This window comes from Podarcis tiliguerta (genome assembly GCF_965153285.1).
Source record: "Podarcis tiliguerta genome assembly, chromosome: 4".
Lineage (NCBI taxonomy): Eukaryota > Metazoa > Chordata > Lepidosauria > Squamata > Lacertidae > Podarcis > Podarcis tiliguerta.
Genome location: NC_139537.1, coordinates 99466077 through 99538165, shown reverse-complemented (window position 1 = coordinate 99538165; position 72089 = coordinate 99466077). Strand labels below are relative to the sequence as shown.

The 72089-nt window shown below is 42.2% G+C and overlaps 2 long non-coding RNA genes across 6 annotated transcripts; both read left to right on the top strand.

Annotated features, from left to right (window-relative positions):
• The first annotated feature begins 20421 nt into the window (after window positions 1-20421).
• LOC310675443 lies at window positions 20422-22531 on the top strand. Its single transcript, XR_014510159.1, has 2 exons — window positions 20422-20457; window positions 22464-22531. It is a non-coding gene; the product is annotated as an uncharacterized lncRNA (long non-coding RNA).
• A 13924-nt stretch (window positions 22532-36455) lies between these two features.
• Window positions 36456-60259, top strand: LOC310675393. Of its 5 annotated transcripts, none has more exons than XR_014510096.1 (5): window positions 36456-37047; window positions 45744-45843; window positions 46564-46672; window positions 52699-59251; window positions 59426-60259. It is a non-coding gene; the product is annotated as an uncharacterized lncRNA (long non-coding RNA). The 5 variants fall into 5 exon arrangements; XR_014510099.1 differs by lacking the exon at window positions 36456-37047 and adding an exon at window positions 50344-50538 and having other exon boundaries at window positions 43556-45843; window positions 52702-59251; XR_014510100.1 differs by lacking the exon at window positions 36456-37047 and adding an exon at window positions 50344-50538 and having other exon boundaries at window positions 43556-45843.
• The last annotated feature ends 11830 nt before the right edge of the window (window positions 60260-72089 follow it).

The window sequence follows — 72089 nt, the reverse complement described above, 5'->3', positions numbered from 1 at the left end:
GGAGTGTGGCACCCGCCCATCAGTCAAAGTTGGCCTAGGGAGGTGGTGGGGAGACAGTGACCAAGCAAAGACTGAGTTTGTCATACATCAGCTGCTGCGCACGGATTCAGTTCTGCTTTCTGCAAGGTGCAGTTGCACTCGCTTGTGTGCCTAAACAAAGCTGTTGCCCTACCCATTCCAGTTTGCTCTGGCATGTAGCAAATTACTACCTCCACTGATGAGATGGGAGTTCAGCTCTGGTTTCAAACCACAGGCTGCAACTGTGTCTCTGCATTAGGGTTGCCATATTCCAAAGCCCCAAAACCTGGACATGTTTGGGGCACCCCCCCCCCACCATCCCACATCTCCCTCGCTTACCCCCTGCCTGCCACTGACCCCTTCCTCATCCGCCTGCTGGCCCCCTCCTTCCCCATACCCTCCAACATTTCTCCAATGAAAAAAGGGATGTCCCATTCCATAATAATAATTGTACTACTTATACCCCACACATCTTACTGGGTTGTGCCAGCCACGCTGGGCAGCTTCCTCTCTCTCTCTCTCTCTATATATATATATATATATACACACACACACATAATAAAACACTAAACATTTTTTTAAAAACCTTCCCTATACAGGATTGCATTCAGATGGCTGGGGGACAGATAACTCCATACCCTCCAACATTTCTCCAAAGAAAATAGGGCCATCCTAAGGAAAAGTAAGACATTCCGGGATCAACAGGGATGGCTTCTCTAGATCAGGGATGTCCCTGGAAAATAGGGACACTTGGAGGGTCTGCTTCCCTCCCCTCTCTTCCCTGAAGTGGCATAGAATAATAGGATATTAGAGCTGGAAGGGACCACAAGGTTTATCTAGTCCAACCCCTGCAATGCAGCAATCTTGTTGCCCTACGTGGGGCTTGAACCTAAGGCCTTGAGATTAAGCTTCTCATTCTCTACCAACTGAACTATCCCTTCCTAGTTTATGGTGGGCCAAAGGTTCCCTAGCCCTGCTCAAGATTATGAAACACTCCTCCAGAGAGGTTCAGCTGCTGTCTTTATTGCTGGCCCTGAAGTAGTTACTGACCACTGTGTTGTTTCAGCAGACATTTTTATTTCAGTTTCTTACTCTTATGTTTTTGTTTTATTGTTGGCAGTTTGTTGTTTGATCATACATCCTATTGTTTGTATTGTATCTTAAGATATGCTAAGTGATTTTTTTGTAAGCATTTTTTTCTAAAAGGCAGGATATAAATGTTAATATAGGTAACTATTTATAATAGCAACCCCAGTGCACAGTGGCGTAGCGTGGGTTGTCAGCACCCGGGGCAAGGCAAGTAATTTGCACCCCCTAACCCGTGGATTTGCGCCCCCTAACCCTCAGATGTTGCGCCCGGTGCGGCCGGCCCCCCCTGCACCCCCCACGCTACGCCACTGCCAGTGCACAGGTTGTGCTAACCCTGACAACTCCCCCCTCCACCAAAGCAAAAGTAGGATCAAGCAGAAACAGAGATTTGCAAAGGAGATGGAGTAAAAATAGCATCTGTTCCTGGTAAATAAACACAGCTGAAATGTATGAAAATGGGGAAATACATAGAAAGACTTATCTTCTGATGGGACAAGGCAGGAGAGAAGGAAGAAGAAATGTGAACCTTTTGAAAGCCAGTCCCTACAATATGGTTTTTTTATTGTGTGACCTGTGCTGTGGCTTTATCTCATAATGAGGATTATTTTGTGTGCCTGGAGCTTGTTGCAGGCAAGTAATTCATATAAATAGGCTTCACTGCGGCTTGATCATAACTTAAAGTATGTTTATGACCCATGTAAAATGGTCCTGGAACACTATCTGAGCAAATTAAAGGTGTAATTCTCACTTACCTTCTCCTTTGCTGAATCAGAAGACATATTCAAGGCTGGTGTGGTACTGCTCTCCACACAGGAAGCACTTTCTGGTGAAAGCCATTATTGTAAGAAGATTGTATAAAGACATTGAGATGGACGGTAAGAAACACCTGGAGATTGGGCTGTTGCAGAGAAATGATGGCAAGCATTCTGTATTTTCAGAGTTGCATATACAAAACATCCACCAGCCTGATATAGGGCTCCTGTAAAATACTGCATCCTCGTCTCAAATAGGCTCCTAAAAGCCAAAGAAATTAATTTACTTGGGATATATTGGATTTGGGCAAATCCTGAATAAAAAGGAACTGAAGAAGAATGTCTACAAAACATATTTGGAGGGACATTTGAAATGATCTGGGGCACTTAAACTGCATACAATTTGCCTGCAAAAATTAAAACCTTTCTCCCCAAGCTTGCCATATAAGGTCAAACTTCCAAGAGAGAATGATTTTACTAGGGCTCTCCGCTAACTTTGCTTTAACAAAGGGGTATTGGCTTGCTCTTGTCTGTTCGCAGCCCTTTGCTAGTTCTGCTAGTGCAACTAGATGTTAGACATCTGCATCCTTCTGCCACACACTCACTCCTGTCAAATCTTATTTCCTGTGACTTACGGTGCCACAGAAGCCTGAAACTGTGTTTGTCCATAACTCGCTAGCAACTGCACCCAACCTTCTGCACTTTTGAATGTTAAACCCTCTGCCTCATGGTCCCATTCTTGTCCTAATGGGAATTCAGATGGTTCAAGTTCTAGCGCTGGCAGGAGTATCTCAATCAGATGTACCAGCTTGCAGACCCTCCAAGTGTCCCTATTTTCTTTTTTTTTTTTTTTTTTTAAGTAATTTTTATTTTTCCACATAAAAAACAAACATAACAATAACATAAACAAAAACAATAACAAACATATAAAATGGACCTCCCCATACCACCCCTTTTCTGCATCCTTATTTCAGATTTTTCAGCAACTTTTTAGTCAAACAACGTATACCTTTTTTTCCATCAATTAAATTTTCTTTAACTTAGTATTAACAGCTGTAGCTCTTTACCTCTTATTGCCCTGAACCTTAGTTTTCATCCAAATTACAACGATTTTTAAGATATTCTTTAAATTTACTCCAATCTTCTTCCACCGCCTCCTTCCCCCGGTCTCGAATTCTGCCAGTCATCTCCGCCAATCCCATATAATCGATCACCTTCGACTGCCATTCTTCCAGCGTGGGTAGTTCTTGCGTTTTCCAATACTTTGCTAGGAGAATTCTTGCTGCTGTTGTGGCGTACATAAAAAATGTCTTGTCCTTCCTTGACACCATTTGGCCCACCATGCCCAAGAGAAAAGCTTCTGGTTTCTTGAAAAAGGTTCTCTTGAGAACTTTCTTAATTTCATTATAGATCATTTCCCAGAATGCCTTAATCTTCGGGCAGGTCCACCAAAGGTGAAAGAAGGTTCCCTCAGTTTCATTACATTTCCAGCATTTGTTACTGGGCAAATGATAGATCTTCGCTAACTTAGCAGGAGTCATGTACCACCTGTAGATCATTTTCATAATGTTTTCTCTTAAGGCATTACATGCCGTAAATTTAACACCAGTGGTGCACAACTGCTCCCAGTCAGCAAGCTCAATATCATGTCCAATATCTTGTGCCCATTTAATCATACTAGACTTCACCATTTCATCTTGAGTATTCCACTTCAGCAACAAATTATACATCCTTGATAGATTTTTAGTATTGGGTTCTAACAATTCTGTTTCTAGTTTGGATCTCTCCATCTGGAAGCCTATCTTTCTGTCCTGTTTAAATGCTTCATTTATTTGTCTATAATGTAGCCAATCTCTCACCTTGTCTTTCAACTCCTCAAAACTTTTCAGTTTCAGTTGTTCACCATCCTGTACTATAATTTCAGAATATTTAGGCCAATGTGGCCCCATATTCAATTTTTTCACCTCTTTGGCTTCCATAGGTGACAACCACCTGGGGGTTTTACTTTCAAGTAAATCTTTATATCGAATCCAAACATTGTACAAAGCTTTCCTGACAACATGATTTTTGAAACCTTTATGAGATTTTACCTTATCATACCATAGATATGCATGCCAACCAAATCTATTATCAAATCCTTCAAGATCCAAGATGTCTGCATTCTCGAGGCGCAGCCATTCTTTCAACCAGCAGAATGCTGCTGATTCATAGTACAGTTTTAAGTCTGGCAGGGCAAAGCCTCCTCTATCTTTAGCATCTGTTAAAATCTTAAATTTTATTCTAGGCTTTTTGCCCTGCCAGACAAACTTGGATATGTCTTTCTGCCACCTCTTGAAACAATCCATCTTGTCTATTATTTGTAAAGTCTGAAACAAAAATAACATTCTAGGCAATACATTCATTTTGATAACGGCGATTCTTCCTAACAGAGAAAGTTTCAATCCTGACCATGTGTCTAGATCTTTCTTAACTTCTGACCAACATTTATCATAGTTGTCTTTAAATAGATTCACGTTTTTCGATGTCAGATTTACCCCCAAATATTTAACTTTTTTTGCTAACCCCAAACCAGTTTCTTTTTGGAATGCCTCTTTTTCCTCATTTGTTAGATTTTTCTCCAGCACTTTAGTTTTTTGTTTATTCAATTTAAATCCTGCAACTTGACCAAATATTTCTATCAGTTCTAAAACTCTTTTTGTACTAGTGTTCGGCTGCTGTAATGTTAAGACTAAGTCATCTGCAAATGCTCTTAACTTATACTCTTTCGCTCCGAACTGAATTCCTTTTACCAACTGGTCCTTTCTAATCATGTTTAACAATATCTCCAAGACTGAAATAAAAAGTAAGGGAGAAATGGGGCATCCTTGTCGTGTTCCTTTCTCTATAGCTATCTCTTCAGTTACCACATTATTCACAATTAGTTTTGCCTTCTGTTTAGAATATATTGCACTTATACCATTTTCAAAACCTTGGCCTACCCCCATCCCCTGGAGATTCTTTTTCATAAAGCTCCAACAAATGTTGTCAAAGGCTTTCTCCGCGTCCACAAAAATCAATACTGCTTTTCTATTAATGTTTGTTTCCAATAACTCCACAATGTCAATTATATTCCTTACATTGTCCGACATGTGTCTTCCCGGGAGAAAGCCAGCTTGATCTTTATGAATCTCACCTATCAACACTTTCTTAAGTCTTTTTGCTAAAATGTCTGCAAATATTTTGTAATCCACATTTAAAAGTGAGATCGGGCGGTAGTTTTTAACCTGGTTCTTTTCAGTCTCAGTTTTTGGTATAAGTGATATAAAAGCCTCTCTCCACGATTCAGGTGCCCCCTTCCCTTCCAGTATCTCATTGCATACTTCTTTCAATGGTTGTACTAGACAGTCTTTCAAAACCTTGTAATATTTAGCCGTCAGGCCATCTGGTCCTGGAGATTTTCCCAATTGTGTCTTTTGAATGGCTTCCTCTATTTCTTGTTCTGTTATTTTTTGATTCAAAATCAGCCTGTTCTGTTCCGAGATTTTTGGTAGTCCATAATTTTCCAAAAATTCATCTATCTCTTGTTCCTTCACAGGCCCTTGTGAATATAATTTCCTGAAATAACTTTGAAAACAGTTACTTATCTCATTCGGCTTACATATACTCCTTCCATCCTCCTCCAGACAAGTAACAGTGTTCAGTTTCTGTCTTTTTTTCAATTGCCATGCAAGAAGCTTCCCACATTTATCTGCTGATTCAAATGTCCTCTGTCTCATTTGTTTAATTTTCCATTCTATCTCTTGGTTTGTAAGTTCCATATACTGCATCTGATAATATTTTATTTCTCTCAATATTTCATGAGACTTTGGATTGGACCTCAATTTCTTTTCTCCTTCCTTCATCTTTTCCAGAATTCTACTTTTCCTTTCATTTTGTTTTTTCTTCTTAATTGAATTCTGTTGTATCAGGAAGCCTCGCATCACGGCTTTACTTGCGTCCCAAATTATTCTTTTTTCAACTTTTGTTCTTAAGTTAATCTCAAAATAATCTTTCAATGTCCTTAGGGCCTTTTCACAAATTTGTTCATCTCTAAATAGGAAGTCATTCATTCTCCACCTAAAGGATCCAGTTGTTGTCAATTTCATTTCCATCTTCACTGCGTTATGGTCGGAGCAGGTTTTTGGGCAGATTTCCACTTTTTTTATCTTTGCAGCCATCACACTAGATACCCAGATTTGGTCGATTCTTGTCCATGTCATTTTAGATTCCGAGAAAAAAGTTCCCTCTCTTTCGAGAGGGTTTCTAGTCCTCCAAATATCTATTAGGTCCATATTTTCTGTCATCTCAAAAAAGATCTTTGGTAATCTACCTTCTTTAGAGATCATTTGTCTTTGTGCTTTATCCATATTTGTAGAGACCACTCCATTCATGTCCCCCATCATTATTATTTTGCAGTCGAGATAGTCCATCAAAGTCCCATGCAACTTCTTAAAAAATTCTGCCTTCCCGTCATTTGGCGCGTATACTCCAACAACCAAATACTTTTCTCCTTGAATCTGTACTTCAATTGCCAAATATCTTCCTTCTTCATCTTTAAATTTGATTTTTGGATCCAATTTTTCTTTTGCATAAATCACAACTCCTCTCTTTTTGACTTTGTCAGAAGATATAAATTCTTGTCCTAATCTTTTATTCACGAGCAATTTTCTATGTGTCCTGATTATATGAGTTTCCTGTAGACATATCAAATCCAATTGCTCTTTTTTCAAGATATGAAAAACTTGACGTCTTTTTCGGGGATGGTTCAAACCATTACAATTCCAACTAAGAAGTTGCAGTGACATCTTGATTATTAAGCGTTTGTCCCTCCGACTGCCCCAAGTTTGTCTTCTTCTTCAGTTGTTGATTGTGGTAGGCCGTATGATAAGTTTGCTATATCCACTGGTTCTCCCCCTTCTGCTGTTAGTCCTTGTGCCGTTCCTTTCTGCAGGTCCTCCAAATTTCTCTCCAAGAAATCTTCTTTCTCCTGTACTGTTCTTATTCTCACCTTCTTCCCTTTATAGTTAAAGGACAATCCCTGTGGGAACTCCCACCTGAAAGGTATGTAATTTTTCCTCAGCAAATTGGCAAGATCTCTATAAAAGGTTCTCACTTCCAAGATGTATCTAGGAATATCTTTAAAAATCAGAGCTTGAGTGTTCTCAATGACCAAAGCTTTTTGGTAATGCAGGTTCAATATCTTATCTCTCTCCTGCTTGGTTCTTAGGGTAATCAGACAATCCCTTGCCCTTTTAACTTGTTTTCTGCCAAGTCTGAAAGCCGTTGTTATTTCTATTTCATCATCTTCCAAATCCTCTCGCCAATTTTCCAAAATTGCCTCTGTGAGGAATTCCTTCAGGTCGTCCCCTTCGTTCTCTGGAACTTGCCTTAGTTTCAAATTTCGTTCTTTCCTCTGTAATTCCAATAGGGAGAGAGCTGCCTCATGCTCATTCACTTTTTTCTCAATCGGCGCAAGTTTCCCCTGTGTCTCTTCTGCAATTGCCTTCACACTCGTAGCAATTTTCCTAGTTTCTGTAGATTCCTGAATCAGTCTATTAATAGATTCCGTATTAGTTGTCACAGATGTAGTATTCAAGTCCAGTCTCACTGTCAATTCTGTCAATTTTTTTGTATTTTCTGTGGATTGCTTTGTTAAAGCCTCAAGGGATTGATTAATTTTCAGTAGTGCCTGTGTCATAGAATCCATTGATGCAGCTGTTGAGCTTTCTGGTGCCGGCACTGTTTGGCCAGAAATTGAGGCTCTTTTCTTTTGTGTTACCTTAGTTTTAGATCTGGTTCTTATCTCCTCAGCTGTGCCGCTCATGTCCCAAGGTCGTTCTCACAGGAAAAACTCGCGATGGAAAATCCCACTGTTAGTCACACTTTTCCCCTCTTGATCCTCAAGAGGGAGCAATTAACAATGTCCAAATTCGGGGAAACAAAGAAACAGGAAGCCAAATGTGAAAAGTCCGAAGTCCGCCATTAAAGTTATTAAAAACACTTTTCCTCTGATGGATTTAATTAATCAGTTTCACTAATAAAGTCCCCTTCAAGTTCTACAACTTTATCCAACTTTCCGACTTTTAAATGATGCTCTTAAAAGACCCATTCCTCCCGGTGTTCACTCCTGGCAGGTCGTCCCGGGGGAGTCAGGGCGATGGGAAACCTTGTTTCCTTTTCAAATTAAAGAGTATCTTCACAAGACTGTCTTTCCCCCCCTTCTCTTGCCGATCGGGGGGGAAGGATACATTTGACAGGTCAGGGTTAAAAGTTCAACTGTAACTTTCTTGCAACTGCAGCGAGGTCTGACGTTGCTTTAGATTTCTGCAGTCCGGGGGGGGCAGACTTCCTTATTTTATGCCGTCCCGTTTTCAGCCAAATTTTTTTAAAATTTTGTTGTACCGTCTTTTTTCCGCTCTTACTCACGGGTGTTCAGTCCGAATTTTCTTTTCAGGAAGGAATCGACGCTCTCCGCTTATGGCGACGCGGCTTCACTCTGCGAGCTGGGTTGCGACTCTCAGCACCGCGCTCACACCCGATGCCGCTACGGAGCCTTTAAAAAGGCTCTTTCGCAATACCGGGGGGCGCAAAAGGTGCCCGCCGAGTCTCCTTGTTCACAGGCTTCAGCGCCTGTGATTTTAGGGGTCCCCCGCTCGCCGTAGCGGGTCAGACCCGAACTCACAGAGCAGTCCTGCCTCGGAGCTCGAGGCAAGGACCGCCATTAAGCGCTGGCGCCGACCGGAAGTCTATTTTCCAGGGACAGCTCTGATTTAGAGAAGCCATCCCAGTTTCTGATTTCATCCTGGAATTCCTTAGGATGTCCCATTCCTTAGGCTGTCCCTATTTGAATCGGAGAAATGTTGGTGGGTATGGAGTTATCCAACCCCTGAGCAGTTTGAAGGCAATCCTGTATAAGGAAGTTTTTTTCCTATTGTTTTTAATGTTTAATATATATTTTTATATATGTTGGCAGCTGCCTAGAGTGCTGAGCTACCCCAGCAAGATGTATGGGATATACGGTAAATAGTAAAATTATCATTAGGGAATGGGATGTTCCTATTTTCATTGGAGAAATGTTGGAGGGTTTGAGCTTAACCCTGTGACTGTGGGCACTCGGGGCCGTGGATGCCATGGAGTGTTCATGGCCTTGGTGCTGAAATTTGTGGGTGCCTAGCGGGTGGCGCTGTGGTCTAAACCACTGAACCTCTTGGGCTTCCTGATCGGAAGGTCGGCGGTTTGAATCCCCATAACAGGATGAGCTCCTGTTGCTCAGTCCCAGCTCCTGCCAGCCTAGCAGTTCGAAAGCATGTCAAAGTGCAAGTAGATAAATAGGTACCGCTCCGGCGGGATGGTAAACGCTGTTTCCATGCGCTGCTCTGGTTTCGCCAGAAGCAGCTTAGTCATGACCCAGAAAAACTGTCTGCGGACAAAGGCCGACTCCCTCAGGCAGTAAAGCAAGATGAGCACCGCAACCCCAGAGTCGTTCGCGACTGGACTTAAGTGTCAGGGGTCCTTTACCTTTTAGCCCCTTAATGGGGAATTTTGTGGGTACTCGGGCACCCAGGGCCCCAGGGAGTCAGCACCTATGATCTCAATGCAACTCTTCAGAAATAGCCCCAAAGGTAGGAGCAGTAGCACTGTAACACAGTGCCCTCCCACCTCCCAACGCATGGAGCTGTTTTGGAATGATGTCATTGTCAATGATATTAAAAGCTGCTGAGAGGCCAAGGAGAAACAGGAAGATTGTACTGTTTCTGTTTGTCTCCCAACATCTAGCAATGGTTACCTACTTTGCTTCATTAATTTTCTTGGTTGTGGAAATACAGGTATTCCAAGGTCCATTGTATTTGGTGTCAGGGTAACATCTAGAATGTAGTCTTGAGCACTTAAGCTCCCCTTTGCTTGCATTTCTCATGTGTAGGACATTACCATGTTGACTCAGGGGGGAGTGTTTCCTGCAACAGCTGTGTTTCAGAAAACACTGTGGTCTGTAAAGAAACCCCAGCCTACAAATACCTGCACAACTACTTTTCTGCAGCCCCTAGATGCATTGGCTTTTATTTACTTTTGACCATGTACAGTGCATGGTTCTTTAAAGAAGTGGTGATTTTGGGAGCAAGGTTAATAGTGTGTCCCCACTCCACATGCTAATGCAAATAACACATGAATGGGGCTTTAGGGTCATTGAAATCAATCGCCAAAGCTGAGGTTCAAGCTGCATTTTGAAGAAAAAGTGGAGGCTTTGCAGCACATAGGAAGTTGTTTTTTACTGATCGGGCAAGACCAGAAAATTAGGCACCTGGGATTTATTCTGACTAGTCTAGAGACCTCACACAGCCTGCAAATGACTGTGGTCCCTCTCCTGTAGTAAGAATGATAATCAAAAGTTGCAACTTCTCCCACTTTGCCTTCCGCAGCAGAGTTTTGGTTAGCATTCTATTGTTCCTTTATGATTGAACAAGAAAGGACAAGTAACTGGATACATCAGGTCAGTAGGGAGTCCCTGGACCCACTGTTAGCTATTTCTTCCTTCAATCATTTTGTGGAGTTTATTTTATGGATCTGAAGACAAGTCTGTGCTTTTGTTGTTTGGATAAGATTTAAATATTACTGAAAACCCATTAGTAACAGAGACACTTTTCATAGCTTAAAAACGTTAGCTGGATTTATGTGGAACAGGTCCTTAGCATTGTGTTAGTAATACAATAAAGGACATTTGAAGTTAGAAATATATTTATAGGGTGCATGGAGCAAACAAGGGCTAGCACAATGAAATGGGAAAGCTCTTAAGACTGTAGAATAGTATCAAAGGAATATATATATATATATATATATATATATATATATATATATATGGCAGAATTTGTGCCAGATTTTCTATAAGGCAGGAATTCAAACATCATCTGGTCAAGGTTATTTTGCTACTTTGAGTTCTCTTATCATTTATAATATGGACCTTGGGTTATATTAATAGGCTCAATCTGATGTTGAATGCTCAAGCTTTCTCTGGTCACTTGTGTTAATGTAATTGTGGTCAGAGTTTCTATCTGAATTTCAGTTACAATTGCAGATATTTTATAGGCAGCCTAAAAGGTACCAGCTTTTCCATACGTTATTGGAATAACTATTAAGCAGAATTAGGAATGTGCCAGCTAAAGGCTTAAAGAGAGCCTACATTATGGGAAAGCACTAAGTGCAGAGGGATAGTTTATAGTATCTCATTATATTGGTCATCAGCAAATCCTTGCATGCAAATATGAGGGGAAGAGCCAGCTGGAAGGAGTTGGTCTTACTAGTGGCGGAGCATCAGCTAATGCAATAGAGTGATCTATTTCAGCATCTGGGCTGCAGATAAGAAGAATAAATCAAGCGACCAGTGGTGTGAGGCACTAAACACCCCTGGAAAGATGGAACCCCAAGTATATATGTCATTAAGATACTTTATCTTGCTTGTAGCCTAGCATAAATGCTTTGAGTTGGGTTTAACACTTCAGTATTTATTGGCACTGCAGCAACAGGCTACGAGAGGAACACAAACTTATCTGTAGCTACTGCTCTGCTGGGGGCATTTTTTCCCCAGAAGCAGAGATTAAGTAGACAGTTTGGATATTTTTAGAGCAGAACAATACTTTACAGAGAAAACTTAGGTTCCATGATGAGTCGTCCCCACTCGTCCCATGTCCTGACTTCAGTGTGAAGTCTTCTCTTTGTTCCTGCCGGGGCAACCATTCCTGTGGGGAAGCATGGCTGGTGAGGTGATTTACTAGGTGAAGCTTCCGGCTGCTATAATATTACAACAGAGGAGATGAGGCCTTCCCTTTATTGCTGGGGATGTGCAGGGCAGCTAGGGTAGAGTTGCCATATTTTGAAGAGCAAAAAAGAGGACACGTTTGCTGACTGCTAGGTCTTACACTGACTGGCAGCAGCTCTCCAGGGCTTCAAGCAGGGCTCTTTTCTTAGCCACATCTGGAGATGCTGGAGACTGGATCTGGGGCCTTCTGCATTCAAAGCAGATGCTCTGCCACTGAGCTCTGGCCGTAAAACAAACAGAAGATCACATGAGCAGGGAGATGATGGACAAACCCTGGATGAGGCTCCCAGTCTCAGGAAGTCCTTAGGCAGATGCTGGGCAGCCACCAGAGTGTAGGGGGTAAAACGCTGGACTTGGAGGGGGGGACAAAAGCCATGCAGTGGGCAGCGGAGGGGAGAAGGGGGAAGCCCTTGGAGGGACTCAGGGGAGAAAGGGGAGAGAATGGAAGAGGGATCCCAGCAGAAGGAAAGAGGGGGGAGGAAATGAAGAGGGTCCAGAGGAGAAGGAGAGGGGAGGGATGGGGGAGGGCATCCAAGCAGGAGGTAGGAGGCAAAGGACTGAAAAAGCCACTCAGGAGGAAAACTCATTTGGAAAAAGTCAGGGAGCACAGCAGAGATGCGGGTAAAGGAGGGAAGGGGCAGAATTAAATCAGTAAGTCCCAGTTGAGGGAAAGGAGCCAAAGATAGCCTCCTTTTCTGGATAAGGCCCCGCCCAAGGGGAAGAAGGGTAGTTGCGCAGGGGGGAGAGATCATTGGATGGAAAAAGAGAGAGGGAAAGGGGGGGGGTGCAGAGGAGGCATGCCAGGGGAGGGAGCCAGAGAGAGAGAGGCTGATACCGATTTTGTCCTGGGGGGCTTTGATCAGGAAGTGCTGAGAGGAGGCTGCCTGTCTCTGGGTCCCACTCCCTCCTGCTCTTTCCCTCTCTCCCCCTCACACACTCACACACACAAACAAGCACACCTGGGGGTGGGGGGGTGGGCAGGGGGGCACTTGTGCACCAAGGAGGGGGGCTTGGAGGATGCTGAAGGGCAAGCGAGCACTCTTGACATTTTGCCACATTTTGCAGTTCTGCTCGGAGATAAATTTTAAGCCTGAAGAAGAGGACATGTCTGGGAAAATCCAAACATATGGCAACCCTAGGCTTGGGATGGGGAAGAAAATTGATTCAGTTCACATTTAAAGGTGAACCTTCCAAATTTACCCTTTTTTAACAATACATGAATTGAAGCAGAGCCATCCTTTTGACATTAGCACTTCTCTGAATCTTGTGGTGTAGTTTTCCAATTAATGTGCACCGATATGCATATACTAGGATACAGTATGCCTAAAAATGTGTACAGGAACCTGACCCCCCCCCCAGCATGTGACAGCACTTTTAAGACTCATTAATTAAAACGGAAGAGTTTTACATTTTTGCCATTGAAGTTTAGTTTGTTTAATTTTGATTTCAATGTGTTTATGTCTGTTTTGGCACTGTACTCACTTGCCCCACAGCAAGATGGGTGTGGTATAAATAAAATAATAATAATAATAATAATAATAATAATAATAATAATAATAATTGCAATTGCTACTGGTATATTACGGTATCCAGTCTGCATGTAATCAAATGGTGTTAATTACTCTGCAAGTTCAATAGTATTATTTCTACATAATGGAGAAAGATTAGCCTTGTTGCCATCACTTCATCAATTGACCAGATATAGACAGAGATGTCTCATTAAGTTATAAGCAAAATGTTTGCAAGCCTTACTAGAAATCTATGTCAATTTTAGAACCTTTTAGAACCAAATGAGTGAATGAGATAGAGCCATTAACACAGAGATTGAGAGATTCACTGGTGGTGTTCAATGCTTAAGGCCCTCAGGAAGGTGCCAAATGCACACAGTGGGTTCCCATGAGATCTATACCTTCCAGAATATTTTGTTATTGAAATGCTGTTAGAATTGCATAGGATTCTGTCTCAGGGAAGCAGCAACTACAGTGCTTTAATAAGCACTTTGCCTGGCAAATTACCACTGAACTTTCACCTGAATCATTCCACTGATCTACTGCTCACATCTTTTACTTGGTTTGGTTTTATATTTATTTTATACAATGTTCTAATTGCTTTTAACTGCTGTTCATAATTCTAGCCATACTTGGAAGTTTATATGGGTATTATATTTCTTTAAATAATCTCCAAAGTATTTCTACTCCTCCCTTATAGGGGACTTATCTTGGTTTCTTATCCTCATATTCTATTAATTTATTTTGTCAGTCCTCTTTTGTAGCGATTCCTTTATCCTTCCATTTTTGTGCATAAATTATTCTAGCCACTGCAATCACATAAAGAGAGACAAAATACTCTCTTGGGAATTTCACCATTTGTTATACCTAATAGTAAGCTCTTCGGTTTGTTTGGAAGATGTCAGCCTTTACATCTTCTTTAGTTCTATGTAAATAATTTTCCAGTATTCTTCAGCTTGCTTACATAACCACCACATATGTATAAAGGTTCCCTCTATCTCTTGGCATTTCCAACATAGTTTAGATCCTTTTAAAATATATTTTCACGGGGGCCACTAGGTGGCGCGTTGGAAGATGGCTGACAATAACATCTCTCTGACCCATACGAGGTATTAAGGGGCTGCTATGGGAAGTAGGCAGCCTTCCTCCCCCCCCCAAGGGTATGGGGCGGGCTGCCCTGCCAGCGGTGTTTACAATGCACCCCCTGATTCGAGAGATGGGGGTGCTGAACACTTGGCACAAGCCCTCGGTGGAGTCAGATCTTCCCGACGCCGATTCCAATCAGCGCGTGCTGGTTGCTTCAGCTTGGAATTATAATTGGAACTAATTGGATATAAATAGATTTGGAAGGCTGAAGCACATATATCAAGTGAAACTCGACGATAAGGACTGCTGATTAATGGATCTCTGTGACCAGGAGTGACGGATGGATAAGTAAATCTTTTGCTGAACTACCACTATGAGAATGTATGGCTGGAATGAAGGGGGGGTGGAGGGAAAAACTCTTCCTATTTTCCTTGCATATGTGATAATAATACCCTCCACCCCAGGAAGAAATAAGATCGTCACGTTTTAATAATTCATAAACAGAACTTTAAGATTTGTGTGGGAGGAAATATAATACAACAAGAGAAGATTGAATGGTGAGAAGGAGGAAAATTTCTATGACGCAGTTAAAAAGAAATGGCGTCTCGCCAAGACAGGCCGGTCGGAGAAGAAGAGTAGGGGGAGGAGTATCAGGACGGTGCGAAAGAGAAGGAATGCGGGAATGCAAGTTTGACCTGACAGAGCCCCCTAATTAATTTATTTGATTTACCGGGCCAGCCTGAGGAATAATAATGGACAGACCGAAGATTAATTTTGTTTATGGAAGTATCTAACAGAGGCTGTTCCTGGATAATGAAGACTACAAAACCCACACAGTGACACCCAATCTTTCAATCTGTTTGTGAAAATTATCAGAGATCGCAAAGAAAGGAATAAATGATAACAACAAGAAGAGAAAGAAGGTAATAAACGTCTATCCGAATCGAACTGGATGGAATTGTCGAACAAAAGCAGCAAATAAGTGATGTCTGGAGTCATCTGGAACTTGGACTCGTGCGGAGCTTGATATATGGGTACCCCCCAAAAATTTAAAATTTGGCTGTATAATCTGGAATTAATGTGATTTGAACAATGTGATATGATTGGCCTGTTAATAAAAATTATTTTTTTAAAAAATAAAATATATATTTTCACAAGTTTGCCTGAGGTGAGGTACCATCTATACATCATATATATATATATATATATATATATATATATATATATATATATGTAAATTCCCCTTAAGAGTATAACATACTGAAAAATTCATTGTTGTTCCACAGTCTCTCCCATGCTGTCATTTCTATATTGTGACCTATATCAGTTACCCAGTGAATCATGGTTGCCTTTATCATTTCATCCTTGGTCTTGCACTCTAGCAGAATTTTATAAATTTTGGAGATTAGTTTTTCTTTATTTCCTATAATGACTTTTTCAAATTTTGAGCCTTCTTCAGAAAACGCTTTTTCTTAATCTTTTAAAAATACCTCATTCACCTGATAATATTGGAACCAACCCCTACTCCACTGTGTATTTCATTAGTCTTTTATGACACATTTATTGTAGTTTGATTTTAGATATCTTGTTGGGAAATGCCCAGCATTACAATTTAATGAACAGTTTATAATTCTAGTAAATAAGCTACATGACTACCCAGCACCTCTGCCAGACACGATACAGGAAAAAAGATAGCTGCCATGTGGACCAATGGCCAATCTTTTCCCTCCCCCTGGAGTAGAGTTTCACTCAATTTGCATTTTAAAGTGAAACAACCTAATTCACATATCTCAGAGAATGAAGTTAGCAAACTGCTCATCTCTGAATGCAGTTTCACTTCAAAAAATGTATGCAAAAATATATATTCTTAATGAGTAAAACAGTAGAGAGATACATGTAAAAAGCATGTAAATATATATACATTAGGTAAAGGGGTATACCCAGGGTTTTTTTCCCAGCTGGAACATGCTGGGATGCAGTTCCAGCACCTCTCCAACTATCAAATCCACTTTCACCCAATAAAATCCACACTTCCAGCTGTGTTTCCACTGAGAACGTCAACTGCAGGGAGCCTGCATGTTCCTGCTCATGCACACACCGCCAGCCTAGGTGCACCCAGTAACTGTCGGTTTGCAAGCCCCCTCCACTGAGGCTGGCCCCTCTCACTGTCCTCGGAGCTTGCATACCGGTAACCTCCTCTGGCTGACATCCAGACAGACCAGGGAGATTTTGATAGGTGACATTTTCCCAAGCGTGGGTAAATGCACACCCCCTCCTCCTGCTTCCGCAGGGGAAAGAAAAGTAGCCAGAAATCTATTTACATGATGTTTATTTCTGACATTACAGCACTAGAGAAAAACACGTCCTTTCAGTTCAGTTCTTCTAGCAAATCTGACAAACTTCCTGAGCATGCGCACACGGAAGGTTTCAAATTACACTCTTCACAGAGACTTTTCCAGCCTGTGAACTTCCTGGGAAATTCTTCTTTCCCACAGATAGCCGCATCATGTGATGTCAACAATCTGGCTGTCTGCAGCTGTGATGTTTCCATATACTGACAGTAACACCTTTCACTTCAGGCACCTTTGTGTGCAGGCAGCCCAGCTGTGAGGGGTTTGCTGGCAGGAGGTGAAAAAGGGTTCCCTCTCTGGCTTGTACACAGACCTTGCGAGGAAGGACTGGCTGGGAGGCCGGTGGAGCCAGCTTAAGAAAGGAGGCGGCGGCAGCAAGGGAGGAAAAAGCTCCCGAGCACCTTGAGGCAAGGTGCAGCCAGTTGCATTTGGAGGGGTTTGGAGTGGCTCCCCTAAGCTAGCCTGCTGCCTTAAGTGAAGTGGAGGGTGCTCTCCTGCCACCATTGTCAAAGTTGGGGCAACCCAGTTGTGGGATATAAAGCTGTCAGTCAAGTCCAACATTCTGAGAGGACTAACTGCCTCTGTGTGGCAGCCAGTTTTGTCAGGTGGTCGGTTGCTGCAAGGAGTGTTAACTGGTAACGACTCAGATGCAGTCTTCTCATGATTCACTACTATATAGTATATAGTTTATCTATTATATAACCCAAGCCTACCTTAAGGAACAACTCTGTAAACCTGAATGAATCTGATAGTAAAGTAGTTTACGTTAATATAATTCAGATTCATGTGTGTTTTCTTTAAGAGGGACAGAAAGGGATTATCAACCAGGAAGGTATAATTATTGATAGGACTCAAACGAGTTAGCAACCGGCTTGTCACTGCATAAATTCAAACAGGGGATTGTTTAAACTCTGCTAAATTATATAAACGTTCCCACACCAGTCAGATGGGCAGGGTATAAATTATAAAAATATTACTATTATTAAGTCAAATTCAATTTGAATTGAAATTCATTGCGATTCAAATTCAGTTGGCTTTTGTATGTCAAGAGGGCAAGGGCACCATTTTGTTCTTCCTCTCGGGTAGCAACAGCAAAATATCTTGGATTTGCCCAGGACAAAAAGTAATCAATTCCTGTTGCAAGTTATACTATGGAATGCCAAAAGTTCTAAGAGCAGAACATTTGACAGAGTTCTCTGTCTTCTGCTGCAAGTGCCAGAGTTTTATCATATGCTGTTCCAATCATTTCCTTCTTTTTAATGTGTACTCCATACTTGATGTTTTAAAACCATGGGGAAAACTGAGTGAAATGTAATGTGTAAATCAGCCCTTTGAGAGGCTGATATAAAACTCTGGAAAAGAATGATAACATGCTAAGTACTTCCACTCCCCAAATATGTCAGTGTGCATCACATCACAGAATAAAACTAGAAAAGCTAAGAGCCCAGATTCAAACTTCTCTTGCTTATAATCGTCCTCTTGTTACTGTTTCAAAGGTATATTTGAGAAATCTGATAGAAAGTGTTTGTATGTTTATTAGAATTAGTTGTGTGCTACAGCTCCAAGATTGTTTTTTTTATATATAATATTTTATTAAGATTTTCACAAAATAAGAGAAAAAAGAAAAAAAGAAAAAATACAAAAAATAAGAAACAATTAAAAACAGTTCAATCTTTCAAAACATATCTTACATTTGCTTGTTTCTCGGACTTCCCCACACCTCCCCTCTTTGTATTCCAATTCAGTTTGTTTGTTCAGCAAATCCTTTCCCTCTTTACCTTTGTCTTAATTTTGATCTTAATATATTTTAACTTTAACTTTCCATCTGTTAACATTCCATTTTTACATATTCTTTCATAACATTATTGCTAAAAACCCCTTAACCTCAATCCAACATCATTCTATCATTCATTAATTTTGCAGTGTTTCTGTAGATAATCTTTAAATTTCTTCCAATCTTCTTCCACCAACTCTTCTCCCTGGTCTCGGATTCTGCCGGTCATTTCTGCTAATTCCATATAGTCCATCACCTTCATCTGCCATTCTTCCAGAGTGGGTAGTTCTTGTGTCTTCCAATACTTTGCGATGAGTATTCTTGCTGCTGTTGTAGCATACATAAAAAAAAGTTCTGTCTTTCTTTAACACCAATTGGCCAACCATGCCCAGGAGAAAGGCCTCTGGTTTCTTCTGGAAGGTATATTTAAATACCTTTTTCATTTCATGCTACAGCTCCAAGATTGGAGCAGGGAAGATATCACTCAGTTCATATTTAAAGGCACATTTTAAATTCGCACTTTACAAAAACTAAGACATATCCATCCATTGAAATGAACACTTCTCTGAATTTCACAATAGTTAACAGCCAAATAATATGTGCAAAAATGCATATACTGGGGTGAAGTGTGCATAAAATGCATAAGGTAAAAGGTAAAGGGACCCCTGACCATTAGGTCCAGTCATGACCGACTCTGGGGTTGTGGCGCTCGTCTCGCTTTATTGGCCGAGGGAGCCAGTGTACAGCTTCCGGGTCATGTGGCCAGTATGACTAATCCGCTTCTGGCGAACCAGAGCAGCACACGGAAACACCGTTTACCTTCCCACCGGAGCGGTACCTATTTATCTACTTGCACTTTGACGTGCTTTCAAACTGCTAGGTTGGCAGGAGCAGGGACTTAACAACGGGAGATCACCCCATCGTGGGGATTCGTACCGCCGACCTTCTGATCAACAAGTCCTAGGCTCTGTGGTTTAACCCACAGCGCCACCCGCGTCCCTATAAAATGCATATATTAGTGCAAATATACAAAATGAATTATATTAGGGAAATTGTGCTTTACAAAAATGTGCATATTAGTCAAAAATGCATGCAAAAATATGTTTAGTGAGGGAAATTCACATTCAAATGCTGATGAATTTTCACATGGATTCATTTTTATCTCAAAGAAATGTGGAAATTGTCATGAGCCAGGAGTCGGCTTCACCTGCTGAGCAGCAGCCTGAAGGAGCAGAAGGCGAAGTGACTCTACCTGCTGCTGATCAGCCTTCTTGCTCCTGAGGTGAACTGGCTGGCTCCAGCATTCTTAAGCAGGGTTTCCAGCATAACGTGTCTCCCTAGCAGAGAGCACGTCTTGCGGTGGGGGGTACAAGCCACCCCAGTGTTGCTGGGCGGATTTGCGGAGTGACCCAGGCAGTGAATTGGTTAATTGGGTCGCTGGGGAGAATTGCTTGTTGCCAATTTTGAAGGAGGGATCAGATGTTTGGGCGTCCTCTTGGCTGCTTGCACCGGATCACCTGGAGCACTTGGACCGTCTGGAGGACAGTGGAGTTATCTTCTCATTGTCTGGTTATATTTCCTTATTTCCCCCATGCTCTTTAATCCTCTCTTCCCTTAATTAATTTAATTTCCCTTTTTCCCTCTTTGATTTCCCACCCCACCCCTTACCCTGCCCTTTGAGAAGATCCTCCCTGTGCCTATGAGCGCTGCCTGTGCATAATCCTCCTGGGCTTGCCTTTCCCAATAGGGAGAGAGTCCCCATTAGGGGCTTTCTTTTGCAGAAAGGTTTCCCTCATTTTGCCTGTTTGTTAATTGTGGGGCTAGTCAGGACTGTTCCCAGCCTAGCTGGAGTCACTTTCGTTTATAGGATCCCCAAAGGTGGCTTTATTTTGGGTGTGTGCAGCGCTGTTGACCAAATTTTAATCTAGCCATGGGCAGGAGCACTATTTTGAGCTTCCTTTAATATTGCAATGAGCAAAGATTTTTAAGAGCAGAAGCAGTGAGGCCTGCAATCAGGCCAAGCCTGCTACAGTTAGCAGTAAATTGTGACGTCTCTGTGACATGTGACTCATTCTCTCTCTCAGAATGTATCTTTTGCTTGCAGGCTCAGTTGCTATTGTATATTTGGGGCAGACAGAGTGGAGCCAGAGGCTCTCTGTGCCTCCAATGACTATGAGCACTCTGTGTATGCTCTTTAACTATGCTGTTTCTGAACAAGTTTATTTTCTTCAAGTGTGTTTTGCCCTGATAGTGGCTACCACCATTTTAGAGACGAATTGTGGCTTAGTGGCTAGAGTGCAGGACTAGGACCTGGGAGACAGGGTTCATATCCCCCTCTTAGCCCTTGTTATAACAAAACAAAACAAACTGCTCCTTTTGGACTATTCTGTTGCTGGGTAGTTGGGCCCATTTGTGATTTCATCGCTCCCCCCCCCCCAAAAAAAAGAAAGGAAATGAAAATAAAATTGGGTTTCTTGAGGAGGTGCTTCCCTCTAAAAGGGCAAGCAGAGGTACCTGGTCAGGCGGTGGGCTGCCTTGAGTTTGTTATTTCATTGGAAATATTTGTCTGGCCTAGCAGGTGATCCTAAGGCTTTGCTCGCTTTGCCCTAGAATTCGATGGCCTCGGGCAGCAATTCTGGCCTGAATATCGTCCCCATGTGGTGCACGAAGCATTGGTTTCACCGGTTCCTCACATTGTTTAGGTTTTTGCAGACTATGGCAGGGCCTTTGCAGATGCCTCCAGAGCTTGCGTCTCCTGCAGAGGATGACTTGCTGGTGCCCCAGGTGCCTTCTTCCAGAAGGAAGCATCTTCGGAGGCAGTGATCCAGGAGGAGGGCAAAGAGGAGCAGGGATGATGCTTACACTTCCTCGCAGGTACATCATCCCTGGGCTCTGATGATGATTCAGACATCACCTTGGACCTTTACGGGGGTCAGGGTGAGGCTGTCCCGGGTCTTTAAGGATCATCCTGAATAGCTCAGCTGGTCAGTGCGTGGTGCCGGTAATGCCTAGGTTGCAGGATTTTTCCCTGTATGGGACAGCTGCATTGCACAGAGTGTGTTTTTGCATTGCACGGAGGGTGTGTGCATTGCACGGAGTGTGTTTTTGCATTTTTTGCGTTTTGTTGCAATCTTATATTCTCGTTGCTTGTTTACCCTGCAGGTTTAGCGACTGTTCATGTCTGGATGGTGGAGCACAGCATCGTGCACTGGGCTGGCATCAGAGCGCGGCAGTCCGGAATGGGACCGGGACTCGGCCTTCCTCCACATGTGCAGTTGTCCTGGCTGGCCAGAAGGGGAATGCGTCGGGCAGAATTCCTGCTGCTGATTTGGAGCCGGGTGCTGCTGGTGGGCCCCCCTATGGCCGTCGTGGTGCAGTTGGGTGAAAACGATCTGGTTTCCTTGGACTGTCTTTCATTACGTGCCACTATACTGAGTGACTTGGGGGAATTGCTAGCCCTAGTGCCTGCTCTAAAAAAAATTTGGTCAAAGTTACTGCAACGACGCATTTGCAGAGGTAGTCATTGCCCGGCTGCCACCGAAAGGGCCAGAAAACGTATCAATTTGGCTGTTTCAAGAAAGGTTTTAGAATTGGGTGGTCATTTCCCATCCTGAGATCACTTTTCAGGAAGAATCCTTTTTCAGGGATGATGGGGTACACCTTTCTGCCTTGGGGAACGATGCTTGGTTGTGTGCGGTGGTGGCTATGTTGAGGGAGTGGCTGGGTCTGTGAATGGTTTGGTGGTTAGCTTAGGGCTCTATGGCGGTTACGCATTGGTTCAAATTGGTTGTTGGAGGGGTAAGTGCCTACCCCTCCAATGGTGGTGTGGAAAGGGAATTCCGTTAAAGGAATCCAGGGGCTTGCCATTCTTTTCGTCCTTGTCCCTGGCATCAGACTTGGGCCGTGCAAGCCACCAGGAGCATGAGTGTGAGAAGTGAGGGACTGAGGCCCAGCTTCATTTTCTCCCCAAAATTGTTTCCCTCACTGGCTTCCGCTGGAATCCAGAAGTCAGTTCTGTCCCTGGGCAAGGACAGATAGTCGGAACCAATGCCTAAGCAACCACTCACTTGTGTGTATTTAAATAAAGTTGTGGCCAAAATCGTGCCAAAAACCCAAACCAAAAATGATGTGTGAATTATTGGGGGGTGGCTCAGGGACCTCAACACGCAACAGTCAGTTGCTGGAAACAACATTCCTGGACCTTGCTGCTTCTTGCTTCTCGTGACCCTTAGCTTTCTTGACTCCCGAATCATCTGATTATGTGAACTGAAGTACTCCTGATCTTAAAGGTAAAGGTAAAGGTACCCCTGCCCGTATGGGCCAGTCTTGACAGACTCTAGGGTTGTGCGCTCATCTCACTCTATAGGCCGGGAGCCAGCGCTGTCCGCAGACACTTCCGGGTCACGTGGCCAGTGTGACAAGCTGCATCTGGCGAGCCAGCGCAGCACACGGAACGCCGTTTACCTTCCCGCTAGTAAGCGATCCCTATTTATCTACTTGCACTTAAGGGTGCTTTCGAACTGCTAGGTTGGCAGGCGCTGGGACCGAACAACGGGAGCGCACCCCGCCGCAGGGATTTGAACCGCCGACCATGCGATCGGCAAGTCCTAGGCGCTGAGGCTTTTACCCACAGCGCCACCCGCGTCCCACACTCCTGATCTTAGGTCTGGACTAAACCTTGCATACGGATTTTGCCTCCAGGCAAGTATCCCCCTGAGCCTTGGCTGGTTGGCTGGCTTCTCCCTCCATTGAGCTCTGCCATGGCTAGCAGCACAGGTCTACAACGGAAATGTAGAGAACTGAATGAGAAACTGAGAGAAACCAGAACTGATACATTTGCCTATCCCTACTCTGAAACAAAGCAGCTCATCCAGGTTTTTGTATTCCATAATTCTGCAGTAGCACAGGGTGTAATTGGGGCTGAACTGCATCCATCATCATTTACACCATTCCTCCCAAAGGGGCCTGGGTGAGGTAGTGGCTGCATAATTCAACTAGTGGGAAAATTCAGAGTTTCTCGCCCAAGACCTGCTTGAAAACATGTGGGGTAATCACATTGAAAACTCATAAGCCAAAGAAGTGGCTGGATAAAACTTGCAGCAGTAGATGTTTCAGCCGCGCCTAATTTATTGTCCCCCACCATGTGCAAAATTGGACTTGTATTATGCAACCTAATACAGAATACATTGTACAAATGTTCATTTTGCATAATTTATACTTTGACTGTAGAAACTAGTTTTTCTTGGTACAGTGGTTGGCATCCCATTGCATGTTACAGAATTTGTTTTATTTATTTTAGCACAAAGTGCGAACAGGAATCTATCTATGTATTATGTTTATAAGCAACCATTAAGAGGGGAATAAACATTCAATTTGTAGTAAAAATGTAAGCATGAAGACAGATTCCCGATGTTTAAAGTACGGATTTACTTAGGCTATTCCAATCCCAAACATACTAACTGGAGTGTATGCATCATTTGACACAGTGAGACCTACTGAGTAAATATGCATGGGATTTGTCCTGTAAGGAATTACTGTCTACAGATATTTAATGCATCACAGAACCAGAACAGAAGGGGGAGCAATTCTGACCTGACTGTCTACTTATCACAGGCCAGTGAGTAGAGGCGTGTGCATGTGCTTCTTTCTCTATTCTCTGGTTGACCGTGCTCTGCTGGATGCTCTACGTAACAACCTGGTTTGTACAATTATTTCTCCTTACAAAGAGGAGAACGATTGTGCCACATGGGCTTAAACATGTGTGGCTTCGCACTCTACATTATTTATTGGTTCAATGAGAGAGGCACATTCCTGCTGCTCCACTATGAGAATAGTGTTGATGTTGGAGCATGTGCATGAACTAAGTCTTAAATCTTATTTCTATGTTATTTGCAGTGCAGTGCTTGTTGCCACTGCCTTTGCAGTTACTTCCAGGGTGCATCTGGTAACATCTACCCTTACGACTGCACACAGCTCACATTGATCTTTAACATGCTGTTAAGTTCTTTGTGTGCGGTTGGCCTACGCAAAACTTATACCATATGGGGTTGGGCAGGTAGAAGCAATTGCAAGCAATGGCTGCCTTGCTAGATGCAGCTGTTTTTTACTATTGATGGGTTATGCAGTCATGGTGTCATCTGTGCAAGGCTGGGGTGGACACTGCCTCCATGTGCCTACAGACATCTTAAATGCACCAGTGATTCATCTCTCAGACATATTAAAATTGTGAGCACCTAAATGCAAAAGAATTGGTTTGTATTTCTCTTGCTCTGACAAGTAAAACTAAATCTGGGCAAAATATGAAATGGCAGAATTTTTCTTTCTGGAAAAAAAAATTCTTGATGCCACTTCAAATGGGAGCTTTGCTGTTCTTAGCAGCCCATCTGCTTCCCTGGGACAGAATTCCACATGAGAACAGCCCTGCATCGTGTTGTAATATCATTCCCAGAGGCAGTCCTGGGGGCGGGGAGAGAGAGATAGCTCTGCTCATTGGCCAATGGGGGCAGCCATTAGTTCCACTCCAAGAAATGCCCATGGGAATGATGTGACATCAAATTGCTGAGGTGTTCGCATGAGGAGGTCTGTCTCAGGAACATAGGAAGGATGCTTTGGGAGAGCAAACTTCCTTCCTTCTTTTTTAGAAAAGAGAAAAATAAAGAAATAAAACCTTATTTGAAAGTGTGAAACAACAACAGTAACAAACTGTTCTCATCGTAGTTTTGTACCAGCTATATGGAGAGTAATGTTATTCACTAGACATGGTAATATGTCAGGAATTTCCTGCTACAGTGGTGCCTCGCAAGACGAAAAGAATCCGTTCCGCGAGTCTTTTCGTCTTGCGGTTTTGTCGTCTTGTGAAGCAAGCCCATTAGCGGATTAGCGCTATTAGCGCTATTGACAGTTTAAGGGCTATTAACGCCTATTAAAGGCTTAAGGGATTAGCGGTTTTGCTGCTAAAATGCTTTTAGCAGCTTAGCGCTTCAGAAAAAGGGGTTTTGGAGCGAAAAAAACCCTCAGAAATTTTTGTCAATTTTCGTCTTGCGAAGCAAGCCCATAGGGAAATTCGTCTTGCGAAGCACCTCTGCAAACGGAAAAACCCTTTCGTCTTGCGGGTTTTCCGTCTTGCAAGGCATTCGTCTTGCGGGGCACCACTGTACTGTTCTGTACTTGTTTGAGAGAGACAATGTATTTTTTTTCTAATTTCTTGATGTGTGTCTTCCTTCCAGGACATCAGGACAGCTGACATAGAATCATAGAATCATAGAGTTGGAAGAGACCACAAGGGCCATCGAGTCCAACCCCCTGCCAAGCAGGAAACACCATCAGAGCACTCCTGACATATGGTTGTCAAGCCTCTGCTTAAAGACCTCCAAAGAAGGAGACTCCACCACACTCCTTGGCAGCAAATTCCACTGTCGAACAGCTCTTACTGTCAGGAAGTTCTTCCTAATGTTTAGGTGGAATTTTCTTTCTTGTAGTTTGGATCCATTGGTCCATGTCCGCTTCTCTGGAGCAGCAGAAAACAACCTTTCTCCCTCCTCTATGTGACATCCTTTTATATATTTGAACATAGCTATCATATCACCCCTTAACCTCCTCTTCTCCAGGCTAAACATGCCCAGCTCCCTTAGCCGTTCCTCATAAGGCATCGTTTCCTTTGACCATTTTGGTTGCCCTCTGGACACGTTCCAGTTTGTTAGTGTCCTTCTTGAACTGTGGTGCCCAGAACTGGACACAGTACTCCAGGTGAGGTCTGACCAGAGCAGAATACAGTGGCACTATTACTTCCCTTGATCTAGATGCTCATGTGAATGAGAAGGTGGTGGTTTACAGTAAGAAATGAATTTGACCATTTCGGTGGGGTTTTTTTTTGGGGGGGGGGGTATTACTGAGATTTTTCAAAAAGTGAGAGATTGCACCCTTTGTTCCCAAAGCATTTGAAAAGCTATTAAAACAATGGAGGGATCAGCAACCACAAAATGTGACAGTGCCTATTAATGCCAAAAATGTTTCTGATTTATAACTTTATGCATCATTGCATGGAAAATGAATCCCTCAGGGGTGTTTGAAGACTGAAAAAAGCAACTAAAATGGAAAAGTCTAAAGGTTGAAATTCTACCATGGCAGCTGTCCTTAACTCAACCCGTTGTGGCCATATGTAACCATGGCTGTGACCTGCAGCCCTGTTCATGTGTTATGCCTGAAGAGGGAAGTGGAGGTGGATGCACATGCCAGCACCACAACCAACATCCATGCATACTCTGGCATGCCTGACCTCAATTTCAGCAGGAAGGCCTGAAGGGGAAATGTAAGCATGTTCAACTGAACACCTTTATATTCCTCCTTGTAAATGGGAATCATAATTGTGCCACATGGGGAGGATCATAAACATCTTCCCAATTTATTACAGGATTGTGTAAAGGCTGCATGTCCCATTTTTACAGTTTCCCTTGTATGATACCATCTTACCCTTGGCAATTTTCCTAAAATATTGCTGACTCAGGTTGGTCAAACCATCACAAGAGTGCTGTCAAACAGGCAAAGTCTGCATCCCCAGCAGTAGCTCGCATTCATTTTCTGAAAGGTAACCAGTTTATACCAGCTGCCATTCAAATTTTTCAAGCTAAAGTGTCATCCCAGCTACATTTTGGGATCCCAATATGGATACAAGCATATAATAGTGATTTAGATAAGATACACTCAAGTTTCCTGAGACGTATCCTGGGGCTCCCAAGTTCAATCAAGTATGAAACAGTGTGTGCAGAACTAGGTATACACACGATGGGATATTGGGCCAGCACTATAAAATAGTGATTGCATTGCCTTTTCTGCTGCCAACCTTTGAGTCTGCTCTCTGACTAACTTAAAGGCTCTTATTATCAATCCATATGGTTCCAACTCTTACATAGCAAAATCAGATCTATTAGTATTGACTTGCAACTCTTGTATAATTCAAGTGAGCAATATATTTATTGCAATATTTTAACCAGATTAAGGGACATTGAAAAACAAAACTTTAAGTAGCTATAAATAAAATTTGCTCCCCCAAGTTCTATGGTTTAAATACAACAGATAACAGGGTCACTTATAGTTCAAAATTAGTAATTCCAGCCTTGGTTAGCCCGACTGAACGTTTTCCCTTCAGCTTTTGTCAAGGGCAAAACATCCCCAGAAACAATAGGCATTGCAGACGTTCTTTGAATGTGCCAGACAGTAGAACATATTCTTTTCTACTGTCCATTGTACAACCAGCTACACAAATGCGTGCTATCCCCCTTTCTGGGTAGTCCAACATCACGGCACAATGAAAATATTAGATTCTATCTGTCTGATATTAACCCAGAAGTAACTGCAAGGGTGGCTGAGTTTTTATCAATAGTATCTCTTAGAGTGGTTAATGAAAATCCTCGTTATTACATATTTTTACATGGCTGTTTATTTGTATATATTTCAAAATTTTATATATGGATGTTTTATGATATATTTGTAATGCCTAATAAAGGTTTGGTGAAGTAGTAAGTAAGTTGATGCAAAGTCATTTTCTCTTGATGTTCACTCTGTGCTTCTCCTGCTAAAATATCGTCACCCTGAGGGCTTCTGATTCACAACTGAGTAATTTTACTCTGTCTATTCAGGCCCTTTGTGAATTGAATGGATATTATTGCTTACGATCCCCTCGCTCCTAGATGCATGATATTGTCCTTGGAATCATGAATGGCTTTTGCTGTGGGATCACAATTTTCAGAAATGCTGCCTTCCATAGCTGGTATTCTCTGGAATTATATTAAAACTTCTAAAATATGTAGTATCAAATACCACATGTATTAATCTAGGGAGCATATGAAAATACTGCATATATTAATTGTATCTCATCACTTCAATACCTTGAGTTATGCACAAAAAATAATGAATGTATAATCACAAAACCCAAGTCAGATAGTGAAGTATTTTTAGCATGAATATTTGGGGACATGGAAAGACGTTGCTTAGACAAAATAAACATTAACTAACTTTTATATTGAACATTTCTCTGTATGTGGTATGTTCTTGGAATCATATTTTATCCCTTAACTTGTTTGCTAGGATAGTAGTCAGATTTGGGCATTCTTATGGAATTAATTCTTATGGATCAACATGTGAACCATGTGAACCATTTGTTGTCCCTAGAGCAAGAGCCACTGGACCTAAAATCAAATAAAAACCGAACCAGGTTATGAGTTAATCACTAAATATGCAAAATTCTTAACTGTGAAAGACGTAGCCTGGATAAATGGCATTTTAGGGGGTACCAGTGCTATTTAACTTGTTCACAAATGATCTAACATTTGGGTTGGGCAGCGGTGTTTCAGATTGCACCAAATTATTCAGGATGGTGGAAAACCAAGCCGTTCGTGAAAGGAAAAATGGACAACATATTGGCAAGTCATGTTCCATAGAAGTGTATAGTAATGCATATCGAGGGGGAGGGCTGAGTTTGCATATACAGGGAGGAGTTCTAAAAATACTTTGATTACCCAAGAAAGATATCTTGGTGAAAAGGCCCCTGTAAAAATTAAATCTACATGCTTATATGACAATGGGGGAAATGGCAGATTCAGTGGTAGAAATTAATGTAATTATGGATTGAGTGCAGTGTAATTTTTTGCCAGCCTATCTTTCTATATAAAGAGATGTGGATATGTAGAGCTGAATAAGCTGTGGGAAAAGGCAATAAAATGATCAATAGAGTCTTCTCTTCAAGGGCTTTAAAAAGTTTACAAAGGAGATTTCTACTAGAAATCTGTTAAATCCCGAATGCCAGAGAGATTAATATATGTCTAATAACTCTAGAAAATGAGATCATTCAAAGAAATTGGCAGTAGGTACAGGACTGACCCATGTAAAATTCTCCTTCACAAACCACTTAAATGTTATTCATTATTGCCACATGATGCTGCATCCAGTTAGATGAACTCAAAGGGAAATCCACGGATGGCAGAACTATGAATTGCTCTTGTTCAGTGCCATATTGAACATGTTTCTTCAGGTAAAGGAGAAAACAGGCAACCATTTCTATAGCAGAGGTTGTGGTGATATAGCCATCCACATTGGTATGTGATATCATAGCCATCTTTCATTGGTAAATGAAAGAAATGGAACTGAGTTTTGATTTGGGGCATAAAGTTGCATTGGACACCAGCATTAAGGATGATTTATATTGGATATGGGTCTTAAGCTTTGTTGTACTGAGAGACAATATTCTGGTTTGCATGTTCTTGTAGACGTCTGTAGTTAATTATCTTATTGCCACTATATAGGGAGACTCTTGAAAGACGGGACAATTGCTGCTTCATATTGCCATTGTTGGCAATGATCCAACAAATTTATGTACAGATACCTGGTAGTTTCTTTAATGTTTCTACTGCAATCTCCTGTTTCAATGCTATGAATTGTTCCCTGAATAAGTCTGATGCTAAACAATACCACCTTATTGTTGTCTAGAGCATGGTGCTGATAACGCCAAGGTTGCAGGTTTGACTCCCATATGGGACAACAGCATATTCCTGCATTGCAGGCGGTTGGACTAGATGATCCTCAGGGTCCCTTCCAACTCTGATTCTATGATTACAGATATAGGTGGATTTTTGGCTTGGGCATTGGTTATCTATCTGTTCCAGCCCCCCCCCCCCCCAACAAAAAAAAGATAAATGATTTAATTTTAAAAAGGTAAGGGAACTCAGTTGCTTTTCAGCTGCATGACATCACATATGAAGTCTGGCATAGGGTGAATGGGTGTAGCTTCAGAAAAATGGCCTTCGGAGCCAAATTAGTATCTTTCAGGCCTAAATAGGGCTACAGCAGGCTTCATCAACCTCAAGACTACAATTCCCATCATCCCTGACCACTGGTCCTGCTAGCTAAGGATCATGGGAGTTGTAGGCCAAAAACAGCTGGAGGGCCGAGGTTGAGGAAGCCTGGGCTACAGGACTGAAGGTTTCCCACCGCTGACTTATCTCTGTAAACTTAACGTAGAGCTGTGACGGTGTCAGTATTGTAAGAGGAGGAGCATCCCTCATAGGCAGCTGAAAGTCCATTACTGAGATTAACCTCAGCAATCCTCTTAGCAGGGGCACAAAGGCGCTTCAACCCCCTCAATATTTTGAGGCAGGAGCTCCAGCCTCCCCCCCCCCCATATTGAGGGGGCCAACATCCCCCAGCACTGCTGGGCACCCTCCAGGCACCCCGGGAGCCTGGGGGGGGGGCAGCTGGAAGAAGTGAGGGTGAAGCTCACCCTCTGTGTGTCCTGCCCCTGCTTGGCACATGCTTTGGGGAGGAGGCTAAGCCCAGAGGCCGTGCTCTGCCTCCTCCCACCTGCCTGATGCCACAAAGAGAATGTCAAGCACCTCCTTCTCCTGTCCCCTCTCCACCTCCAGAACACCCATGTATGAGTTCTCGCACGCTGGGCAGGGGTGGGGCACATCACATGATGCGGGCAAGCCGGGACCCCTGCCACTTAGTGGACCTGCCATGCTACGCTACAGCAAGAATGTCTATGTAGCACTTTCAGAGTGTTCTGAACACTTCCTATGCATGATCTAATTACAGCCCTAGGCGTACGGAAGCCTTTTCAGCTCACATTTCTCACATGGGGAACTTTTACCAGTGAATTTAAGGTGGATGTGAGATGTAATCCAGGAGCTTCCAGATTCATAGCATTACACTAGGCAAGCTCTCATGTACCTGAGAAACACTCACCTTAAAAAACCACTTACTTTCTTTCTTGAGCATCAATGGGTTGTGTCTCCTGTATTCTCTTTGAGAGAGTGATAGAATGAAACCGAGTGACCCTGTGACTTAATCTCCTGCAAGTCAGTTCTATTGTGCTTACCCAGTCATTCACTCTGATTTCTCCAGAGAGGCAACACAGTTCAAAAGCACTCTTCACCCTTACACGTCTTTCAGCTTGTTTAAGATACTTCTTCCAACTCATTTGCCAAGTGTTATTCCTATTTATAGAGACACAATGCATTTAAGTGCCTCGAGAAAGGCCTGTATGGCTTCAGTTTATAAAGGGTTGCTGCACGAGTTCCTGGAAGATAGTACTTAGGACACTGGGGGAGCTTTTGCCTCGGCTCCCAAGTGGTTACTGTTCAAAAAGCTAGGTGGGAGAGGAGCTGTATGTTATTTACTGTACCAGGCCCTGCAGATTTAGTTCTAGCACAACAACCAGTGTTTCATCATTCCACTTACCTAGACTGTTTCTCACATCCAATAGCTGCTTTGGGGTTTCTTCAAAAACCTAATGGAAAAGCAAGATCTGTTGGGGTGCCATGAGCCCCTCCATCCGATCCTTAGGTTGTATATGTGTGTAAATAAAACCATATGTCCTAAAGACACCACAGTCTCTCATCATTCCAAGGAAATGATGCCCTGGGAAAGCACCGGCACCTCTGGAGTCTCTTGCCACTCATGGATTAGAGTAGCATGTAACAATACATTTTAAATCTATCATGGGGAAGCTTATTTCTGCTGGGTTTGTTTATGGGTTACTGGGGTTGTTTTATAGAAATCACAGTTTAATATCTAATGCGTTTTTTTCTTTTAACATTTATGTAAGTTGCTTAGAGGCTTTCTTGTAATAAGCAACTAAGAAGTCAAAGTAATAATAGAAGGGTGGAGTTTAAATAAGTCACGTTGTCCATCTTTCCTGGTCCTGCCCTGCATCCTTGGCTGCTGAAGCCAGAGGCAGGAAAACATTCAACATAATTGCGCCAAGTCATGAGGAAAGTAGTGGTGTCACTCATTTTGAAAAGGGAAACTTGACACAAAAACCTGCCATTTTGTGGTACATGAAGACAGTGCAGGAAATGGTTGTTCTTTTCTGGAAAATCCAGTCCTGAGAAGTGCCAGATGGGAGCATATGTTTTGAACCCCCCTCCTCCCCCCCCCATTTTTTTCTATAACCAAAAGTGTCCTGCTAGGGTTCCAGTGCTCAAATGCATCTACATCTAGGCCTGCAGAACTTGCGACTCATCGAGCTAAACACAGCCCAGCAGGCAGGCTGAGGGGTTCTCCACGGGTTTGATAAACCTTCTGCATGAGTTCACAAAAGCAGGGAAATTGTCAGGTACCTGACCATAGGATCCGTTCAGCCTGGCAGGTCATAGATGATGCTGTACTAATCCATACTTAAGTCTGCTTCCAATATCAAATGTTCCTAAGAACCAGAGCATTAAAAAGATCCTTGGGTGGACTGATGTGCTTGTGCAATTCATCCTATTGCTTCAGTTTAGAAATGATAGCCTCCAGGTACTTTGAGAACATTGCAGAAGTGAAATGGTGATGTTCAGAACAGCATCTGGAAGCATGCTTTCCCAGCTCTTTCTTTGAATTGCTTAAATCACCATGATGAGAAAATTATTACCTATTGGTGCATAGTCCTGTTCCCTGACATATACAAACAGAAGGCGAGAAGGCAAACTACAGGAAGAAAAGAATTTGATTGCAGCCCTTAGTGGTTTACCAGACATCTGGACTCAAAATAAAAGTGTTATTGATTGATATAGACCATTTCCTGGAAATGTCTGCAGTTGGTAAAAGCTGTGTGCCAAAGTGAGAAAATCAAGGGAGAATTTCTTTTTTAGATACAATCCTGATAAAAATAAGTGATGAGAAATCACTTTTTAGGAAGGAAATGATTGCTTGCAACTCTTAAGTTCTGAGAGGAGGGAACCGTTTACTTTGCAAAGTGCTAAGGGGTGTTTTTAGTAGTGATTAGCTTAGTTCTCCATGTGTCATAGAGCAGGAGTAGCCAGCCTGGTGCCCTTTAGTTGTTTTTCATCTCTGGCCACTGACCATGCTGGCAGAGTCATAGAATCAAGGAACTGGAGAGTTGGAAGGGAGCCCAAGGGCCATCTAACCTCACCACCTGCAATGCAGGAATCTCAGCTAAAGCATCCATCCATCCAACCAACCAACCAACCAACCAACCAACCAACCTCTGCTTAAAAACCTCTAGGTAAGGAGAGTGCACCACCTCTTGTGGGAATCTGTTCTGCTATCAAACAGCTCTTACTGGCAGAAGGTTCTGCCTGATGTTTGGTCAGAATCTCCTTTCTTGTAACTTGAATTCACTGGTTTGGGTGCTACCCTCTGGAGCAGGAGAAAACAAGCTTGCTCTATTTCCCTGTGACAATTATTTAGTTATTTGAAGATGTCTATCATATCTCCTCTCATCCGATGAGAGTATTAGTCCAAAACAATAGAAGGGAAGTGCAGGCACACAGGGTTTCTATCTGCCATTGGCTGAGGTGCACTAATCCTAAAGAGGTAGGACACTCAGGGATTTTTTTCGCAGCTGGAACTCACCAGAACTCAGTCCCAGCACCTCTCAGGTAGGCACCATTGCCATCATAAGAGAACAAGGTTGGCATTCATGGTGACTTGCCTCTGAATAGAAGAAACAGGAAAGGAGGCTCAGAGAAAGCACCCAAGAAGGTCCTAGGACAGGCTTCCTCAACCTCGGCCCTCCAGATGTTTTTGGCCTACAACTCCCATGATCCCTAGCTAGCATGACCAGTGGTCAGGGATGCTGGGAATTGTAGTCTCAAAACATCTGGAGGGCTCAGGTTGAGGAAGCCTGTCCTAGGACAAAGAAAAAGATCCTTGGACAAGGGAGAGGTCCAGAAGAAAGAGAGGGCAGGACAGTTCCGTAGGAGAAAGTCTGGAAGGAAAAGAAAAACTGAAGAACTGCAAAAGGCCAGGGGCAAAAAGCAATGGCTGTTCACATATTATTTTGAAATGAGCCAAACTCTTTTTTCTGAAGGTCTCTAATCCAACTAAGTTGATATTACTTTTGCAGTCAAATTAGTTTCAGGTACATATGACTAAGACAGAAAAAACAGTTGCACTATTATCCTCTTCTTGTGATTTGTGGAAAAACATCACATATTTTATACCTGATTTGTTTGAAGTTTTACCCAACACAGTGTGCAATCAAGAGGAACAACGGTATACTTTTGTTTCAAAAATTGCATTCTGGGGAAGGGATTGCAGTACAGTTTAGTGTTGCTATGGTCATCTTCCCTTAAAACTAAAGTTGAAGTGAATGCTGAAGTTAGCCTCAACTAATGGGAAATCCCAAGTTTTGATCAAGTTCCAACTTGATAGTGAGCAAATTTCATCTGAAATGAAATTTGAATCAATTTTTTGAGTTCCACAAGTGAAATCTATTGAGGAAAGGCAGACAATCAACATTTCTCACTTAGAAGGGGGATAGGTTCTACACATGCCTATAGACCACCACTGAATTTCAATTATAGCAAATTCTAAAATTCTTACAAAATTTGAAAAGTAGTGTGAGAACCGTATTTTCAATAAGTATAACCAAAGAGAGCTTTGCGCCATTGCGGTAATGCCCCAAAATACTGGAAATCCCTTGGAATGTGAAGGGAATTTAATATATATTGAGCAAAAGTGTGGTGAGCATGGGGTTTCCCTCCACCTTATCTTGTTCCATTCCATGACACACCCCTACCACCATGATGCAAATGTATTGGCTCACTTAGAGTGGGAATATGGGTTTGCAAGAGGGACTGCACTGATCCAGAGACTGGCATACGATGTTAGCTAGGAAAATGCTGAGGATTCCTAAGCTACAAATTGTTATACTATCATACTATAATGGACCGTTCTTACTTTTGAGTTGGTAACTTGAAGCTTCTTACTTACATTTATAAGTAAGTAAGTAATTTTTATTGTTATCATTATTTGAAAGATTCTCCTATTCTGAATTGGCCTGAGAACTAAAACCTTCATTCTAAAGTATTTGTCCGATTTTATGTTTCAGCAGAGAAAGCTATGTGACTCTCTCTTTTAGTGTGGGCAAGGCTTTAGTGATGCCATCTTCCATTCTATCTTTTCTTCAGTTTGAGTGAGGAGGACTAGACTTTGGAATTTTGGGGATCTGTTACAGATAAATGAGCTGCAGGACAGTTCAAATGTCACTTTATGCAAAAAGTGGGACAGATGCAGGAGCTAGTAACCACTGCCACTCCTCACAAAAGCAGATGCTGTGTGAAACATGAAGCTGAACACGTGAAGTTCTGCTCATTCACTATCTGCAGTAATTTAGAAAAAGAGGAGGAGTTTGGACTTGATATCCCGCTTTATCACTACCCGAAGGAGGGGAGGGGGGAGGGTCTGGAATGCTTTCTAAAAACCCTGTGTCCATCACCTGTTGCCCCCCTGGTGCTTCCTCTTCCTCCTCCTCCTCTCCCGTTATTTCCCGACTTTCCCTCTCATCTGCCTCTGAGCTGTGGCCTCCCTCAAACCCCTTTTGTAATTCTGAACTGTCTTCCTCTTCTCTGGAAGGGTCAGACTGGGGAGGCAGTCTCCACCATTCTTCCTTTTTTACAGAACACTAATTAGAAAGCAATCTTATTGAAATGAAATGAAATTAAGAGCAGTATATTGAAGAACTACATTTGGGTATTATCAAAAAGCCAAGCCTATAATGCTTTGTAGGATTTTATTCACTGCTTTCTTTCTATATGCTTCCAAAGTGGATATAATAAAAGGATGTTGAATCATATTGTATCTAAGCCTCCCGTAAAATATTTTCCATATGAAGCAAATCCTTCTCAGTCTTTGGGGAAATTAACAGACAGGAAAGACTGCCTAGCAGGTTGCAATTTAAAGACTGTGAACGCCCCCTAAATTCCCCACCACCAGGGGAATGCCCATCCAAGGGCTGCCAGCACTGGCCAATAGCCAGCAGCCAGGCGATCTGGCCTGTTTGTGCAGTCCAGGGACTGGCTGCAACACCAACCACCAATGAGGGTGAGTGAACTTCTCAGAAAAACTGAAGACACATTTTTTGTGAAGCCACACCATGGAGTAAGGTAAAGGTAAAGGGACCCGACCATTAGGTCCAGTCGTGGCCGACTCTGGGGTTGTGGCGCTCATCTCGCTTTACTGGCCAAGGGAGCTGGCATACAGCTTCCGGGTCATGTGGCCAGCAGGACTAAGCCGCTTTTGGCGAACCAGAGCAGCACACGGAAACGCCGTTTACCTTCCCGCCGGAGTGGTGCCTATTTATCTACTTGCACTTTGACGTGCTTTCGAACTGCTAGGTGGGCAGGAGCTGGGACCGAGCAACAGGAGCTCACCCCATCACGGGGATTCGAACCGCCGACCTTCTGATTGGCAAGTCCTAGGCTCTGTGGTTTAACCCACTCTGTTAATAAACAAGAACACAATTTTCATAGTCACATAATGTCAGATACAGGGCTCATCCACACTTACCTTTGCTCCATATTTCTGGGCAATAGATCTGGGTTTTCCAGGTCTGTGTCTGAGCTCTGCCCCCTGACACTTTCCCCGTGAAAACCCACTCTTTAATGTTGAATTGGAGAAAACAGAAATCTGTGGAAGACCTGAATTGCCGTTTGCTCCAATTCAGTGGTAAGGAGTGAGGGCAAAAGGTAATTGTGGATGATGAGCCCAGAATGTGGCCAGGGAGTTTTCCCTAGTGGTCTTGATCTTTCCTAGATGGCAAATTACATTAACATTGAGCCTATATGAACACCTTTTGCTCACACCTGATGAGTTATGTCTCTTTCTCTAGGGCAAGAAGATGAAGAAACCTTAATCTGTTTTGGTAAGTTTGGTATAGTTTATTATTGGGTTAAAGATAAAACTCATGAAAACTGACTGTATCTTTGTATATACAGTGGTGCCTCGCAAGACGAAATTAATTCGTTCTGCGAGTTTTTTCGTTCTACGAGTTTTTCCGTCTTGCGAAGCACCACTGCGTATTGACGGTTTCCCGTAGGAATGCATTGGCGGTTTTAAAAAAAAGGCGCAAGACGTTCCGTCTTGCGAAGCAAGCCCATAGGGAAATCCGTCTTGCGAAGCAACTCAGAAAACGAAAAACTCTTTTGTCTTGCGAGTTTTTCGTCTTCCGAGGCATTCGTCTTGCGGGGTACCACTGTACCTGGTTATCACTACAGGAGGAAATGGTATTTTGTGGCTATTTTTAAAAATTCATTTTTTTTAAAGTAAAGTTTGGTTGTTCATAAAAAAATAAGTTTAGTGATACCTTAGTTTCTTTAGTTTGTTTGATGAATAAAATTTATATTATTTATGAATGGATATGAGTATGTAGTCAATAAATGTTCACCTTTCAAAAAATAATTCTCCAGGTACACATCCTAGTGAAATGTGCTGTGCTTGGTGGAAGCTATTGAATATAATAAAGCTTATGTTAGGGATGGGGACAATTTGGAGGGAAGAATGCCAGGTGGGAGAAGATGGGTGGGTGACACCTGGCTTGAGAGCAGTACATCTGAAAAGGATCTAGGAGTCTTGGTTGACCACAAACTTGACATGAGCCAACAGTGTGACGCGGCAGCTAAAAAAGTCAATGCAATTCTGGGCTGCATCAATAGGAGTATAGCATCTAGATCAAGGGAAGTAATAGTGCCACTGTATTCTGCTCTGGTCAGACCTCACCTGGAGTACTGTGTCCAGTTCTGGGCACCACAGTTCAAGAAGGACACTGACAAACTGGAACGTGTCCAGAGGAGGGCAACCAGAATGGTCAAAGGCCTGGAAACAATGCCTTATGAAAAACGGCTAAGGGAGCTGGGCATGTTTAGCCTGGAGAAGAGGAGGTTAAGGGGTGATATGATAGCCATGTTCAAATATATAAAAGGATGTCACATAGAGGAGGGAGAAAGGTTGTTTTCTGCTGCTCCAGAGAAGCGGACACGGAGCAATGGATCCAAACTACAAGAAAGAAGATTCCACCTAAACATTAGGAAGAACTTCCTGACAGTAAGAGCCGTTCGACAGTGGAATTTGCTGCCAGGGAGTGTGGTGGAGTCTCCTTCTTTGGATGTCTTTAAGCAGAGGCTTGACAAGCATATGTCAGGAGTGCTCTGATGGTGTTTCCTGCTTGGCAGGGGGTTGGACTCGATAGCCCTCGATAGCCCTCTTCCAACTCTATGATTCTATGATTCTAAGATGCTTAAACCTCTCCTTTGCACCTCTGCTCTCTAGTACATATCCTTCAGACTACTTTAATGCACAGCCTTGGGGAAACAGTTTCAAGGGGGTATGTGCAGTGGACAGAGGTAGAATTTAGCACCTCTGCTTCTGGGCAGCAAATTCTGTGGGGGGCTTTCCGGGTGGGGCCCGGGCCTCTCCTGTGAACTGGCCTATTGCAGGCTGGATCGTCCTCCTGCCACCAAATTGGTTAATGGCAGTAGGAATTTAGGGGGCGTTCCCTTGGGGATTGGTGGCAGCTGACCAGTAGCGGTGCTTGGCACTGTGCCCAGGACAAGGATCAATGCCCAGTCTGCAGGACCATTCAGCCACTCTCTCACCATGCCGGTTCTCCCACCTACCCTCCCTCAGATTAGAGTTTTGCGGATGGTACGACCTTGCTTTGGACTATGTCAGTCGCCGGATTTAGGGGCCAAGCAGGAATTTTTCCCATCTGGCAGATTGGCTCCGCCATTTGGGTTTTCACCTACCTCATAGCAATCGTCTCAACTTTGTAAGTTGGATAGACATTGGGTAAGCCTACTCTTAGTTGGAGGGGAGGTTGTACGGGTATCCTGTTAAAAGGATCCGGGAGGAGTGGCTCCTGTCCCATGCCTGGACACAGTGGCGTAGCATGGGGGTGTAGGGGGGGCCGGCCGCACTGGGCGCAACATTGGGGGGGGCGCGCGCTCGCACTCGAGTGCTAAAATCCATGGGTTAGGGGCGCAAATTACTTGCCTTGCCCCAGGTGCTGACAACCCACGCTCTGCCACTGCCTGGACAGGGGTTGGGACATACCACTCCTCCAATGGGTGGACGCCCAGATTTGATGTAGATCATAGGACATCCCCCGCCCCCCGGCTGGCTTCACTCTTAGACACACTCCCAGTGGACAGACGTGAGTAACATGCGCCATCGCTTACCCCAATGCCTATGGCCAAACCTTTACATCTGTAACCAATAAAGTTGTGGCCTTTTTTTATCCTAAAACCAATATGCCATGTGTTGTCTAGTTATTTGCACCTTAGGGAACGGGGTGGTTACAGGGCCTCGCCACGCAAGTGATCCTCACTCCTGCATTCACATTACTTTGGCAAATGGTGCTTGGCAAAACACTTTGCTCAGATAATGCATAGGTCCACTCTGACGTTGCTTACAACACCCAAATTTTACACTCACATCTGTATAGAGAAAGAGCAAGTAAATCATCAGAGGTCATGTCCTGTTCTTGCAAACTGTTTAAATATGGTGATTGTCCTTGAGGAAAGTGAAAAAAAGATGGGGGGAAGAAGCCTCTTCCATGCATTTCTGGGACCCAGAGAAGCAGTGTATTGCTTGCACAACTTTTGTACCATGTAAAGTTAATGTTGTGCTATGAACTCACTGTGCCACCAAACAGAAGCCAAACTGATGTTTGGATGTTAATTGTTTCACATCCAAACAATTAACATTTGTTTTAAATTAGATGTTTTAAATTCGGGGGCACCATCTTTAAAAATCAGCTATTTGTAAAGCAAGCACAGGGAGAGGTAGGACACAACTGTTTAAAATGTGTCCGTGTTTGCTGTTTACTACAAAGGCAGCGTGCTGCTGGAAGCTGAGGGCACACACTTCCCCTTCCAGGACAAAGTCAGTCAGAACTGCCAGCTGCCCTCTGAGTTGGCTCTAGCTCTTATTTAAGGCTGTTCTCCCCACCACTGTTTCTCCTTTTTATTATAATTTAAAATTCTAAATTGTAACTGTAAGCTGCCTTGAGCCTTAGGGGAAGGATGGGAAATAAACAAACAATGTTTATCACACAAACAACATTTTCCAGCTTTGCATCTCTTTGTCTTTATGACCTTGAGTTTTAAACCTGAAAAAGTGGGTATTTTGGCTGACAGCTACATATTCCAAACAAACTGTATTTCATTAGATTTACCAGACGTCTGTGACCAGGGATGCCAGTAAGTGAGCTAAAACCACAATATTCTAAACCCTAAGAGCCACAGTCTCAAGAGAGAAATCATTAAAATAAGCCTTTCGAATAAGAACATTTTCCTGGCAGTTTTACGTTCCTCGTGTGTGCTGTACAATGAGACCAAGAAGAGGCTGATGCTCGGCTACAGAAAAAAAGGAGAGGTCTGAGACCAACTTATGCAGCAATCTAAATTTCCTTCCATCCAGTTCTCTCTTGTACAAGAATAAGCACTTCACATATGTGCTCAACAGTTTATTAGCACCACAGGGCCAGCTGAGTGAGGTAGCTGCCTCAGGTTCTTTTTACCACCAGGAAGAGGCACTTGTCAAACTTTCTGCCTAAGGTGCTTCAATAAATTGGCGGGCCATGGAGGAGACACCATTGGCTGCTCTGCCTCACATTGCGAAATATATTGGGCCAGTTCTAGAAACAGAGCTGTCACACTCATCTCTTGAACACTTCCAAACCAATCTTTTCCCCCAGGGGTTGTCACCTTTCATTCACTCATTTAGCCCTGAAAATAGTGTGTGTGTGTGTGTGTGTGTGTGTGTGTGAGAGAGAGAGAGAGAGAGAGAGAGAGAGAGAGAGAGAGTGTTTTCCTTCCACTGTAACTGCGACACAAGGTTTTTAGGTGTGAATTGGCAAAGCACTGCCACCTCTCCAGGTGTGGAGGAGTAGTTTGTGATGCCCAACTTGTGGTGCCCTATCCCATGTGATTCTACACTTTCTTCACATCTTCTGCCTTAGAACAAAAGAAGGCATGAATAAGGAGGCATGAAGACATGAAGAAATCAAAGCATGGCTTCCTGGGCACTCCAGCTGAACCCTCTTATTTGACTGTTGAAGCCCTGCCTCTATATAGGCAAAATTAACAGCATATATCCAGCATGGTGAAGCAATGTGAAAAGAAATGAAAGAAGTTGTGCTTCATTTCACTTAGGGAATTGCATGCATGCAAACATGGAAATGAGTGGACTGTTCCGAAAAGACATTCCAGGCCTCCAATATGGAGCAAGGTGACTATTTTTTTTTAATGTACCTAGCGTTGTAACCAACTAAGTTCTACATAGAGTAAACCCGTTGGAATAAATAAACCTAAGTTAAACCTGTTCATTAACTTCAATGGGTCTACTCTGAGCACAACTAGCTTTGGATTCAACCTCTAATTTCCAGTACAGGTGAAAAGGGTATTTAAACAATATTCTGTATTGTTAATATCTTCTCCTACATGTTTCTAGACTCCACATACATCCACTATATAGAGAAAAACAGAAATAACAACAAACGTATCTGCTCTGTCCCTGATGCAAAACATCTAGCTGCTTACTTGCACAATTAGCTGCAATTGAATTTTTGAACCTGAATGCTTTGCTGTATGCAGCCAGCCATGTAAGCATTTCTGATGAGATGCTGGAGGTCAAATATGATGCAAGGCTGACACAAAGTCTGCAACTGCATATGTTTTGCCATTCAGATGCCGAAGATTCTCAAGATATTTTATAAAATTACTTTTTGCTAGTGGAAACTGTGTGTGTGTGTGTGTGAGAGAGAGAGAGAGAGTTTTAGTGTGCTATCCTTTTATATTTCCAAAAATGTGAACTAGGCTTCTCATTTTATAGGTTTGTATTTCAAATAAAAAGCTAGCGTTCCAGAGAAAAATAACTTTTTGGCAGACACCTTATCCAATTTCCTCCAATTCTGGCACCTTTATCAGTGCTGGTTTGGCACCAGGTTTCTCATTTCCACGCTTCAGTACTTGCCACAAAAATGACACTTCCCATCATGCTGTGCTCTGTTGTTCTTGCCATCTAATCTTCTCTCTCATGGGGCTGTCTTGGGAGACCTGGGATTGCTGTGTGTCTGTCACGGCATCATTAATTAAACATGTTCAGGTGCACTGGATCATCCAATCACATTCAGCATATGATCCCATAACATTACAAGGGGAAATTGGGCTGGTGTCATCCCATAAGGAAAGAGCAGCATGTCCATAAATAACCATTCACATTTCATTGAATCAAATGAAAACCACTGGAAGAAACTCAATGGCTCTTTTTACAAAGAGTGTCTAAATAAATTGGTTGACAAAACCCAGCTTTGACACAGCCTTGTTTTCAAATATTCAAACATTTAAATGAACATAGCTGACTTTTCATGTGTGGTAGATCTTTCTGACTAGAGTCCTTTGGAGTTTGTCCATCAGTTAACATAAAGCTGGGACAAACATCTAAATGGGAACACAAAATGCTAGGTCAGGTGCAGTCATGAGTTTGATTAAGGTTTACTGGGAATGGCAAGAGGGAAAATGAACAAATAGCAATTCTCTACAGCTGTCTCACTGATCCAAAATTGCTTTGCTCAAATGAAATACCAATTATGGCAGGTCTGCAGGACTTGAGGCCTATTCAGCTGAGTGTGTGCATGTCTAGCCATCAGGGTACTTACTGGTTTATCTGCCCTGCTTGGGGTGGCAAAATGAGAGAGGTTCCCAAGCACCTGGCAGGTCACAATGATGTGGTTGTGCTTGACTTGCTTGATTACAAGTTTATGAAGGGCTATATATGGCTGCATCAGCCTAGTCATCCCTGAGAGGGATCGCAGAGTGCCTTCCTCCAGGCTGGCAATAGCTTCTATCTACCCACACTAGAAAGTTGTACAGAAGGAAGTCAGTCAACAGCAGCATTTGGAGGCTAATACTGGGGCTTGTTGCTGGTGGTAGCTGCTCTTTGGGGCTGACTCTGCTCTGCTCCTCATCCTCAGATGGGATTGCCCTCTGACTGCCGTTCATATCTAGGCCTACAGTCCTATTTCAGGCTGCTGGCTGTAACTCTTTCTGGCACTTCCCATATGTTTTTGTGAATTTAGTGTTTTCAGAATTAAGCGAGCCATCAGTGAACTAATGGCATCATGTTACCTCTGCCCCAGCTTTCTTCATATCTGCCAGTTTTAATTTATCAGCCCGCATTATTTAAATTGGTGTTTTGAGGTTTCTGAGTATGATTATCAATTTATACTTTCAGTTTTTCTGTAGTGCATTATATAAGGCACTAGCATCTTTCCAGATTACTGGAAAGGTTTAGAAAAATAACAAGGGCACGAGTTAGGGAATGGAACATGCGAGGCTACCACCAACTGCTTTTGCTTCCTCAGTGGCCACAAGCAGCCATAAAAGCCGCCACAGCTTGGTTTGTATTTCTTGGCTTTCTTGTAATTTGCTTAGAGGTGGTTTTGTTCATCGGTGACTTGTTTAAAAAAAAGTCCCATTGACTGACACCTTATTTCCCTCTCTGAACTTGGAAAATAACTTCTCTAATTCCAGATGAGGCACTCTCAGCAACCAGAGCTTCACATTTCCAGGAGTGGCATTGAAAATACAGTGCAATGCAAAAAGTCCAAAGGACCCTAACTCAGATTTGTCCCATGTGGTTAAAATAATTAGTTCTTCCAATATTGGGGAAAGATGCAGCAGGGTTTGAGGGTTTGAATGGTACTTCTGACCCACAAGATTGCATGAAACTAGGATCTAGTATTCCCTGACATTTTACTGTGCCCTTCCTCAAGCCCCTGGTGGTTAGGGATGCTCAAGGATTTAGTGTGGTCTTTATTTTTAAATAAACTAATCTGATTTATGCTTCCTGAATTAAAGTGAGAACTGGAACACAGTTCTTAAGCTCAAAAAGCAAGCAAACAAAAGACCCAGCCCCTACTAAAAGGTGTTTAAAATGATACATTTCCGGGTCAAAACCAGTGTGAATTTGTGTGAGCATTTTTTTTAAAAAAGTTCAGACTGATGCGGAAATAGGACAGAACCGACTTATGAATGAACACATGTGAAAGTGACACAAAATTTTTAATTTTATTGGAATTTTATTTACAACATAACACAACCCCCCCACCCCCCTAATACGCAAATCACCCTCATTAAACGTGACCATAACATATAGTAAGCATAACATACAACAATACAAATAACCAAATGACTTCCTTTATCCTGTATCTGGCCTTCTTATTTACTTCTTATAAACTGTTTCCTTTATGAATACTTAAGATTTTTCTAATTATAACTTAAATATCCACAAAGTCTCCTGCAGACATTAATCAAAACAAGTCCAGGTATGTATTTTAGGGCACTGTTTTGTGAAGTATTCTCTGCATTTCCCCCATACTTTTTGAAACTCTTGTCTAGTGTGATCTCTAATTGCCTCTGTTAATCTAGCCAGTTAATATAGTCTAACAGTTTTTTCTTGCCATTCCTTTTTTGTTGGCACAGTTTCTTTTTTCCAGTTTTTAGCAATTAGGATCCTTGCCTCTCGTGTGGCATAGAGGAATATTTTCTCATCTTCTCTTGCTATAAAAGAAAGTGACACAAAAAAAGAACAGACTTGTTTCTCTATCCTTCGTTGTGAAGAGAGGAATTCTTGAGACTCTTAATATCAGGACTTTGAGTTCGAGTCCCACGTTGGGCAAAACATTCCTGCATTGCAGGGGCTTGGACCAGATGACCCTCATGGTCCCTTCCAACTCTCTCATTCTATGATTCTAGGTTGAGCCTTCCTGCTTGTTCAGATGTTTTTGCCTTATTACCAAGCAGCACCTGCCCCGTGTGCTTCACTGATCATCCTTTCTGAAGTTGTCTGTATATCTCAGCTGCTTTACATATATTTATGCAACATAGGGTAAATCTGTTTTTATTTACTGCATGTATATTTCATGCTTCCTCCAGGGAGCTCAGGTTGGCACCTTCCCTTACTTTTGCCTGTTATTTACTTTACCTATGGTGTGTCACTGAACTTCACAAGGCGTACAGAGTGCCTGCTCACATCTTCACAGAATGTGTGTGTGTAGGAATGATTTTCCCCACTGTTTTTGTGTGTATTGCAAAACCAAAAGTAATTTCCATGACAATGTTAAAAACAGAAGACCAAATCACTCTGCCACCAGCTAGCACTGCAAGTGTCATTCATGATTATCAGAATTAATTATGTCCCTGTGCCCAAATTCTTACATGCAGTAGGCTGGGATGTGCACACCCAACCACCCACCTCTCTACCCTCCACCCAGGCAGGTATAAGACATTATCAGAAGTCAAGGACACATTTCAGCCAGGTAAAAATGCTCATGTGGGGCGAAATAAGATAGGAGAGGGGCTGTATCCTGGGGTGATGATGTGGTAGCGTGTTGCGTAGTTCCAAAGATACCAAGGACTGGAGAGCAACATTTGGCTCGTGGGCCTGAAGTTCCCCACTCCTCTCCTAAATGAATTCATACTTTATATCATAACCTTCTGATACAACTGACTGAGGCCTTGGCTGTTTGTTACTGTGTATGGATTTTCTCTATCCTTTTAGCTAATCCAAGCAGCAGAATATCCAGGACTCACGAGAAGATGTGGAAGCTGATTGGCAAAACACACAGGAAGAATTGGGATGTTTATGACCCAATTGCAATGTGAGGCCTCTGTTTGGCAGATCCACTCCACTTCCACATTAATCTGCATTTTTAACCCCCCCCCCAAAAAAAATACATATTTATACAGCACCAACTATGTACTGGCAGATTGCAAAATTTCACAGGCAAAAATAGAGGGGGTCCTTGCTCCCCTGAAAGCTTACCATTTAAAACAGACAATGGGGAAAACAGCAGTGACAGGATTGATGTGGACAAATGCATTACAGCTTGCTTATATTTGAGAATGAGGATTAACAGGATAAGCCAAGGGCCCTGTAGGAAAGAAGAGTTTTGAGAGGGCATTTGAAGGAGAAGAGAAAAACAAATAGCTTGTAAATGAAAACTCCTAGAACTTCTTAATTCCCACAGAAGAAACAAGCACAAGTACAAATATAATTTTGAGTTATGTTTCCAAGTCTGAATAACTTTGCACACATCAGTAGGAGAATCCTCATCCACCCTCTCCTATCACTTATGGTGAAACCCCACATGGAAGGAGATGCTCGTATCAAATCCTGTTGTCACACTGAAGACCTATGAGGTAAATCTGAGATCCATGTCCTTGCAAACCATCAACTAGCAGAGTGCACTCTGGACATGGAATTTGAGGTGAAATAAATGTTCTTAATTCTGTTTTTGGAAATCCAAAATTTTGAGAAAATAATTTAGTATAAAACATTATTTATATTCTTATTTTAGTATCCTACTTTTTTCATACAGTTAATTTCCAGGAGGTCTCCTGTCCATTCATGGGCCAGATCCATAATGGCAAGGTGGTGGCCTTATGGGACTTCAGACCACACCAAAGCCACCCCTGCTTTTGTCATGAGTAAGTGCAGTCACAGCAAAGGGAATCCAAGCCTTGTAGCACTGTTTTCTTTTCTTTTTAATATGGGCCCAAGATACATTCTGTGTTTCTCATTTTTGTGACATATAATTATTACCAGTTTTATTTTTCTAGAAAAAGAGGTGCCAGAACTCACCATGAACACCTCCCTTGTTCTTTTATAATGGCAATGGAGGCCACCTGAGAGGTGCCGAAACTGAGTTCTGGCGAGTTCTGGCTGGATATTACTGGTCTTCACATTCTTCTCGAAACACAGTTGTTCATGGGAACAGCCATGGTATATATTTCTATTAGACCTGCAATCTGCAATCATTTTTGAAGTGTAGGTGGGTTCCCACGAGGCAAGACACAGCGATAACAGCAGCAACTTTCATTGAACTACATAACTGGGAAACAGGGGCAAAGCAACTTTTTATATACATTCCTGAAAGCCTGGGCCACTCCCACCGTGACTGGCTGTCTAAATGTCCAAGCTGTGAATCACGACTCAGACTTCAAGGGCCAATGGCAGAGGCCCAAATCCTGAAATGTTCTGTGATTGAACATCATGTATTGAATCAGAACACAGGAACTCAGAATCCTTAGTCCAGATTCAAGCTCAGGCAAACACAAACCACTGAATACATACCAATTTTAATCAGTAAATTCATGAACTAATGTTCCATGGAGAAATCCTGTACACAAGAAAGTGGCAAAAGCAATTTGGTCTAAGTTAAACCAGTGTAAAGTTACACCAGATCCAAACTTGGTTCAGCAGCAGGGCTACTGCTGTCTGAATCAGCATAGGGCTGGCAGAGACAAAACAGACCTCTAAAATAATGTTTGTGTCACAGCACCCTTTCTGCCAACTTGACTTATGCTGGGTTGCCATGTTTTGTGAGCTGAATCGGCTTAGGATGCAGCCAACACCCCCCATCCCCAGTCTGACCACCACCATGACCCTGGATGGCTCCCTTTTTGGGCTTATGGCATTTACGATTTGCTGGGCTCATCTTAGTTGGATAGGGGAGATGCGCCAGCATATCTTTGACTGACCTGAGGATCAGAGAGCTAAGCTGTGGTAGCCCAGCAGCACCAGGAACCTCCTGCCTCAGCTGGAGATCTGCTGGATCCTAAGCTGCTCATTCCATACGGAAGTGCATTGTGCCCACAGTTGCGTAACATGATTCTATCTACATTTATGTACGGTATGAGACACATTTGCCCATTACATCTAACTTGCCTTATCTCCCTTCCAGAGTACTTGTAATGCCATCTCTGTCCATGGTGGGCAGGTGAATTCTTCACCTTGGGTGATCTGAACTGTTATAAAACGTATTTTGACCATCCTTTGGTCTAAATCTTTTACTCCTTTCAGACTTGAAAGCATTTCTTTGCACAGTGATAGTGGTGTATTACAATTTCAATACTTGGGAAATGTTTCAAAATAATTTTTTGCTTGTTGTCCAATCAGCTTGGGTTACGTGATAGCATACATTTTGACCACATATTTTCTTTTCTTTTCAGTGCTGACTTTAACAATAAACTGTAATCCAACATTTCATAAAACAAGCAGTCCCATTATAAATGAACATATATTTTGCAGAACTAATACCATAGTGGCATAGTTGCATTCACTGAAGTTGTAAGCTGCTTAAGAATGCATGCTTTAAATCCAGTTCTTTAGCAGAGATTAACTGAACTCCTAGTGGGAATCACGTTTAAAACACTTCCTTATGTGCTCAATTAATGAAAAAAGAAAGCTGTATCATGTTTTTAGCTAAAGACTCCAAGGGGATTATTTAAGAGGTATTTGTCATCTTGAATGCATTCCTTGGCTGTCTAAAATTACTTTTATGATCACATTATCTATTCATTCCAACCAGCAATCCTAACATAAAAAACAAAAACCACTTAAATAACCCCAGGAGCCAACAGCATTATGGTTTTATGTGATTACATATAGCATAAATATAGGTACTCTATAAATGTAAGTACATTTGTATATACACCTCATGACTAAATTCTGAGAAACGGGTGGAGGTGGAGGAGAGCGGCAGTTTCTAAAAAACACAGAACTTAATTTTGCACATGAGATTGGTAATTTGCCAAATGTTTGCTCACATAACGCCTAGTTCAAAGTTTAGCAGAATGTGAAGATAATGTTAAGTCTATTAAAAACACCATTAAAATAATTTGTTTTTAATTGAATAATGAAATTAAGGCTATCAAGTAAGGCTTCCGTTTTGCTGACATTTTCCCAATGACTGTAGATGGCTAGAAAACACTTTCTTAAATGAGCAGTAATGGCCTGGATGGTTGGTTGTTACTAGCTACTCAGTACATAACCTCCCCCCCCCCCCCGCTCTCCTCTGCATGGGGCTACAGAGAAACAGTCTGTGCATATGAAGTCCTAGTATGATTGGTAGGATAAATCATGTCCTCTAAATCATGGAGAGCCACGTGTTGCGGTGAGATCACCAAACTGCCTTCTTGTTGCTGGGGCGGGCCCGTTTGGAGGACCTCCGGACCTCATTGGTTGTTTCTTTGTTACTGTAGTTGGGGTTTGATTGGCAACTAAGGGGCTATTTAGGGGCTGCATGAGGCGAAGTACTTGCTCTTTCGCATCATGCAGTGGATCTCCCGCCCTCCCTCCCTATAATTTAAGGTTGTGTTTTTGACCTTGCTATGCCTGTCTAGGGGTTGTCTGTTTTTGGAGCAGGGGCCCGGTAGGAATTTTGCCACTTGGCTGATTGGCTGGTGCCATTTGGTTTTTACCTACCGGGTAGCAAATCGTCACAACTTGGTAAGGTTGGTGGTTAGGCATTGGTTCATTCTTAGGTGGAGGGGATTATGGACTGGCTGTGCCTGCCCCTCATTTTTGTTGCTGCTGCTAGGGAATTCTGTTAAGGGAATCCAGGGGCTCGATTTGCTCTGTCCGATCCCCTCTCAGGGGTAGGGCCATGCCAGAGTTCCTGGGAGCCTCTGGGGTGAACTAAGAGGTGGAAATCTGCCTCTGTGCTGCCCCAGTATGTTTTCCCTTACTGACCTCTGGAGGTTCCAGTTGTCAGTCCTGTTCCTGCTGGTGCCGGTTCAAGTAGTCCGAACCAATGCCTAAGCAACCATTCACCTGCTGTAATCAATAAAGTTGTGGCCAAATTAACGCCAAAAATCTTAAACAAATATTCTGTGTCCTGCGTGATTTATTTTGGAGGGGGTTTGGGGGTCTTCACACGCAACATTCTGATTCTGCAAATGGCAGCTTCATGTGATGCATGGTGTTTCCCAGCTCCTCCATGCTATTCATGCATAATTATCAGTTCAACAGTTAATTGTAAAATCAAAATCATTAAAGTGCTGCTTGCTGCTTCTCTGTTTCTGACAAGAAAACATTTCTTTGCAGGCAATTCTGTCTTAAATTATGATAATTGTGGGCACAGTTCAACCCAAGCAGCTGCCTCCACAAAAATTCAGCTCTCCCCCTGAGCCCTCCACTGGCTGCCACCCCCCCCAAGATCTTTTACCATGGGGTCCAGCAAAGACTGGAGGTCACTATAATCCTCTTCCCCCCTTGCAGGGAGTGATGGGACTGGTTTACAAGCTGTCCACCACCTGCTACAAGAAACAAGGAACATTATTTATTGCTTTTAATTTAATCCATCCTTTCCCACCAGGAAAATAACAATACGGTTGAAAGGGCAAAAGCTCACCCAATCCACAGTGAACCCTCTTGCCCCAAGTGCCCCTATGCAGTGCGCATGTTTGACCCACAAACGCAGTTTTGCCACATGCAATACTTCAAAGCAGACACTACTGCAAGCTAATGGATGGTTTCTGATTATCCAGAAGTAGAATCAACAAATGACAAGGTAATTGGTGCAGAAAAGCCCCAACCCCTCTAAATGTGCAAGCTCTGGTTGGTTTAACTGATAGATAAATCAATGAAAATCATGCTTCTAAATAGGTTTTTAGGTCACATCCACACCATACATTTAAAACACATTTATGTATACCACTTTAATAGTCATGGCTTCCTGGGATTTATTGTTTACCCACCACAAAGCTATGATTTCCAGCACCCATAAAAATAGTTCCCAGAAAAGGGGAAGCCATGTGCTTTAAACTTATGGTGTGGAAGTTACATTGGGAAGTCACAGTAAGTTCAGTTGAGAGTAGGATTGCAGGATAGGGTTTCAGTAAGAGCAATTTTATATTTCGCAAGGGTAAATGTATGGGGACAAATTTATTTGGGGTGCATAATCTTCAGGTACAAGAGGCTACCACCATGTGAAAGCAAAGTAGGTCTGGATCTGTTCAGGGCTTGGATGGTTGTCTGCCTGGGAACCAAATACTCTAAACTGCCCTTTGATCTTTGGATGAAGGGCAGTACATAAATTTAATAAGTAGTAGTATTAGTAGTAGTAGTAGTAGTAGTAGTAGTATGCTACTCCAGGTTCCATGAAGACAGCAGAGCAGAATAAGTAGAACAACCCAGGCAGGAAAACAAATAAAATTTGAATCCAGATAGTTTTTAGCTTTGTGCTAAAAACTATCTGAGGTGAGGGAAAGAAAGAGCATAGCTCAAACAGAAACTTCTTGGTGCTATCCTGAGTGTCTTCAGGTGGGGCTAAGAAATACCATTGTCTGAAACCTAAGAATGCTTTCACCTGTCAGGGTGGCCAGGATAGAAATTTAGAACTGATTAGGAGAACAAAATGACAGTTTTTCTAGCTTTTTAATTTCAGTGAGTGTAAAATAAAAAGGAAATGTATGATTAATATGACCCTGACAAATATTAATATGACCCTGACAAATGCTTTTTACATCTCTAGTGACACACTATTAGCCCTGTATAGGGAGGTTTTTAACAGTTGGGTATTTTTAGATATACTGTAAGCCAGCCAGAGTGGCTGGGGAAACCCAGCTAGATAGGTGGAGTTAAATAAAATTATTATTATTATTATTATTATTATTATTACTACTACTACTACTGCTACTACTACTACTATCCATTTTGCTGCTACATCAATCAACACAAATTTTTCAGCCATACTGCTAGTAACTATCTCCTTCCCCATGTCTGTTTATTAATATATTTTCACCTATATCATAGAAACAGAAAATGATCTAAAATATATTTCATATGCATTTCTACCTGGAAACTTTGGTTCTAAATTAGGATACATGTAGAATTACCTTTAAAGAAATGTAAGGACATCCATTTTTGTAATAGTGCAAATCAAGTGTCAATACATTTTGGTTACATGCAGGACATTTCCGGATTTGAGCTGTTTTAAACCAAACGGCATAAAGTGTTCTTAACCAAATGTTTTCTGTACAAATATGGCACTTTCATAGAATTGCCCTCCTGAAAGCGCACTTAAAAAAGATTGTTTGTGAACATTTTCAGTCACAGTGTTTCACCTCTGGAGTCCAACGACATTTGGAGAGCTTTAGGTTGCCCCTGAGATACATGTTGAAGTCACTGAGGGATGAAGAAAAAGGAGAGCACATGAAAAGATGAGCTTTAAAGAGTTTATTAAGGACCAATACTTTTTAAGTTGAATTGTCTTATTGGGGAAAATCATAAGTATTCAACTTAACATAGCTGTAGAAACTCAGTAACAAAAACACTCGTGTTTAACATGTTTAAAACAATTAAATAAAAAAGAAAGGCCGTGACAGAAAAATGGGCCTAACTAAAGACCAGCAAATATAGCATGTAAAAATAATAGCTGTTAATCTCTTTAAGAACAGCAACTGATGATGTGACGTAAAAGGTATCAGTGCAGTTTATGGGTTAATCAAGAGGATTTAGCCAGCCCACACAAAAAAATGTAACTAAATATGTAAATGTTCACAAAAAACATGTAATCACTTGAAACAGGATGTTCATTGAAACACAGCTTATGAACAATGAAAACTTCCTCCCTTATAATCCTAAGTATTTATGCTTATACTTTATGTTTTATATGTTTCTGGCTTTACCAGAATCTGTTTCATCAGTATTGTGTTGACATTTCCACCAGCAGAAACCCATCAGGACACCTGGACTTGCTTTGGAACCTGAGCTGCTTGGTGCTGATAAAACAGGCTGGGAAGGACAATGTTGCAAACTGAAAAGAAGGAACAATTGATAAGTACACTCTTCCGGTGCCCCACTTCCCTGCTTCAACTTGCCCTCTCTTGCATCACTTGCAAAAGAAAAGATGTGTGGGCTAAGATAAATGAGCTTAATTGTCTAACCTGATATTTTGTGTGTCCCTGCCCTTTGGAAGAGAAGAGGCACTGGTCTGCAAATGTGCTGAAATATAAATGGATTAATGGAAGTGGCCAAAGGCTCAGCTGCTCTGTAAAACAATACAGGAGCAAGGGGGCCCTTTACTGGTCCTTGGCAGTACATCCTCCCCATCTAGATTTAGGTGTGAAAGACCAATTAAACGTGTGTGTGCAAGGGAAGGTTGGTTGCAAGCATTGCACCATTTGTGACAGTGCACAATTTCTTGCTGATCGCAATCACTTAAGGTATCAGTGCTAGCTTCCCATTTCTGAGATTTGTGGATCTTTAACTGGCTGTTCTTTTTTAAAAAATAATAATTAAATCTTATACTGTGTATGCTGTAGTCAGAGATGTTTCTACAACTTGGCATAGTATACTACTCTGACACTGTTGATATGAGCTGGCAATCAGCTAATGGGCACATGGGAAATCATATCTGATTTATAAAAGGAAGGCCTCTATGCAATAATTGATGTGACATGACACCATCACCAAAGTTATTCTTGGGAAATAGTAACAGTTGATTTTGAATACTTTGACACTTCACAGATACCTGTCAACTTTCTGTCTGATGAGGGGCATGTTTACTTGTCCTGAATTGTTATGAGAACATGCAGTATCTAGTAAAGCTGTATTCCAATGCTTTCGTTCTTGGGTTAAGATGCCCATTTGCTGTTGGCAAAAGTTCTGCATGGGATTATAAAGGCCTAAATGAATAGGGAATATCTACAGCTATTAGACAGAGTGTGCCCAGGGCATCTATCCTAATAGTTGTAGTGTGCCCAATGAAGCTTTGAGCTGGACTGAGGAATCAAAGTAAGCTATATTGAAATCAAAATATGAGGTCACCAGCTGCCCACCAGCAGAAGATAAATACATCTTTTTGCACTGCCAAATGCTGAAACATCATGGAATCAGTGAAGTGTAATATTATGCCTAGGTTTCTAATGCATTTCTTCAGTGTTTGGCGCAATATGGCTAAGTGGCCGATATGCCATGAAATCTCTAATGTACCTTCATGTCTGAGAGGTGGCCAAAGACAAAGCAATAGTATTATACATCATAGGCATTAATGTATAATACTTAAGTGCCTCTTCAAACTGGTGGTGGTGATGGTTTGGTGGTTTGTGTTTTCTCCTCTATAAAAGTCCTTTTACTGCTCAATGAATTCAGATTATCAGTTTGACGCAGTAATTGAAGTGACGTGACAGCATCACCAGAGTTATTCTTGGGACACTGTGACTGCTGATTTTAAATATTCTGACACTTCACAGATACCTGTCATGTTTACATCTTGCCCTGTTCTCTGTAAAGGGGACATAACTCAGCAGTAAAGCATGCAAGCAATCTCAAGGTTAATTATTTCCTAGTATCTCCAATTAAAGGATATTGGGTAGCAGCGCTTTATTAGACCTTTGCTTCAGAATCTGGCTAGTTTCAAATGGAGAAGACAACACTGAGCTTGATAGACCAATGGCCTGACTCAGTATAAGATAGAATCATAGTTTAAAAAAAAGAAGAAGTTGTAGGTGAATTGTGTTTCTCACCTCCTTGAGTGGGTTTTCCAAGTTTGCACTCCTGGGCACTTTCACAAATATGGATAATTATTTATTTCAGGTGGTCAGAGCTCAGAATTTGGAAGACTAAACACTGGTGCATCTAAAGCTCTTATTTATTAATCATAAAAATAAAATTTTGCTACTAGCTAACAAATCAAGCAGATGTATGAATTATCAACAAGTAATTAATCTCATTTCACAGTGCCTTTAAAACCTGCCTTCAGAGCCTTAAATATAGTTGCTGCAGTCACTGTTCCTAGTTGCTAGCCTGCACTGATGACTGCAATCACCTCTCAGCAGTACAAAACACTTCATGGCTGCAGGGCCCTCTTTTTTTTAATGCTTGGGCTTGTTCTGCCCAGTAGACATGGAAGTACTTACCAGCCATACCCCTTGGCAGACTTGCAAATCATAGAATCATAGAGTTGGAAGGAACTCAACCCTCTGCAATGCAGGAATCTCAGCCAAGGCATCCATGAGAGATGGCCATCCAACCTCTGCTTAAAAACCTCCAATAAAGGAGAATTCACCACCTCCCAAGGGAATATGCTCTACTTTCAAAAAGCTCTTACTGTCCAAAAGCTCTTCCTGATGTTGAGTCAGAATCTCCTTTCTTGTAACTTGAAGCCATTGGTTTGTGTCATACCCTTCAGAGCAGGTGAAAACAAGCTTGCTCCATCTTCCATGTGACAGCCCTTCAGATATTTGGAGATGGCTCTCATATCTTCTCTCAGGCTCCTTTTCTCCAGCCTAAACAATAGCCTGCTCACTCAACCATCTTGCATAAGGCTGGGTTTCCAGACCCTTGATCATCTTGGTTGCCTTCCTCAGCACACCTTCCAGCTTGTCAACATCCTTCTTAAATTGTGGTGCCCACAGTATTCCAGGTGTGGTTTAACCAAGGTAGTACAGAGAGGTACTATTAGTTCCCTTGATCTGGATACTGTACGTCTGTTGATGCAACTTAGAATAGTGTTAGATTTTTTCAGCATGAGTCTGAAAGTTACTTACATACATAGGGGATGGTAGCCCAGGTCAATCAGGATTCTTGTCCACATAGAGCACATAGATAACCAAACTTGGCCCTCCAGCTGTTTTGGGACTACAGTTCCCATCATCCCTGACCACTGGTCCTGTTAGCTTGGGATGATGGGAGTTGTAGTCCCAAAACAGCTGGAGGGCCAAGTTTGGCCATCACTGACATAGAGGGAGCCCTACCTGTGTACTACTTAGACTTTCAGAATGATGCTACTCAATCACCAGACCAGCGCATATTGGCATCTGGGAGTGAAGAGAACTGTTTCACATGTTCCATACTCATGGTTACCAAACATCTGACTTTTGTGTCACAAAAATACAGATTCCCTTCCAATTTCACATCCCTCCCTTCTTTGCAGATTAATACTGTGAACCCAAAAGTTGTTGTTTTTTAAATGCAAAGCTGGGAGCTAGAAATAAAAATGGAATGAAATATTAGCCAAGGGTAAGGGATTGGGATTTGAATTATGCAACTTTCTCCAACAGGAAGGTAACAAGGTATACAATGCAGAGTAAACAAGGTGGTCCCTTTTAGCTTAAAATGGCAGAATGCTGTCTCTTAGGGTGATCTTCCCAGAGACCTGCAAGTGACAGGGCCCTTTGACCCTAACATAAGCTGGCATGAGCATGGTAGTTTTTGACATGACAGTCAATATTCCTGTTAACATACTACTGCTGCAATCACACCAAAGAATGTGATTTGAAAGAGTGTATGTGCAACGATGTCTAATGATGCTAACTTGTGATTTTTCAGCTGCAATATTTTTTTTTTTGGGGGGGGGGTCTAACTCAGGAAGCCAGTATTAATTCGCAAATAAAACCAGTTTGCTAAGAATTGGCTGGACATAATAAAAGTTCCCCACCTTTACCGACTAATGTGACAAAACCTATAACAAAGGGAAGAAACAAGCCACAATGTTATTTGGGAATTGTGGTGCAAGGCTTTAAGCTTATTGTGCAAAGGCTGGCCATGAATTTCTGTCACCCTCAAGTTTTTTACAAGGGTCTTACTAGCTCTTCATTTCCTCTTGGGAGAGGCAACTAATACAGAGAAGGTGGGATATATAATCACTTCCACATTATATCCAAGCCAAGCCATTAATTTTACTATAAACTTTTGAAATCTGAATTTGGATTCTTACTTGGCACCATTCCAAAAGGCACATGGCCCTGTTTTTCAATCTGTTAAAGTCATTTTGAATCCTGATTCTGTCCTCTGTGGCATTAGCTACCCCTCCCAGTTTGGTGTCATCTGCAAATTTGATGAGCTATTTATAAAGTTCTTTATAAAGACATTGAACAACAACAGGCCCAGGATGGAACCCTGCGGCACCCCACTTGTCACTTTCCCCCAGGATGACGAGGAACCATTGATGAGTACTCTTTGGGTTCAGTCAGTCAACCAGCTACAAATCCACCTAACCGTTACCTTGTTCAACCCACATTTTACTAGCTTCCTCGCAAGAATATCACTTTCTCAAAAGCCTTACTAAAATCAAGATACACTATGCCCACAGCATTCTCCTGATCCACCAAGTTTGCAACTCCATCAAAAAAAAACAATGTGATTGGTTTGGCATGACTTATTTTTGAGAAGCCCATGCTGGGTCTTAGTAATCACAGCATCCTTTTCTTAAATGCTCATAGACCAACTGTTGAATTATATGTTCTAGGACCTTTCCTACACAGTCTTCCTAGGCAGCTTCACAGAAAGGGTTATAGCCATTGCACTCCACAATGTTCTTCATAACTGCCATGTTATTGGCCTATTGCTTCAATAAAGTTGTGGCCAGTTTAATACAAGCTATCAGTGTTCTTTTTATTTCTTCTACTTGCAAACATTAAGAGTGTGGTTTCTGCTTATAAGCTGTTATTAGTCTATTGATCAGCAAATGTTTTTCTAACACTCTGGAGAGAAATAAGAACATTTTAATGGTATAATAGATCACAGGATCTCATACTGTGGAATGCACCTCTTCCCTGTCCCAGGGAGGGGGGAAAGCATTTTGGGCAGTGGAAGTGCAAAGTCTTTAATAGAATACTGGGCATCACAGCATTAACATCTGTTTTGATCATTTATGGCTGCAGAGAGATGTAACTAGTACAGCAAGAAATTGAAACTTTTCTCTCTCATCACACCCTTATGCAGCTTATGAGGGTGAATATTCAGAATTCATTTTGAAACATTTGGGAAGGCGTATTGGAATAATTCTCTGGTCCTCATTTACCTATATGTTCCAGGAGTGATAGTTTGAAGCCACTGGTACAGTTGTTGCGTTAGTGTATTTCAGATGGAATTTTTGAATTTTTATGGCTTTATTTTGATGCCTTGTAATGGACCCTCCTAGAGGGTTTTTTCTGGTAGATGACTTGATGCTCTTTTGTCTTCTGGTTTCTTATGTTTTGGACACAAAGGGAAGCAGTGGAGGCCAAATCTGGCAGGTGGTGAGCAGTAACTGCTATTGCAGACAACATTTTGGATTATTGCTTTAAGTCAATTTATTATTCCAGCAAATGCTGGAAATGTTTGCTAGGATAAGGCCCAGATATGAATTTATGGGACTTATAAATGCTAACTTTAAAGAAAAGGAGGACATTATGAAACCCCTGTTTTTTCCCTGCTAGTATTAAAAACCCCTTCCACACCATAGCCAGAGTGCTGCTATTGTTGCTGCTGCTTCTATAGCGGACCTAATTAAGTGAGGTTTGAAAAAGAAATTAGCAGGGGACTCTTTTCATGAGATAGACATTAGCTAACATCTAGAGCTCAAGTTGCTGCCAGGCATACAGAAATTGGGGCAGGAGCCAGTAAAATTGGCATCTCTCTCTCTCATCTATCTATCTATCCCACCCCTACTCCATCGGTGGAGTGATCAAATATGTTGCTTTCTGCAGACTGTGGAGAATATGGAAGGAAAGAGGGGTAATTCTAAGGTACTCAGTTCTTAAGCAGCTTGGAGCTTTATGAGTTACAAGTATACAGTTTTGCCTAGAATGCTATAGGAATTTAGGCCAGTCCGCAGGAGCCAACTCCTAGAGGCCAAGGGGTATTCAGTCCCCCCCGTTGAAGGGTATTGCCATTCAAATAGTGTCCATGCGTTGCATCATGTGATTGATTATGCAGGGCAGAGCTTGCTTACTTACCCTCCCAATATTTTTTTCCAAGTTGACACCCCTGGACCAGTCATTGGGGTGCTACTATAATGATAACTGATTGTTGTTGTTTAGTCGTTTAGTCGTGTCCGACTCTTCGTGACCCCATGGACCAGAGCACGCCAGGCACTCCTGTCTTTGATAACTGATTACAGAACCATTAAAAAGTGAGCAACTGGGCAATAGCTGTGAGACGCTGGACTGCATGGGAAGCTTTGTGCGGAACAGATCCCGATTTGTTAAAGGCAGGAATGATGGGTCCTAGAAAGCAAAACTGGAATTAGTGAAAGGTAGCCTCTGCAAGATTGGTGAAACTACTGACCTGCCAGCCTTCAGAACCTCCTAGATGCTTGCTGAAGAACATGTGTACAGTGTGGTCCCCCCTTTTTTTACATACATAAATTAGTAAAGGGGAAATCATAGAATTGTAAATTTGGAAGGGACCATGAGGTCATCTAGTCCAACCCCCTGCAATCCTTTTGCCCAATGTGAGGCTCGAGCCCACAACCCAGAGATTAGAAGTCTCATGTTCTACCAACTGAGCTATGCGAGGTGTTAAGGTAAAAGTAAAGGGACCCCTGACCATTAGGTCCAGTCGTGGCCAACTTTGGGGTTGTGGCGCTCATCCCTCTTTATTGGCCAAGGGAGCCGGCGCACAGCTTCCGGGTCATGTGGCCAGCATGACTAAGCCGCTTCTGGCGAACCAGAGCAGTGCATGGAAACGAGGCGTTACACAATGATAACATTTCATAATTATAACCTCGAGGACTGCTGCTCCCCATCTGAACTGATCCAAATTTTGCTATTGTCATGAGGATGCAGGGGATGGCAACGTGAGAAAGGGCTTTTCTGCAGTGACTCCACAATTAAAGTATGCTCTCCCTGGGGAGGTTTGTCTGAAGCCTTTATTATACATCTTTAGGTGCCATTCAAAAGCATTCCTCTTCTCTCAGGCCTTTGGCTAATTAAACAATATATGGCCTTTTAAACTGTGTCCATGTGTGTTGTTTTTGTTTGTTACTATGCTATGTATGTGTGTGTTTTTATATTTTTGTCTCCTATAATTGACCTGTTGTTACAGCTTGTCTATCAAAAGTATCCCAACATTTGTGCAACTGCACTTATTAGTCTTCTGAATTGAAATGTTTCTGATCTTTCCAGTGCTAAGCTGTCAATACAGGCAGCCCCCCGTTTATGTGCTTTCAATATGTGCACAACCGTGTAAATGCGCATCACACCAAGCCCAGATGTGACCCAGAACGTTATAAAGATGTCACTGAACTAAAGGGGGGTGGGGGGCAGAATGAGGGTGGAGTGGAATGGAGTGTTTGCAGGCTATTTCAATGGGTTTTACTTATACAGTATGCAATTTCACCGACACATACGAGCCTCGGAACATAACCCCCACGTAAATGGGGGGCTGCCTGTAGATCAACAGATATCATTAAATGGATTTTTATATAGCTGTATATATTTAATTACATGTAGCATTTTCCTCATCAATATAGTCTAACAGCATTGGAAAATGAAATATTTTCTATTAAAATTTGTTATATATTTTCTTTCTTTCTTTCTTTCTTTCTTTCTTTCTTTCTTTCTTTTGCATACCAGTATCCAGAAGATCTTATGAGTGGTGTATGCCCACTATTTTTATATCTCTTTTTCCACATTGATTAGAACTTTCCTAATATATATGACTGTTACTCCAAACATAGCAGTGGTATATGGAAATATATATCTGAATAACTGCATATCCACAAGTACACAGACAAATATGTGGTATATTTTTGTTCTTGCCAAATGTGTTAACAGCTGTTTTCCTAAAACATAAGCCCAGTAAATGTGATTAATACTGATTAGGTCTGATTAATTTCATCAAGCAGAAAGCAGAAATTCACATGCATGAGATTGCTTGAACAAAGATTTGAAAGCAAACATATTTATTTAGAGTAATTTGCTTCCTTCTAAAATCAAGGCTGCTCATAAGCTTGGTTAAAATGTTAAGGGGGTTCTTTTCATCCAAATCATGTAGCATTGCGTACAAGCCTAAGATCTAGAAGAGGAAAAATTATGAAAAAATGCATGATTAATCAGCAAACTTTTTTTTAAAATGAAGCTGTGGCATGGACTTATCTTTTTATAGAATAAGATTGAAATGAAGGCTGAAATCCTATTAGCAAGAGTAGCAAAACCACCAGCACAAATAATTCAAAGATGGCAACCTGGATCCTGCCTCCTATTTGTTGAAATGTTTGACTTTGAAAAGAATCACTATTGTGAATCAAACAGTCTCTCTCTAGCCCCACAGTTTAATCCGTAGTATAAAAATCTAAGGCTTACAAACCATGAGAAGATTGATGGATGCAAATTTTGTTCTGCCAAATGCTTTCTCAGCTGCATGTTTATTCTAAAACCTTGCCGAGCAAATATGATTGATACTGCATATAACTTATGACACCCTGGGAGAAGCAGGTTCTTTTTTCTAATTAGACAAAGCTGCTGTTGAATGTGCGAGGAATTCACTGGGTTCAAATTCCTTAGCAAGCTCACCTGAGCTGCGCCTCCTGGGCTACAGGGCCAATCGGAAAGCATGTCATCTGAGCAATTGCACCAAGACAAATTGTACAGTTTTAATCTTTCATTTTTAATCTTTCCTTCTTTTTAAATTTAGAAGTTGCTTTGTGCAATAAACACGCACAGTTGTTGCCCACCAAAAGGTGGGACCCTCTGGGTCGTGACTAGAAGGTAAGACAGTACTCACAGCACAGAGTGCCAGCGCCCTTTCTATTGCTGTCCACGACAGCCATTTTGTGCTGGTACCCACGGCACCTTTATTAATACTCAAATACCAGAAGCTTTTTTTAAAAGCAGAAAAGGCACTGAGAAAAGTTCTCTTTTCTCTCTCTCTTTACAATGTGCCTGCAGGCAGCCCGCACACCACCTCATGAGAGGAGAATTTTGTGTGGCTTAAAAAAAAATCTGCATAAACAGGATGGAATAGAGATAAAAGTGAAAAATATGACAGTGAAATTAAACTTACCCATCCAGTCCTTCTACCGAGGAGCACATATCAGCACAATGATGTACACTATATAGCCTCACAGTAGGGCTTTTCATATGATCAATTTATGGTGAATGAACATAGGTGTGAGGGGAACAATTGCAGTTCCAGTGAGAAGGTGTTGGGGTGGTTAAAATGTTGGACTAGGATTGGGGATGCCCAGGGTTACATTCCCCCTCTGCCATCAAACTCACTAGGTGACCTTGAGCCACTCACTGTTTCTCAGCCTAACCTACCTCACAGGGTTGTTGTAAGGATAAAATAGAGGAAAAACCTTTTATGACATCTTGTACTGATTGGAGGAAAGAGGGATTTAATAAGTAATTACATAGATATTTGAATTCAGATTTGTCTATTCAATATATATATATAGGGGAATGGAAGTTACCAACACTGTAAAGTTAAGGTGAAAAATATATAAATAAGCACAAATGAATGAGTAGATGTGTTGAAACTACTATCTTATAGCACTGGTTTTCTTTTATCAATTGTCCTTAAATATCAGGTGCTCAGAGTATGCTTTACAATTGCCCTGTCTTTCTCTTCTTGATCTAACAGTCAAGTTTGAAGTTGCAGAGGGCAAATTAAATGGAACAGAATATATATCTTCCAATATTTTGCAGATGAAAAACAGCCACAAATTTGTAACACATCTCAATGACAATTGAAAATTGTTGAAGGATTTCTAGTATCTGAAGTAGGGCCATGTAGTTTAGCGGTTAGAGTATTGGACTAGGACCTGGGAGTCCAGGGTTCAAATCTCCACTCAGCCATGAAGCTCCTGGGTGACCTTGGGGTCAGTCACACTGCCTCTCAACCTAACCTACCTCTGAGGGTTGTTGAGGTGACAAAATGGGGAGGAGAAAAAGTATATACACCTCACCTTAAGCTGCTTGGAGGAAAAACAGGGATATAAATAAAAATAGGGTATGTTGTTAAAGCAAAAAGTAAGGTTAAGTGCACATAAACCTGTTTATGATTGCTGCAGCTCAAAAACATCAGCAACATTATTTATTTACCATCTAGAGAGGCAGTTATGGATAGGGGGGAATAAAATAGAAAGGATGTACTTAGGTTTTGTATTGATATATATGCATTTACAAAAGAGTAAAAACATATCTTCTCCTAACTCTGTTAACAGAGTTAACAGAGCCCTCTGGGAAAGGGCCCTGCGATGGCTGAGGGCTCTGTTTAAAGGTGATTCTGGTCAGTTGGACAGGGCTTTTTTTGAAGCATGGAATCACATTCAAATCAAGCTGTATACAGGAGGAAGCAGTCTATCGCTTGATCAGTGGAAGTGTTCTGCCCAGATCTTACCTAATATTGTCTTGTTGTGCAGTTACTAGAGAAGCCTCAGCTGGCAGCCTCACCTGCCAGTCACCGCAGGCTCCTCCACACCTTCTTGAATTCATGGAGGAGGAGGAGGAGGAGAGGAGGAGGAGGACCACCATGTCTTGCCCCATCTCAAAGACTGCTGTAACCAGCCTGCCTGCCCTTTGCCAGTAGAACTGAAAGCCTGAAAATGAGGACCTCTGTGAGTACAGCTGGCCAAAGGCTCCTCCCTACTCCCCTCCACACGGACATTTTAGATTTGCACCGGGGCTACACTCAATTTCATTGCCCTTTGGATTCAAACCATTTTGATATAAAGTATTTTTAATTACTTATATTTTGTGAGCAGCCTGCCAAAGCAGCAACAGCCAGTGGCTGGGAGATGAGAAGGATCATAAATCTTTTTTCCTTCAAAACACCACCTTGTCAAATATCCTTTTAAATGTAGCACACCATGTTCCTCTGACTGAGGGGTGTTCCATAAAATCCATAGTTTAACTGGCAACCTTTGCACCCTCCTTTCCCCTGAAGCAATTGCAAGGAGGGAGTGGCAAACCTCTGAATTTCCCAGAGGCTATTTTTTCTTCAAAAGAAAGTGGAAAGAAACCTTGTACTGGACTGTAATGTGAATCCCTCTCTGGCACTGCCAATTATTCACAAGAGAATTCAGAATGTTACAGCATGCAAGACTACTCATGTTAACTGCTCATAATTGTATTTAAAGGATGCCACATCGGGAGGTGGGGGTGGGGCAAAACTTCTGTTCTTTGAAGTAGTGTTATGCAAGAAGTATAGATTTCTTTGAAAAGAACATGTCCTAATTGAGGAGATGTGTTTCGCCAAAGAGGGCTAGTACTTTAAATTAATCAACAGATAGAGGGATTGCTTGCGTTTCTTTTTCCTGAGGTTGTAAAGGTTAGGATTTGAGTTGCTCTTCTACTCCTAAACTGTTACAAACACACAGGGGTAGGAAAACCAAGCTGGCTTTCACAGCAGAAAAGGACACATGTGCAAAATAGATTTTCAGACTACCAGTCTTAGCGCTGCAGCAGTGAACTGGAAGGAGAGAAAAGGAGAATATAGGAATGTGGGAAGCATCCTTGCGCTGACCATTGATCTAGTGAAGGGGAAGCTGCGGCCCTCAAGATGGTGTTGGAAGCAGCCAGTGTGGACAGTGGCAGAGGATGATGGAAGCCATAGCCCAATAAGATATGGAAGGCTGCATTCTCCCACTGGCAGCATCTCTCCAGATCATAGTTTCAGGCAACACATGCAGAATCTGGTGGAGGCTATGTTTCCTCCTGCATATCAGTTTGATATATGTGGATCCAAGTCATTTCATACAAGACTCAACAAAGGTCAAAATACTGAAGCCTTCACAGGTGAAACACGGCCCAGACATACTTTCATTTGTCCTGAGATTTCAAACAATTTCAGGTCATGGATCTGAGAGGGTGCCCCCCCCCCATCCTGCTGCTTATTCCAGGAAAACCCACTGATTACTGCTGAATTGGACCAAACGTCAATCAGATCTTCTGTGGATTGACATTTGTTCTGATTCAGCAGTAAACAGTAGGTTTTCTGGCGGAAAATGGCACAACAACAACAACAACAACAACAACAACAACAACAACAACTTTGGGACCTTGCTTGGTGTCATCGTGCCCTGCTCTCATTTTTGTGAAGAGGTGGGGGAACGGATGTCATTTCTTGCTTTAGTACAGACAACAGAAACAGAGAGCAACTGATTTATTTCCCTTGCATTTTAATATATTTTCTATAGTTCATTCGGTTTTTTGCATCTGATTAATAACAGACAATGGAAGGGCTCCTAGTCTCAGTTGTATTTTTATTATGTAGAAACTATCCCCCCAAAGAAAACATTACATACATAGGGGGTTGAACTAGATGACCCTCATGATTTTATGATTCCATGATAACCAGCTGACGTTTTGTAGGTTGAGAGCTTCTGTTTCTACATCTGCTGGCCAGTAATCCTTAGGAGTAAACGGATAGTTCCCTGGACAGGTAGCTGATTCTATTTCAGCAGTACCAATCAATCCATGCTGCCTTAATCATTTTTAGGAATCAGCTCTAGCACACATGTTTACTTACCTATTGATACTGAGGTTAGAGGTTGAAACCAAAATGGTGCTTAGCCATGTCCCACAATCAAACTAGCAATTAAAATAGTTCTATGGATCTGAGCATTTATGTGAACCAATTATTTTATCTCACATTGCCACACGAAGCTGACTTTTTATTTATGGCTGCCAAAGTACATAGCAGTTTGAGTCAACAATTTGCCATACCATGTTATGCATATCTTCCTGAAAATATTTTCCTTTGATGTTGTTTCCTCCAAGCAAAAAGGAGAGAGAATGTGATTTCACACAGTATTTGCTTGTCTAGTGTTCAGTTGGCCATAGACAGCAATGTTGCTAGAAGAGTAGTATATAAATAAAATTCCTAGCACACCAATCAAATTTCAAAGGATAATTAAGGGAGCAATCTTATGTACAAGGAGCTGGTGAACAAGCTGATGTCAATTAAGCCAGCATAAAATTGCACCAGATCCAAATCTTGTTCAGAGGCTGCTGCTGCTGCTCTGCCTGGGCCTGGCAGAGAGAAGACAAGCCTTTAAAAGAGTGATTTGCAACTGGGTGGAATCTATACACATATAAAAAACGTTCTGAAAATGGTTTTTTAAGCATTTTAAAAAATACATTGAATTTTCCATAAGGCTCACCATCACCATCTAGTGTCACATTGTATATTGCACTTAAAACACATTTTATTTGCAGCTGTGTAGCTGAGTCCCAGGTTGCCAGGTCACAGGACCAATCTGAACAGACTAAGGATTCAGCCTAAACAGAGCTCTCTTATCCCACTCTCACCATACCTATTCATGTTCTTGTATATTCTTTCATATCTTCTGTTCTTTTCTTTGGCCCCTCCATTTATCCAACACAATTCTTCTCATTAAACTCCAAGTGCCTTGTGTTTTTTCTCATTTCCATGTCTCACATCCCCTTAGATGTGAAGCTCTGTTAAGCCACACGACTGGTCTTCTCTTTCACCCACTTTCAGAAGTTATTAACACCTAAATTTCTCTCTCTAGTAGCTTACCAAAACTTTTTGAATGTTTCATTCCATGAGCACACTACCAGTCTGACCTAGAATCTGAAATATGCTTTAAGATGTAAGACAGGGACCACCCATCTTGCTTCACCACCTAGGCACACATACTCCCACTTTCTCTCCTGCCCAAGCTTGCTTCCCAGGGTTGCATGACTGGTTTCCTCCAAAATCCCATGGAATCACAAGGCAGCCTCTGGCTCTCACATGATTGCTGCTTTGCCTCGCTTCCTTGGTGGCTGCCTCAGTCGGCCTCATGGGCAGGCCAGCCCAGATGTAAGCTAAACCCTGAAATGTTTCTAAGCGGATGTGGCTTTTGCTGATTTTGTTGCTGTCTTCTTGTGGGTTTTTCAAATAATAATAAGAAGAGGAAGATGCCCGAGTGAAAGAGATATTACTAGATGGGTGGAAGTGAAATGATCGGCTGTGAAATATTTTCTTTTCATTTCCCATACTATACATTTGCAACATAAATTTGTTTATCTTGAGCAGTTGGGAAATAACATAATTTGTCCATCAACCATGCAAGCAACATATCACAGCGGTAATGAAAAAAGGCAGAATTCCCAGACTATTCTTGCCCTGAGCATATTGTCTCTCCCAGATTCTGTTCCTTGAGTTAAGAATAGGCACATTAAATATTTCTTTCCATCTCTCTACTTCAGGCTGCTCTCTTGAATAGAAGCAAAGATACAATTCATTTTCAAAGAGCCTTTTCAAAGGCTATAACTAGTTGCATTAATATATCATGAGTTAATCCTGATTAATGGTATGAGAGAGAATCTGATTGCAACTAATTAGGCAAAACTGATATTCTGAGCAGCAGTATCACTTTACCCTACCAAAGTACTTATTCTATGAAGATAAAGAGAAGGAAAATAGAGTATAAAGGTTTTCATTAAAACCACCATTGACAGCCTGTTCAGCTAGGCCTCCATTAAAAATCTAGTGACACTGAGATCAGCAAGAGAGAGCATTTACAATGTGGTCGCAATTGCCCATTAAGCTAAATATGGTCTAGCTAAGTGACCCTCCCCAACTGGAAATCTAGTTATAGGAACACTTTAAATTTCTTGAGAAATAACAACAACAATTTCATAAAGTGCTTGAGGCACTTGCTACTACTGCTACTTTCACATACAGAATTTTAGTAAGCTTAAAAGCTCTTGAACAGTTTTTTTGAGCCAATCCAAACATTAAAAAAATAATAATGCATTCCCACCCATTTCTTGCTTCTCCCAAAATTCTCACAGCCAGTCCCACCCTCCCAAAATACCTTTCAAGAGGTGTATGGAAGTGAGAAGGGGATTTGAGGGAGGTTTTTCTTTTCCTTCTCACTTTCTTGATCTCTGGTGTCTGGTGCCTGGGGAGTCCTGGATGAAACATTATTCTAAGGGCTGATGCAATTTTAATTCGAGCTGGAGTAAAAATTCAGGGTTTAAAAGCTTGCCTTTTATTTTAGGTGAGCTTTTAAGAGTTCTACAAGTTTATTTCCAAGCCTTGCTGAAGTTTGGCAGAATATCTAGGTGAAATGTGAACTGCATTTCTCACTTGTAGCTTAATCTCTTAGCTACTGTGGTGCACATATGTGTATGATGCCCTAGGCAGGGAAAGGCTGACCATTTTCTTGAGTGTTTGAGAAAGTTCCCTGTACCATGTGCATGGAGCTTTTTCCAGCACCAGAGAACTGGAAAGCTCCTGTTTGTTTGACATTCTGGGTTTACAGTGCTCCTTTTTTTTAATTATATTTTAAGAATTCTTCATAAGGCTTTTAAAATATTTATATTGGTGTAAAGAAATAAAGTGATACAGAAAAAAGAAGAAGGAAAAGTGAGAGGAAGAAAAACAACAACATATATATATATGTGTGTGTGTGTGTGTGTGTGTGTGTGTGTGTATGTGTGTGTGTGTGTGAAAATATACAAAAAAGAAAAAGAAGCAATATATGATATTCCTATACATTCCTATATAAATTGGTATACTGTTATTGTCCTATGTAAATGTTAATAGCCTACTACATTTTGTATAAACTCATTCCAAATGTTATCATATTTATCCATACAGAGTCTGCGCCTGTAAGCAGTCTGTTCATAAATTGCCAGTGAGGACATATCATCAGTCCATTGATGGAAGCGTATCATACCTTTATTTTCCCAATTCCTATATGTACACTAGTACTGCTGTACTGGAGCTATTGTAATGATATAGAAATATCACAACATGAAGAAAAATCCCTGCAACACAAAACTTTATTTTGGCCAGTGCTTCCAAGAATACACAGCCAGATATAGGTTTCCGGTCCTCATGGTTGTGAAGATATGGAGGCATGCAGTAACTGACAAAATATGAGTCGTCACACTGGAGGCTAAGCAAGATTTTCAGTTAGCAGGAAGTGGGATTACAGAGCACTTTTTGATTTAGCCTCAATCAGGAGAAGCTCTTCAGCTATAAGTGAGAGTTCTGCTAACTGCAGGAAATATACATCTTTATTTCAATGTGTGAGACAAGAGACTGCAAAGTATCAAATAGGACTGTGGCATTTAATAACAATCTTGTTCAATTAATGTGTTTAGCCTTACTCTGATTAAAATGCAGGAGCTCCGTTATGATCAAATCATTGGCAGTAATAGCTGGGTTGAACTCCTCGTTATTTTTAACCACCAGTTTAGGATATTTGATTTGTCGTTTACTTATGCTGCAAGTTTTAAAGTGTGTGTTTTTGGAAAAGACCGAAATTATTTAAATGCGTTTTCTTTTTTAAGGGCCTCTGGTGCCATCTTGTGTTCAACCACATTGTTGTGTCTTAACCAACAATACGATGGACACTGTCATGCTTTAATACTTGGGTCTACTGTTCTGTGCTTACCATGTCCTGCTTATTAAGGTCTGATATGTGGAACAGCTCAGAATGAACAGAGTTGACTTTGTTCCTTGCAAAGAAGCAGCTGGCCGAGAAGTTCAATGTGTGGCACATATGTGACATAAAGTACTTGAGTTCTGCATGGCTTGTTTTTTCTCATCCTGCAAGACATGAGTATGGAACCTTTTCAAGGACAATCCTCTGGCAAGATCCATGCAGATGAGCATTTTAGGATGCAGCACATCTCTGGCTCAGCTGGCTGATTCCCAGCTTAGCTGGCATTTAATCCCCCATCCTAGTTCAGCCAAAGATACACGACTGTGACTTGCTCATCCTGGCTCAGCCAGTGCTCAGGTGGCTGAGCCAAGGCAGTTGTAAGTCCCCAGGAAGTGGGGGAGGAGCAGGGGGGGGGGACTTAGGCTTGATACTAAGCCTGTCCAACGTGTGGCCTGGCAATGCTGCATCAAACTCTATTTCAAAGCCCTGCTGCAGAACAGGATTTGGATCTGGTGCAACTGCCCCGCGATCCTGGGATGAAGGGTGGTATATAAATTTAATAAATAAATAAATAGCATTTTCGCCAGCTTAATTTACACTGGCTTGCTTCTCTGATCAGCCTCGCTCCCTAGTTAGAGAAGTGGGGTGCTAGACAAGGAGAAGGTTTGTCCTCTTCAGCAAGCCGAGGAGCTTCAGCATGGAGATAGCCGAGGTCTCTCCCAGGACCCTCCTCCTCCTAGTATCACCTTCAGCCAGCAAGAGCAGGAACTGCAGAGGGTGGGAGCAGACCAACAGCACCCTCTTTTTATCGAAAGGCCACTGTAGAGGTGCCACTGCAGGGTGTGTGCTGAGGAGGCACCAGATCTGGCCTCCAAGGAGAGCATGACAGTCATTGCTGCCACCATGGCAGCAGCAGTGGGTGGAGGTCAGAACTGCTGCTCCTGTGGATCCTGCTACCTGAGGTAGTTGTTTCACCTTCCCTCAGGTGTAGGCCAGCCCTGCTAGTCAATACATTCAAGTAGTGGGGTTGGGAGACACAAGCCCTGACTCCAGCTTCATCCCTAAAGTTAACTTGGCTTTTGACAAAACAGAGCATATTGTTCTCCCTAGTTTTTGCCCTAATCCGACCCACTAAGGGGGGGGGGTGGCATGGGCTGGACATCAGATGCAACTCTGAAAGATTGAGTTTCTTTTCTTCTTGCTGCTGAATTCTTTCAACCTGGCTGCTGAATTCTGCACTAGCTGAAGCTTTCAAACCATCTTGAGGCAGCCCTTTGTATAACACATTTCAATAATCTAAGCTCAAGTTTACCAGAGCATAGACGACAATAGGTAGGCTATCCCTGTTGAGATAAGTGCACAGCTGGGACACCAGCTGAAGCTGATGGAAAGCACTGCATGCCACTGAGGCCACCTGAGTCTCAAGTGACAGCAAAGGATCCAGGAGCAACCCCAAGCTATGTACCAGCTCCTTCAGAGGAAGTGTAACCCCATTAAGAGCAGACAACCTCCCAGTCATCCAGTCTAGGGAAGCACCCACTAACAGTGCCTCAGTTTTATCTGGATTGAGTTTCAGTTAGTTGGTTCTCATCAGTCCATTATCAAGGCAAGACACCAGTCCACTGCCTCACCTGTAGATGTGATGGGGAAGTAGAGCCAAGTGCCATCAGCATATTGCTGACAATGTACTATAAACCTCTGCATAATCCCACTCAGTGGTTTCATGTAGATGTCGAACAGCATAGGGGATAGGATCATACCCTGCAGAACCCCACATTGAAGGTTCCATGGGGCTGAAAAACACTCCCCAAGCAACACCCTCCAAGTAGGACCAGAACAGCTCCAAACCAGTGCCACCCACCCCTAACTCGGACAGCCACTCCAGAAGGATACCATGGTTGGTGGTATCAAAAGCCAGTGAGAAGTCAAGGAGAATTACCAGGGACACATTTCCCCTGTCTCTCTCTCAACAGAGGTGACCCTGATTGAAATGGATCTAGGAAATCAGTTTCTTCCAAAAGCGCCTGGATGTGGTCTGCAACCACCTGCTCCAGAACCTTGCTCAGGAAAGGGAGATTAACAACTGGCTGGTAGTTAGATTTTTCAAATCCAAGGAAGGTTTCTTAAGGAGTGGTTTTACCTCTTTCAAGCAGGCAGGGGCCAGCCCCTCTTATAAAAAAGCATTAACCACTTCCCTGGCCCAGCCAGCTGTCCCCTCCCTGATGGTCTTGATGGCCAAGAGGGGCAAGGGTCTGGAGAGCAAGTGGTCGCCCTGACTTGTCCACATCCTCAAGGCTTACCAACTGAAACGTATCCAACACAACAGGACTAGACTGTGCTCTGGACACCCCATGAGATCCATCTGCTATAACAGCAGAGTCAAGATCTTGGTGGATGCAAGCAATTTTATCCTCAGAATGCTTTGCAAGCAAGTCACAGCGAGCTGCCGTTGGTTCTACCACATCCTTTGGGCCAGCCTGTACAACTCAGAAAAGCTCTGCCAGATGACATGATGAGGATGCAATGGAGGCAGCAAAGTGTGCCTTCTTTGCTGCCTTCACTGCCACTAGGTAGGCTCAATGATGAGCCCTCACCAGTGTTTGGTTGCATTCATTCGGATCTTTCATCCACCTGCGTTTGAGTCGTCTCCTAGCTTGTTTCCTTGCCCTACACTCTGGAGTATACCAGGGGGCAATCGGGCTCCACAAAGTGGGACCTCTCCCACTCAGGGGCGATTGGGTCAAAATGCAGAAAATATTAAAATAAATTTAAGGAACCGGAGAAAGAGAGGAAGTACAGGAAGTCAAGTTTCAGAATGTTAAAATGTTTGCAAAATTACTGAAATGTATATAACTGAAAATCAGAAAGAAAGAAAGAAAGAAAGAAAGAAAGAAAGAAAGAAAGGGTGCTTTTGTGGTCATGCCCTCAATTCACGTCCTCTATTTTGGGGCAGTTGGGTGGCATTAAGGCTACCGCATCTTGCAGGTGGCTGTCCCACTACA